The sequence below is a fragment of the Phyllostomus discolor genome, chromosome X, assembly GCF_004126475.2.
Source record: "Phyllostomus discolor isolate MPI-MPIP mPhyDis1 chromosome X, mPhyDis1.pri.v3, whole genome shotgun sequence".
Classification (NCBI taxonomy): Eukaryota; Metazoa; Chordata; class Mammalia; order Chiroptera; family Phyllostomidae; genus Phyllostomus; species Phyllostomus discolor.
Window position 1 is genome coordinate 67,405,876 of NC_050198.1, and position 72,089 is coordinate 67,477,964.

Sequence of the window (72,089 nt, forward strand, 5' to 3'; positions counted from 1 at the left end):
TTTCTGCCGAAGTACTTTTAGTGATAGTCTGTTTACTACCTTCCAAAAGTGGTCCACACCATGTTTTTAGGTCTGGCTCTGAGTGCTGGAAGTGATTTGATAGTCTCTGGGGCTCTTCCAGCTCTAGGTTTCTATGATTATGATGGTTTTAGTATTCTCTGAGGCAGTGCTACTGAAAGCATGATCTGTGGAACCCCTGCATCTGGATCATCGGGGAGTGCTAATGACAGATGCGGATCCCTAAGCCTCCTAATCCCCATATGTTATACTACTTGTCATTAGTGCCCCTCTCCACATTTCTATAGGGTAAAGGTGTTGATACCACCTTTCCTTGGATTGGCCTTGATGTTTAACTGGTCAATTTAACCTGGATCTGCATGGGAAGTAAACATGCAAGGGGGAGCAGAATATAATTTTCTAAAACCTCACAGCCTCTAAGATTACCATGCTTTTCCTTTTTTGGGAGAGTATTGTACCCTGTCCTATATTTGCTTACTATATATATTCATGGCCCAGCCCTACTTTTCTTTGCTCTGATTCCAGTCTTTTCAGTGCGATTCTAGCCCTCCTTCCTGGGATATTATAAAGGCAACATATGCTTTTATGTATCTCTGGAAATTCTTGTTTTAATAATTGACTAGGGAGGAATACCTCTTTTGACTAATGATTTATGCAGTCATTCAAACTCTGGTATTTGGCAGCTCAAAAATAAACCAAGGTTAAATTATATATCATTTACTTTGGGTCCATTCAAATGTATGCTGCTCCAGATGAGTATGCTGTGGAATATAACTGAATTGTAATATCCAACATTTATAAAGGGTTACTAAATTACTCATTGTTAGTTTTCAAATACTTTTTTCCCTTATCCAACACAACATATTATTGTAGGAGTTCAGAACATGTCACCTCCAAGATGTACCTTTGTGGTATGTGGATTATTTTGACCTAAAGGCAACAGAGACCCTGAGGCTCAAGAGATACTTCTGCCTCATTCCTCCTTAACTACCTAGAAGAATTTAAATTAGGGCCTTGCCCATAAGATGACTTATCACCAGAAATAATGTTTTATGATTTATCTATAGGGCAGGGCAAACTTCTAAGTACTGAACATTTGTTCTTCTTAGTGTCCTGCAAATGACCTTCTTCTCCAGTGCAGTCCCAGGTGCTTTAACTCATCCTTAGCTCAGAATATCATAAATACCTCATTTCCCTTGTTTCTAAACTTCTCATGTGTATGGGGTCTCTAACTCTCTCATGTATATGGGGTTCCCATATGTATATATGTAACTAAATTTGGTTATTTTTCTCTTGTTAATCTAATCATTCTCATATAGACTTAATTATTTTACCAGCCAAAAGAACCTAAGAGGGTAAAGTTTCTTCTTCCCCCATATTATAAACATAAAATGATAGGGGGAATGTTCTGTTTTTCCAGCAATTCTTAAAAGAAATACAGAATTTATAAAATATTTGTCACACTCAGTTGAAGCTGGTCAACTGCATTCTGGAGATAGCTTCTTAGATCTCAGCCCTAGTGCCAAACATGTCAGCAGTGGCAGGTAGAATGGAAGCCATGGCTGTGTGGAGATTCTATTTGTCTTTATTTGACAATCAGAAAGACAGCAAGGTGCTGATAAAATCCTGAGCCAGACGCAGTGGTTGACATGAAACTGGAACAATCCATCTCCTATGCCTTCCCTCCACTGACACAGCCTAACCAATACACATAGTTCCAGGAACTGGAGCTTTGAAAAGTACATCTCTGCTTAGGTAAACTTGGAGGTCAGATGGCTTGGGAGGCCACTTCAGTTACTTCTGCTTGAAGAGGAGATGTGACTTTTTTCCTCAAATGGGAAAACACAAAGTGAGGATTTTCAGAATTAATTTTTCTGTTCAGAATGAAATTTCTCACATCACTAAAATTGTATAAAGCAAAACAAATTCTGATAAGTTAGTTAATACTAAGATTTAAACTCCCTACCTTAATCAAACCACAGAAAATCTAATTAGCAAGATTGGTGATTTGGTCATGGCCTAAATTTAAAATGAAAAGTATTGAGCTTTAATAGACTATATGTTTCAGTTTGAATTGTTTAGATCTAAATATATTCAGGAATAATTGAGAGAATATCTACAGACACTTGTAAAAAAATGTTTCCCCATGGCTTCTATGTAATGCTTGGTTTTGGGAAGTGACTGGCAATATTTGAGAATTTTGAAGACTTAGGGGATGTATACTATCTGAATAGAGTTTAAATTAAAAATTTTGGGAAAGAAATGTGAAAATGCAAAAGCAAAGATTTCATGGCTACTAGAGTGATTAGTTTGATTCATTTTAAAAGATCAGTTAAGTTATCAATATGAAGATACCTCAACAGGGAACTTTTGCTCAGATGCAAGTCTTGAAATCTTGAGGGCATTAAATAATCCAGAGTAAAAAGACACATCAACACGATGTGGTCTAACCAGAGATTGTGAGGGGAGTCAGGTGGATGAATGTACTAGCTTTCTAATCATGGTATCTCCCCTGCCAGGTAAGTATGAGAATGTACTGGCTTTCAAAAGTACTGACGAAAGTATTCCTGTGATTGATAGAAATTATAGATATGACTATTTTCGCAACAAGATGTCATGTTTTTTTGGACAGAGAGCAAAGCCTTCTGAACAAAACTTGTGTTACAGTTACCAACAAATAAATAAGTGTAGGAAGGCAGGCCACACCCAGGGCCATGTAAAAATGATCAGCTAGAACATTTTGAAGGCTTGAGTCACTAGACTGGACTGTGTGGGTCAGTAACGCTCGCCTGTGTTACTGGCTTTACAATAGTGGTAAACTTCCATCTCACACAGACACCACATTCCCTTCCTGGGGAGGGCCTGTAGCATAAATGGACAGTGCACATGAGCCTAGGAATAGGCAGGAACAGAGCAGAGTGTACCTCCCGACCGGTTCATTGAAAAACAGAGTAGAGGTCTGAATTAGGCTATTCATTGGGAAGAAGGTGTTGGTTTTGGAGGTGGGGCATCAGGAACCTTTAGTAAAGGGAGCAGAAGCACAACTATTTAACTATTGAAACACAACCATTATGTGTTTCAGACACAAAAGCAGGCTTTGAGTGAGGTTAGAAGCAATTTTGATCTGCAAAGCCTGTGCTTTACCAATTATTTTGCTCTTCTGGTTAAGTTTTTTTTTACCTTGTTCTGGGACCTTGGTTGGCTCATTCTATTAAGGTAGCAGTTGTAAATAACAACAAGTAGGAGCAAGATGAAGCAAGGCAGGCAGAAGCTGTGGCAGAAGAGTCCCAAGTGCATGATGCCTAGGGTAAAATTTGCATAGACATTCTTTGTAAGAAGTAGAGGTTTGTCAAATGAAAGAAAAATCCTCTGTGACATAATATAACCTACTTACCCTAACAGAACCCACCAGAACTAAAACAAAATCCCCTAGTTAAAATATGAATTGTAGTTAGTGTGAAAAAGAAATCATAACAACATGGATTTTTTAGTCTTTTCCAGCCCCTAATGAACTTTCCATTCATTTGTTCCAAAATTTTTTATTTATCAAATACGAATTAAGCATCTACTATGTACTGAATAATATTCAGACACTAGAGATACAGAAATAAATATCCAATTAACCCCTGCCTTTGGGACTTTATCGCCTGATAAATGAATCATAGAAGTAAATTAATATTGTAAGTCAGTGTGATAAGTAAGGTGCTATGATAAAGACACATAGAGTACTGGGAATGCAGAAAAGGAGAGTATAGGAGAGGAAAAATATTCCGTCTACCCTTCTAGGTTCTTGGTGGAGATGCCTCTGAAATGAATAGACAGATTAGTTGGAGACAAACAAACAAAAGCTTAATAACATGTGTACCTCCTGTATACATGGGAGAGACACAGGAAAAATGAGTAACTCCCTGAAATGAGGCAAGCCACAACCTTAAATGCCATCTCTAGCTAAAGACAAAATAAAATTTTGGGCCCTGGCTGGTGTAGCTCAGTGGACTGAGCGCAGGCCTGCAAATCAAAAGGTTGCAGGTTCAATTCCCAGTCAGGGCACATGCCTGGGTTGCAGAGCAGGTCCCCAGTAGGAGGTGTGTGAGAAGCAACCACACATTGATGTTTCTCTCCCTCTCTTTCTCATTCCCTCCCCCTTTCTCTAAAAATAAATAAATAAACTCATTTTTTTTAAAGAAAATTTTGAGGGCTGGAGGTCAGTTATGAAAGGTTACCAGGAAAAGGTCAGTAAACATGGGTAAGATTGTTATGCAGATTTAGGTCATTTCCTTCTCCATTGATAAGAGTTTCAAGAGATTTAGTCATCCTTTTTTTTAGGTGTTACACGAGAAGTTTAATCAGGATACATGGGCATGACATTTTATAACATTATATGACATGATTCCCTTTTTTAAAAATTTAATCTTTATTTTTTTCCATTACCATGTAGTCCCCTCATGATTCCCTTTTAAAATTCCTCTTTTTCTGTCATTAAAAAGGTGCTCACCTTCAGCAGTCATCAGGGAAATATGCAAAGTGCCAAGTGTTGGCAAGAATAGGGAACAAATGAAATCCTCCATAGGGATTCAGAACTAATCCCCCAAGATGTGTCTCTGTGGTATGCAAATTAATTTTTTTTTAAATTTTAGTTTTTTATTTTTGGAGAGAAGGGAAGGGAAAGAGAAAGAGGAGAGAAACATCAGTGCGTGGTTGCCTCTCAAGTGCTCCCTACTGGGGACCTGGGCTGCAACCCAGGCATGCCCCCTGACTGGGAATTGAGCAGGCAGTGACCCTTTGGTTCACAGTCTGGCACTCAATTTACTGAGCTACACCAGCCAGGGCAAATTTTTTTATGTGCTGTATCATTTTATTTTATTTTTAGTATATTTTACTGATTATGTTATTAGACTTGTTCCACATTTCTCCCTATGTCTCCCTCTGCCTGGCATCCTCCTTCCCTCCAGCAAACCCTTAGTTCATGTCCATAGGTCATGTATATAAGTTCTTTGTCTATTCCATTTCCTATACCATTCTTTTTTAAAAATATTTTATTTATTTATTTTAGAGAGGGAAGGGAGGGAGAGAGAGAGAGAGAGAGAGAGAGAGAGAGAGAGAGAGAGAGAGAGAGAGGGAGAGAAACATCAATGTGCGGTTGCTGGGGGTTATGGCCTGCAACCCAGGAATGTACCCTGGCTGGGAATTGAACCTGGGACACTTTAGTTCCCAGCCCACGCTCAATCCACTGAGCTACGCCAGCCAGGCATTTCCTGTACCATTCTTAACATCCCCCTGTTTATTCTGTACCTACCAATTTGTACTTCTTAATCCCTGCACCTTTTCCCCGGTTCTCTTCCTTGTCCCTCCCAACTGATAAACCTCCAAATGATCTCTATATCTATGATTCTGTTCCTGTTCTGGTTGTTTGCTTAGTTAGTTAGTTTGTTTTAAATTCAGTTTTTAGTAGTTGTGAATTTGTTGCCTTTTTAATGTTCATAAAAAAGCAACAAATCTTTTTTTCTTAAATAAGTCCCTTTAACATTTCATGTAATAATGTCTTGGTGATGATGAACCCCTTTAGCTTTACCTTCTCAGAAGCACTTTATCTGCCCTTCCATTCTGAATGATAACTTTGCTGAATAGAGTAATCTAGGTTGTAGGTCCTTGTTTTTCATAGCTTTGAATACTTCTTGCCAGTCCATTCCTTCTTGCCTGCAAAGTTTCTTTTGAGAAATCAACTGATAGTCTCATGGATGCTTCTTTGTAGATAACTCTCTGCTTTTCTCTGGATGCTTTTGAGATTCTCTCTTTATCTTTTACTTTTGGCATTTCAATTATGATGTGTCTTGGTGTGGTCATCTTTGGGTCCAACTTGTTTGGACTCTCTGTGCTTTCTGGACTTGTATGTCTATTTCCTTTGCCAAATTAGGGAAGTTTTCCCTCACTATTTTTTCAAATAAGTTTTCAATTTCTTGCTCTTCCTCTTCTCCTTCTGGCATCCCTATGATTCAGATGTTGGCATGTTTGGAGATGTCCCAGAATCTTCTTATACTATCCTTAGTTTTTTGAATCCTTGTTTCTTCTCATTGTTCTGGTTTAGTGTTTGTTTCTTCTTTATGCTCCAAATTCTTGATTTGAATCCTGGCTTCCTTCCCTTCTGTTGGTTCCCTGTAGATTTTTCTTTATTTCACTTAGTGTAACCTTCATTTCTTCCTTTATTTTGTTCCTGCACTCAATAGGTTCTTTGAGCATCCTGGTCACCAGCGCTTTGAACTCTGTATCTGATAGGTTGGCTGTCTCCACTTCATTTAGTTCTTTTTATGGGGTTTTGTCCTGTTGTTTCATTTGGGCCATATTTCTTTGTCTCTTCAATTTGGCAGCCTCCCTGTGTTTGTTTCTGTATATTAGGTAGAACTGCTTTGACTCCCTTTACAGGGCACATGTAAATCATGTGGGAAGGAGCCTTAGGTAATTGCTGGTGTGGGGAAACCCACTTCACAAGCTATCTACTTTGTAGCTCTGTGTGGAGGAAGGGCTCAGAGAGGGGACAGTGCCACTGTCTGGCTTCTGGGAGTTTTCCCAACACTTGTGCCATTTTTGGTCACTTCACCCACTCCCCGTATGTGACTGACACCTTTCCAGCTGTTGCCCTGGTGCTGGATCCCAGATTGGGTGGGTTTGCATACGTTTTAAGGCTCTGTGGGCCCTTTAGGCAAAGTTTTCTGAAAATCTGACAGTTTCTTCCACCACCCCCACCCACACTTTTACAGGCAGAAGTTATGAGGATTTATCTTCCTGGTGCTGGAACCCTGGTCTGTGCAGTCTGGTCTTGGGCTGGGATCACTTGTTCTCAAGGTACCTCTCCTGATTTTTATTTACCACTTGTGACTGTGAAACTGCCTGTGCCCATTCTGCTGCCACTCTGCCTCTCTGTGCCACACTATGTCTCTTTGCCTCTCCACCCCTTCTCCACATCTCTACCCCTCCTACCTGTCTGGATGAATGTGGCATATGTAAATCTTTGGTTGTTGGATGTCCATACAGCTTTATTTTCTGACTGTTCTGGGTGTTATTTGTTTGGAGATTTAGTTGTAATTCCTTTTAGTGGTTGCACAAAGAGGTGAAGCATGTCTACCTATGCCTCCATCTTGATCAGAAATCTAGTCAACCTTTTCTTCATGACACAGAGAGGAAGATACCTTTATAAATGAAGATTTCTCTTACACATGTAATTGTCTCTTAGAAAAGAGTAACTACACTCAGTTTTCAGAGTCTTTCTTCGGTCTGCTCTTTCCTAAAAATAACCAGCTTAAATTAATCCTTATGCCAAAGAAACATATTTTGGGGTAGCAAATTCTGCTCCCCTTCAAGAGTCAGAGAAAGCTTCTTGGAGGAACTTACATTTAAGTCTTCAAAGAAAGGTTAAGAGTTAGCCAAGCATACAGAAGAAATAACTAGGAATGTAGACTAATTCTAGGCCAAAAGAACAGCATGAATGAAAGTACAGATATGAAACTGTGCAATATATTCAGGAAAATGTAAGCAGTTCAGTATGGCTGGCGCATAGAATGCACATGGAGGAGATGCAGGGAATGAAGGTTGGTAAGGACTGAGAGGGGCCTGTGTTCTAAATTGGTGCTTTGCCTTTATTCCTAAATCTTTGGAAAGTTATTTTAAAAAAGTGATATATTCAGATCTGCATTTCAGAAATTTCAACTTGGAGTGCTATGAGAGAATGGATTCCCCAGGGCCAAACTACAATCAGGTCTTACAGGCTGATTTTATTTCTCTTATTGCCAAGGTGGTATCTCCACTGTTTCTCCTTTGCACTGTTCACTTTCAGATCTGGAATTATAGAACTTGGGTGGGGAAGAGAGGGATGAACCTTAGAATGACTTGTCAGTTTCTGGCTTGAGAGACTGGGTAGGTATTGATGTCATTAATGGAGTGGGAGATTAGAATTGGAGAGGAAGGAGTTCAGTTTCAGACATGTGGAATTTGTAGTGCTTTTAGATTATGCAAATAGAGATAGCCAGGACATACTTGGATATGTGGGTTGTGAGCTTGATAGAGAGGCCTGGGTTGGATGCTATAGCCTATAGATAATAGTTGAAGTTTTGTATAAGTGCATCGGATTATAGGAAAAGTGTATAATATGAGGAGAGCATAGGGCTGAGATTGGAGTCCTGGATAATTATGACATAGCTGATGAACAAAGGTAGTGCTTTTAGAAGTGCTAAAGGATACAACCACAAAGGTAGGAGCAAAACTATGGTTGCCAAAGGAAGAGAGGTTGGAGGCAGAGGGAATATTCAACACTGGGCAAATTGTTGCAGACATTTTAGGGAGTAAAAAATGTTCCTCCCTCCTCCTAAATTCTTTCAGTTGGTCTAACAACTAAATTTATGTCAGACTGATTAACAAGAGAAAATAACCAAATTTAATAACATGCATGTGCATACGGACCCCCTTTCCCACATACAGAAGTTTCTTTTGAGCCTGCAGGGTCTCTGTTGCCTTTAGTTCAAAATAGTCTGCATACAACAGAAACACATGTTGGGGTAACTCATTTTGTACCCTTATAATATGAAACAAGGTAAGGGCAAAAATTTCTTACTGAGTTTGGAAGTTGGAGGTTGTTGGTGGCCTTTAAAACAATTTCAGCAAAGCTGTGATGACATAAGCCAAAAATCAATAGATGGAGTAGTGAATGGAAGGCAAGGAAGTAGTGTCTGTTCTTCAAGAAATTTGGTGGTTGTAGAGTATCAGTAAAGTAAGATTGCAACCAGTAGGGTACTTGAGGTTGAGGCAGAATTGCTTTTAGTTGGAAGGTAGTTGAGCATGTTTACATTTTGAGAGAAAAGAATAAGTAGACACAGAGAATTATTAAAGATCAGAGAAAGAGTATAAAAGATCAAATAAATTCAGGGCTCAAGAACAGGAAGATAGACTAATGTCAAGGGGGTGGACAGTCAAGTGGGAAGAATTAATCTGAAGTGGAGGAGTGACAGATTTCCCGCTGATACATGAGGTCAGAATGCATGGAAATTGAAGTAAGTTTGTAGGTGTTAGAGAAGCAAGCTGAGGAACCTGTCTCATTGGATGGCCTTGATTTTCTCAGAGTAGAGAGCCAAGTTGCTTCTGAAAGTGAGGTAAGAGGAAGTAGACTATATAGTTTGAGGATTGGCAACTTTTTGAAGTAGCCATGGAGGGGTAGAGGATAGGGTGATATTTAGGGACTTAGGGCTCATTGATACTGGAGATTGTGAAATTGTAGTGTGATTTTATCCAGCAGTGTTAATCACCGTGGAGAAATTGAATGATTGGATTGATCCAGGGGTGGGTTTTGGTGACCAAGTGTGAGAAGACAAAGGAACAAAAGAAATAACAGTGATTGCTAGCAAGGCAGTGGCATAATGGGCCATGGGAACAAAACTGATCCAGAAAAATCTGATAGATTTGGAAAATATAGAAAGGGTAAAGGTATTATAAACATCTGGTTAAGAAGGAACTGTAGATTTGTTGGTAATAAAGTCAGAAACGTCTTTACTAATATGCAGTTATTAACAAATCACCACAACAAAAAACTAGGGTATTACAATTGAAAATGTTTGAAGGTAGAACATTTCTGTTGCTCAACAGTAGGTTGGCAAAATGGAGATAAGACTTATGGAAGCTGAACAAGCCCAGCAACTGTGAAGCAAAGGAATTGAAGTCATTCTTGTTAATGACAGAATTGAAGTGGAAAAGGGAACAGTGAACCTCAAAGTCTTCACTAACTTTGAGGTGTCTGATTAAGTAACAGTAGTACAGAAGCATAGAGTAGGGAGTCACAAACTCATGTCTTACAGAGGCCAGACAGGCAATGTAAATGAGTGAAAGAAGGCAAATCTGAGAGAGAACATCTCATCTAAAGGGGCAAGCCCTGCTTAGTTCCAGATGACAGTAGCCATTTGGAAAGACAGGCCTAAATTGCTAGACATTTCCATTTTTAAGAGAAACTTTCAATTTTCATTTTAATGTGAAATCTCCCATTTTCAAAATTGGCAAACAATTAAAAAAATACTATGAGGGCCAAAGCATGTCTTCAGTGTGAGCCCAGCCCACAGGCTGCCAGTTTGCACCTCTAGGGAAGAAAGTAGTATGCCCAGATGGGCTAGGACTCAAAGCATGACAGATTTGTAAATGATGGTACATATCTGCTCCCTCCTCTCTAGGCTATGGTAGACATCACTAAGTTGATCAGGTATATGGGGCTTCTAGAAGCAACCGCCAACCAGTTGTGTTTGGCATGCAAGGTGAAACCTCATTTGACATAATGTTTTTTATCATTTTCAGGAAAATTTCTGAATATTTGAACTTGCTTTAGTCTTTGTAAAACAACAACAACAATAATAACAAACAGGCATGCTGTGATGTTCCAATCCACTTTTGCCCCCACAGGATTTTCAGGTGGACTTTCCTGTTGAATGTGTGCTTTGTATGTTTTCAGAAACCTCTTCACACCAGTAACTGTGTTTTAAAAATTTCCAGTAATGTGCTCAGAGATCCTGAGTGGGAACTAGTGTAACATAGAAGGTGAAAAAATGAAACCTTTCATCTGTTTCCAGGTATGTCTGGCTTCTGGCAGCTTTGCCATTAATAGTTGAGAGCCTGTTTGCTGCCTGGAACACTGAAGGGTTGTTAAACAGTTCTCTGCCCTTTAAAAAGGGTGGGAGATGATTGGGAGGCTTCTAGACTGAGGCATGAATCGAAAATGCCGTGCACGTTTAGCTATGTGGTTCATTAACTCATTTACTGAAGTGCGTGCTTGTGTTCAGTTAAATCTTTTTAAGCTTAGGCATTCTTGCTATTGAGTGATTTTCTTTTGGTTATTGAAAGACTCAAATACCTCATTCATATTCAAATACCTCCTTTAGCACATTTCTAATTTCCTTTATAAGCAAAACATACTCTTTCTTTGCAGAAACTGTTTCAGCTTCTCATCCCCACACTCGTTACTTAGCCAGCTGTTTCCATTGCCTCCGCTGCAAGCCCCCAGGCCAGATTCACGTGGCAGGAGGGGAAGGAGAACAGCTGAAGCTGGAACAGTGACCTGCCTTAGCTGCCAAAGTCCACTTGATTCTGACGCAATGTGACTGCATTCTCCATTTGTAATTTGTTCCTGTTCTGCCTTTGGCTTTCAGCACCTCTCCCTATCCCTTCACCCTTTTGTCTTCCTCTTCCCCTGCCACCGCTCTCCCTATTCCTTTCCTCAGTAGACTACTTTCTTAACCTTGTAGGGCTTCCAATTTGCCTATTTGGCCACGAGTCTCTATCCTGGTCATGCTCACACTTGCTCCTTAAGAGGCTGCCTGATCTGCTCATGACCTACCCTCCACCCATTCCTGTTTCTGGTTCTGGATTTTGTTGTCTGTCTCTGGCTGCCTGCCTCATGCATACTGCCTTACTGCCTGGTGTGTCATGGATTTGCTGATTTTCTGTGGCACCTGAAACAATATAAGTGGAAAAAATCCATAACTTTCCTGTTTAACTGTGTTTCTTCTCGTTTTTTTTCATTAGATATTACATGATCAAAAATATCAAGCTAAACTTGCCATGTAACCAGCAACCTATACTTCAGTGAAGTGCCAGAGTCAGGGTTAAGATTTGTGAAAGTTAGAATACAACAACACTTTTCTGTTTTTGTAATTCTAAACTCATTGTAATTAATGTATGTGAGCCTTCATTCAGAAAGAATAATAGAATCAATCATCAAGAAAAAAATCTTGTGGGCCAAACACAAAACATATTCAAGGACCAGTTTTCAAGTTTGGTATAGACCTTACTTCTTCCATCTGCAAAAAGGAAGAAGTAAACTAGCTGCCTCATGGATCTTTTCAGCTTTAAAATTTTACTTTCCTCAGATTTTATTAAATTGTCACATACACATGCACTCATTTTTAAATAAAACTCACATTTATCTCCCAAGAGATTTTGAGGTAACTTATAATATTGACCTTATAGGACAGTTAATCCATTCAGAAAGAGAACTCATAATTGTACCAGGACCCTGAGCTGAGAGGGCAAGTAGGGGGCTGAAATTTAGTACCTAGCTTCCTGCTAGGTGTAGGAGTAACTGTAGTTTGGAGAGTGTGAAAAGCTAGGGCAAGAGATATGTTTTGGGACCAGTGGTAATAGTCACATCCTTTTTTGTGTGTCACTTAATGTGTTTCTTTCATGTATTCAGGTTTGAAAGATATGCTCCCAACACCAAGGAGCTCATGTCTTTTAGGGAGACACACAGGTCCACACAATTAGAATCTAGTGAACTAAATGCAAAGATAAATTTGGTAGCTTAGTGAAGCACTTTAAAGTGTGGTGGTGATGGGTGGAGGTCTACGAGGGTCAGGAAAAATGTACTAGGCCCTGGCTGGGTAGCTCAGTTGTTTGGAGTGTTGTCCTTATACACTAAGGTTGTAGGTTTGATTCCCTGTCAGGGCACATACAAGAATCGACCAATGCATGCATAAATAAGTGGAACAACAAAATTAATGTTTCTCTCTCTTTCTCTCTCTCTCCAAAGTCAATACATAAAAAATTTAAAAAATGTACTGGGGATGATTGACTGATGAAGCTCTCTGAAGTCATGTAACTTAGTGACTCCATCACTACAAGACAGTATAGCATTGGACAAGTTATTTCATCTTAACAAATAGTTTTCTTGTCTGTCAATGGGACCAAATAGTACGTGCTTTACAGGTGATTTTTTTAAATGAAAGAAACTAAGTACTTAACACACACACAGACATACACACACATACAAGAATATAGCAAGGTTTGCCTAGACACAGTGGGCATTCTTGTTTATGACAATGCCCAGCTGAGGGGTCATCTTCTAAGTTTGTGCAGGATGTTTGCATGTGTGTGTCTTGTAGATGATACCTTGTATAGTAAAAACCAATGCACTATAGATAAATGTGCTTCTTAATTTTAATCTGCCACGTTTTTGTTTTCTAAAATAGCACATATTGTTATTTCCTTTTACTTATGACTTGAAATAGTCCCATCATCATTAGATCATCTTGATGAGTTTGCTTTTTGTCTTCCTTGAAGTTGAATTAATTTTCATTTGTTCTGAATTTTAGAGTATGTCAACACCATATCAAATATTATAGATATCTTAGAATACCAAAATAATTGGCCATTTCCATTTTTACTATATAATTGTGAAATTAGAATGTTAACAGTCATGATAATAATAACAATATAATATACCTAACATGACGGAGTTCTTGCTATGCACTGTCTAGGACATTATGGGCTTTATTTGCATTATTTAATCCTTTCAATTGCAATTTAATGCAGGTTCTAATGTTACCTAAATTTTACAGTTGAAGAAACTGAAATCTAGAGGGATTTTCTCATTTGCTTAAAGTTGCAAAGCTAAATTAGTTTCAGAGCTGGAATATGAATCCAGGTTTGTAGGGAATCCCAAAGTCTGAGCCCCTGAATAATACCCAGTACCATTTCTCATTATAGGAATAATTTAATATTTTTATGTCTTTTTTTCATTTTTAATGTAATCTTTATTGTATTTTTCCCATTACCATTTAGTCACCTTATACTCCCCCACCCCCCTGCAATCACCACACTGTTGTTCATGTCTATGAGTCCTTTTTCCTTTTTGCTCAACCCCCCACCCTCTAACTTCCCCCACCCTGCTAGCTGTCATCCTGCTATGAGTCTGTCTCTGTTTTTCTCTTAGTTCAGTTTGTTCATTAGATTCCACATATGAGTGAAATCATATGGTATTTGTCTTTCTCTGACTGGCTTATTTCAGTGAGCATAATGTTCAACAGGTCCATCCATAGTGTTGCAAAGGGTAAAATTTTCTTCTTTGTTACAGCTGAGTAGAATTCTATTTTGTAAGTGTACTATAGGTGTTTTATCCACCTTTCTGCTGATGGACACCTGGCTGTTTCCAACCTTGGCAATGGTAAATAATGCTGCAATGAACATAAGGGTGCTTATATTCTTTCAAATTAATGTTTTGGGTTCCTTCAGATATATTCCCAGAAGTGGGATAACATTTTATTTAAAAAAATGTTTTGCCTTGGCAGGTATAGCTCACTGCATCAAGTGCAGGCCTGCGAACCAAAGGGTCACTGATTAGATCCCCAGTCAGGGCACATGCCTGGGTTGTGGGCCAGGTCCCCAGTAGGAGGTGCATGAGAGGCAACCACACATTGATGTTTCTCTCCCTCTTTTTCTCTTCTCCTTCCCCTCTCTCCAAAAATAAATAAATAAAATCTTTAAAAACATTATTAAAATGTTTAGATTAGTTTCTAGAAGATTGGGACTTTGCACAGGCTAAATGGCAATAATGAAGCATTCAAACGATCAAAGTTACCTAGTAGGGGGAAGGTGAGGGGGTAGAGGGATTGAGCAGAAAGGAAAAAGGACTCAAGGACATGGACAACAGTGTGGTGATTGCTAGGTAAAGGGCGTATAAGGGGACTAAATGGTAATTGAAAAAAAGTACAATAAAGATTATATTTAGAAAAAAGAAAGTGAATGTGGAAGTCCATTTCTGCTTGCCACCTTTTTAAGTTACTGGCAATGTTATAGATATTTAATTTTATGAATACCATTAAAAATTCTGTACAAGAGGTAAGAAGTGCTATTATTCTCAAATGGTAGCTTTATTATAATCTAGATAATATTGGAAGGAGATGACCTTCCCGTAGCATGGTAACAGTTCTTATGTACAGCTATCATCTGTATACTAGTGAAGAGCCTTGGCCATGAAATTAGCCCTATGGAATAGGCCTGTTTGGCAAATGTGTGGGCTCTGGCACCAGGCTGATGTTGTAGTCATAAATGCGATTTAGAGAAACTCTTCAACATTTGTATGTGAGAATCTATCACCAAGATTCCAGGAGCCCTGGCCTAAAGATGGCAAGAATGTGTGTTGGTGTCTGCTGGGAGATATTGTTTGTACTGGTAACAGATTTCTGATATAAATGGAGGGTGTGGATTTTTCAGGAAGTAACTGTGAGGCTCTGGCCGAAGGAGGCTGAGTTTAGAACAGAGGCAATTTGCAATGAATAGCTTCAGCTTAAAAGTACCACAAAGTCAGCTCTTTTGAGGTATTCTCATGGGACTGCTTTCTGTTGACTTTGTTAGTGTTTAATAATTTTAGTTGGATTGGTTCAGATGTACTGGATTAAGATTTGTTTCACAAAGTTGCCATATACCCCTATGGCTATTATTATCTTAATCTGAAGAAACTTTATTAGGGTTTTTAACACAATTACCTGTTGCTAAACATTACTTTGTACTAGTAGAAACCTACACTGGTGAAAAGTCACCCCAAACTTGTTGCACATAATGTTCCCTCTGCCTATAGTGAGTGCTCTTTTCCTATTCTTTTTTAAAACATTTTTAAAATTTTATTTTAATCATTATTCAAGTACAGTTTTCTCCCTTTTACTCCCATTCCAGCCCACCCATCCAACCCTCCCCACTTCCCTCCCATTACCCCCCTCCCCCTAGTTTTTGTCCATGTGTCCTTTAAATTTGTTCCTGTAAACCCTTCCCATTCTCCCCTGAAATTCCCTCTTCTTTTATTGGCCAAGTCCTGTTTATCTTTCAAATCTCAGCTCAAACATTTCTTCCTCGGAGAAGTCACCTGTGACACTTATTGAAAGTTTACTTATGAGCTGGGAACTATGCTGAGCTATATGGATTACCTAATATTTTACCTACATTAAAGAGGAGAAATTTGACACTTAGAGGAATGAAATAATTTGCCAAAAGTCATATAGCAAATAAGTGGTAGAGTTTAATCTCTAGCATAGGTTCATTTTATGCAATAGCCTGCCTTCCTTCCTTCTTTCCTTCCTTCCTTCCTTCCCTCCCACAATGCCATATTGCTTTTGAGTCAATTATGCTTATGATTTTACTACAGCTTGTGATAGGAATTAGCAAAAGCTGTGACCTGGGTGATCAGAGAATTGTGACTAAAGATTTTGCCTTTTTCTAGCTTAACATGAACCAGAATATTTGATTTAGGTTGACTAGAAGGTAGTATTTAGAATTTCTAGTCTGGGTGGTGGTGAGGTAGGATTTATTCATGGGCAATTACAAAAGAAAGAATCTTATACCTCTTGGAGAAATTAAAATGGAAAACCAAGAATATCAATTGATGTGTACATCAATGCATAAAAGTAAGACACAGAGGGAGGATATATATATATTCATTACTTACTTCATTCAGCAAGTATTGTTTGCACTGTTGTAGTTGGTGAGGATATAGAATATGTAATACAGATGTATTACTTTCCCTATGAGACTTTTAGTGAGATGGTGGGACACAAACTAGGGAAATCATTAAAAATTTGAAGTCTGAAAACACTAGAAGAAATCAAGGGATGAAGGAGTTTAGACAAATCCCTGAGCTCCAACAAAAGGATTACAGTAAAGCTTGCAGCTTTGGCTATATTCTGGCAAGGAAAACTGCTAAGCATTTTAAACCAATTTCTACAATAATAATTATAATTACCATTTATTTTTCTAATTTCTTTTTTATTTTAATCATTTTTCAAGTACAGTTTTCTCCCTTTTACTCCCATTCCAGCCCACCCGCCAATAATTACCATTTATTAAGACCTACTATGTAAGAGGCATTGGGCTAGACACCACATATATTACCTACCTGTGAAATCTATCTGTGAGACAGTATTATCCCCATTTTATAGGTAAAGTAACTATGACTCATACTGGTTGAATCATGGCCCAAGATCAAACAACTGCAAATGTCAGATCTGGGATTCAACATGGATTTTTGTTTCCAAAGTCAGGTTCCTTCAGAGATGATTTTCTGACTCTCCAAGTATGTTAAGTATGTCAAGAAGTAAATTCCATGCAGATGAAAAGATGTTAAACATCAAGAAAATGAAGATTAAAACTGCAATGAGATAATGTTTCATATATACATAATCATCCACATTTTTTCCATGAGAATGGAAACAATTAAAAATCTGGTATTACCAAGTGTTGTCCAGGATATAGGGCAATGGAAGCACTCATACTCTGTTTGTGGAAATTTGCAATGGAACAAACACTGCGAAATAGTTTGGCAGTTTCTTATGAAACTAAACATACCGGTATACCTGCCACATGACCCAGAAATTCTATTCCTAGTTGTTTGTCCAACAGAGATGAAAATATATATCCACAAAGAGTTGTGTGCAAATATTTATAACAGTTCTTTATATAATAGCTTCAAATCAGAAACAATCCAAATTTCCATCAATAGGTAAATGGATAAACAAAACATAGTACACCCATACAATGGAATACCCTGAAGCAGTATGAAGAAAGGAATTATCAATCATGCAACAATATGGAGTTCTTAAAAATATCATATGTAACAAAACAAGCCCACCTCAAAAATCATGAAATTTCATTTACCTGAAGCTCTAGAATAAGAAAAACTAATTGTGTTTATGTAAAATAAGATTAGTGTCTACCCATGTGTGTGGGATTGACTGCAAAGGGACATGGATATGAGAGAATTTTTTCTGGTGATGAAAATACTTTACTTTAAAAAAAAAACAAAAACAAAACCCAATTTGCCCTGGCTGGTGTGGCTCAGTGGATTGAGCATGGGCCTGCAAACCAAGGGGTCACCAGTTCAATTCCCAGTCAGGGCACATGCCTGGGTTGCAGGCTAGGTTCCAGTAGGGGTCACGTGAGAGGCAACCACACATTGATGTTTCTCTCCCTCTCTTTCTCCTCCCTTCCCCTTTCTCTAAAAATAAATAAATAAAATGTTTAAAAAAAACAACAACACCCCCCACCGATTTATTTAGTGAAAGAGCACTTGAAGTTATGTGGTTTCTGTTGAGTATAAAAAGGGCAGTAAAATGGCAACTGTAAGGGTGCATGATATGTAGGAACAAGGCAGGGAGTGCAGAGGAGAGACAGGGAGACATTGGGGGAGGAGGCACAGGGGGCATTTTGGGGATGGAAATATGAGACTGGACTTTAAAACAGACAGTCCTGGCCTCTAGCCTCCCCTGGTAAAGGTAGACAAACATACACACAGACACATACTCACTCTGAGCCTAAGAGACTGTGCTGTCCTGTTCAAGCAGGGATCAGTCAGAACCAAGTGTGGGAGATTTGAGCATATTCAGAAACTGTGTCCCCTCCCTTGACTCTGGTGCTCAGGCCCACAGAGTCACCTATGTTCACCCAGAGGCTTCCTCCTCCAGGCGTGGACACCTGGGCCCAGCACAGGCCATGAGAAAACAGAAGTCAGCTGAAAGAGGAAACCTCCAGAGCACTTGTCATAGTCACTTGTCATCTCATCAGGGAAGCCCAGGCAGTGAATTTAACAGCCACCATGTCAAACAAAAAGGCAAAGACTAAGACTACCAAGAAGCACCCCCAGCATGCAACATCTAATGTGTTCTCCATGTTTGACCAGTCACAGATTCAGGAAGTCTGAAGAGGCCTTCCACGTGGTTGATCAGAACAGAGGTGGATTCATTGACAAGAAAGTTTTGCATGCTATGCTTGCTTCTCTAGGGAAGAATCCAATGGGTGCATACCTTGATGCCAAGATGAATGAGGTTCCAGGGCCCATAAATTTCACCATGTTCCTCAGGATGTTTGGTGAGCAGTTAAATGGCACAGATCCAGAAGATGTCATCATAAATGGTTTTGCTTGCTTTGATGAAGAAGCAACTGACACCACTCAGGAATACTACCTGAGAGAGCTGCTGACAACCATGGGAGATGGGTTTACAGATGAGGAAGTAGATGAACTGTAGCACCTACTGACAAAAAGGGAAATTTCAATTACACTGAGTTCATGCAAATCCTTAAACATGGAGCAAGAGATAAAGATGATTGAAAGAATGTTAGCTAAAACCTTCCAATTACTTTGTCGTACTTTGTTTTGTTTCCGCGACACTTTCCCCCATCCTCATAGACCTATTACATGCAACTCAGTTTCACAGCTTTGCCTCTTCTCTGATGCATTTATTCTAGACTTTTCTGCCACTTTAGCATTTGTATGATCACACTGAAGATGGGTATGGGGTTGGAAATTTTGTTGAAAAAGAGTTTGCGAATAAAAATCAACAAATGTGGAAGCTCAGAAAGATATTTTTAGAAAAAAGAGAGAGTCTTCAGCCCATGCTGTCTATTTCTAAAGGAGTTGGAAAGGACAGGAGCAGGCAGCCAGTGCAGCCCTCTGTCCATCCATGGTCACACAAGGGCCTGGAATAGGAAGGAGAAGACAACCCCCAGCACCTGGCCCAGAAATAGAAGGAAGGCCATGACGGCAACCAGCTGTCTCTGCCTCAGGCAACTTCACTCTCTTGGGCCTGAAGCACATGCAGACACTGGCAAGGTAGCCTTGAAGAAGGTGAGCCAGGCACCATGCTCAAAGACCACAGCCCAATATCTGCAAGGCTGGATGTTGCACAGCAGTCGCAGGGACACAAACACCAGCTGGGCTAGCACCAGGTTTGGCAGCTAGCAGATGTCCTGACCAGACCACATGGATATGGCTGTGAGGCTCTGGATCAGCCAGTAAAAGACATTGAAAGTCAAGAAACAGGACAATGCAATAGTGTCCCCAGGCGCTAGTGCCTGCAGTGTTACACTTGACCTCAGTAGTGACTCTGGGAAACACCCCAATGGTAACTGGGAAGATGAAGCATAGAGAACAAGGACTAAGATATTTTTGATGATGGCTTGGATTGAGTGGCTTTTGTTGGTGGGCTGAGAGTTGCAGGCTGAAACTCCAGACTCCTCTTTGCCTTCTCTTTGCTCCTCTCCTTTACTAATTAGGTCCAACTTGGTATTCTGCTCCCCAGGTCCTTTGAGCTTGAGCTGCTGGTTGCAGCAGTAAATTCCAGCTGGGGCAGACCCAGCTAACAGACAATGGTCAAAATTATGACCCCCACAGGCTGTGACAAAATTTCCAAAGGAACTTTCTGACAGCTCTGAGCCACTGGCAGTGGCACAGATCATGGCCACTGAGGCCAAGATAAGATGCCTGGTAGGCCCTGGTCACTCATGGTAGGAGCCATGTAGATAGCAGGCCTGAGGCCAGCCTGACCAAAGCCTGCCCTATAGGATGGTACCAAATACATTAATGAGCATAGTCTTGATCACAGTGATGATGAAGGGCAGGGCATCCAGGTGCACCTTCACCAGGATAGCAGTAATCAGGAACACCAGCAGGATGACCACCAGGCTGCACAAGATCTGAGCAGACTGAGGGATCCTCTAATGCAGAAAGGAGTTGAAGAAGGCATACAGTAGGATGGCAGCATAGCACACAAGGTCACGGCATTGTTGAAGATGGCATTCAGACAATTCTGCTGCGGAGAGGGTGCTAATGGGGTGGCTGAAGATTGATGTCACTACTCAGTTCAGCAGTGACACATTCTGGGACTGGTCCAGGCAGTTTGTGAAATACTAAGTGGTTGTCATGAAAAATTTCCAGGGAGCAGTGTCCCTGTCCTGAGGCTGATGACTGGTTGCCATGGTGACAGTGCTCTTGGTTTCACCTGGCTGACAACTCCTTCCCTCTGAGGCTTGCAGACTTGCCAGTAGAAGGGTCAGAGCAGAGGAGGCCTGGGAAGTCCTTGGCAGGTGGTCCTAGCTCCAGCCCAGGCAGCAGGCCTTAGCCAAGGGCTCCTTCTGTGAATGAGTCCTGTACTGAGGTCTTTCCAAAAATACTTGTATCTTGATTGAAGTGATGATTATACAGACATGTACACTTGTCAAAACTCATCAAACTGTATATTTAAAAAGTGTGTTTTTTTTGTAAATAATCCCTCAGTAGGATTTGTTAACAGATTCTAATGCAGGATGATCCATGAAATAGGAGCACATGGAGAGAGATTTTTAGGGAAAAATGATTCCATGACTGACTTTAAATAAAACAGTATGTATTAGTTAGTTGACAATCTGGGGAAAGGGCATTTGTAGCTGAGAAAATGGTTTGTTAAAAGTTGGAGGCATATGAAATAATATCACATTTGCAGAGCATTAAGTAGCTCAATTTGGTAGGATGTAAGATGTCGGTGCAATAGAAACCACAATGAAACTGAAGAGTGAGATAAGGACTGGATGGCTGTATGAATATAGACATCTTATATTATGCAAAAAATAATATTGAAGTCATGGAAGAATTGGAGATTGATTACTGTGAAAGGATAGATATAGAAGGTATGAGGACCAAGAACTAATTTGGATCCTTAGTAATATGATGTATATCCAGAAAAAGCCCAGCCATTATTAATGTAATGAGAATGGTTTGAGTGACATCTATGTAACCTGGCAGTGGAGGAAAGTGGACTGGAATGAGCATGTGTGAATAATGATGACTTCATTCTACTAGTCAGTGGAGGTGGTAGACATCATTGAGAGAGCATGTGTGCTGTATGGCTGTCACATTCAAAATGACTGAGTGAGTAGAGCAACGTATCTGCATCCAATTTTATGTTATGCTTGAACATTCCTCTGCAGAAACTATTTGGATGATTCAGAGGGCTCCAGCTACTGGCAAGTGGTGACTGGAAACTTCATCATGACAATGTGCCTGCTTATGTATCATGTGTGGTGCAGAGTTTTTTGGCAAAACATCAAATCATCCAGGTGACTCAGGCCTCCTACAGCCCAAATTTGGCACCCTGTGACTTCTGGCTTTTCCTAAAACTAAAATCACCTTTGAAAGAGAAGAGATTTCAGATCGTTGATGAGATTCAGGAAAACATGATGGGGTAGCTGATTGCAATCGGGAGAACTGTGTGAGGTACCTGGGTGCCTACTTTGAAGGGGACTGAGGCATCATTGTCCTGTGTACAATGTTTCTTGTATCTTGAATAAAAGTCTTTTTTTTTCATATTACATGGCTGGATACCTTCTGGACAGATCTTGTATACCACATCTTCTTCTTCTTCTTCTTCTTTTTTAGATTTTATTTATTTTTAGAGAGGGAAGGGAGGGAGATGAGAGAGAGAGAGAGAGAGAGAGAGAACATCAATGTGTGGTTTCTGGGGGTCATGGCATGCAACCCAGGCATGTACCCCGACTGGGAATCGAATCTGCGACACTTTGGTTCGCAGCCCACGCTCAATCCGCTGAGCTACACCAGCCAGGGGCTCCACATCTTCTTTATCCATTAATCTATTAATGGATGCCTAGGTTGCTTCCATATCTTGGCTATTATAAATACGCTGCAATGAACATGGGGGTGCATATCTTTTTGAATTAGTATTTTTGTATTCTTTGGATAGGTACCCACAGGTGGGATGGTTGGGTTTGTAGATGGTAGATCTATTTTTAGGTTTTTGAGGCATCTCCACACTGTTTTCCATAGTGGCTCCATTATTTTGCAGTCTCGTCAACAATGCACAAGAGTTCCCTTTTCTCCATATCCTCACCAACACATGCAATTTGTTGACTTCTTGATAACTATTCTGACAAGTGTGAGATGGTATTTCATTGTGATTTTGATTTGCATTTCTCTGATGATTAGTGATGTTGATTATCTACTCATATGCTTGTTGGCCATCTGCATGCTGTCTTAGGAGAAAAGTTACTTTATTTCTTCTGCCCATTTTTTATTGGATTATTGCTTATTTTTTATTATCGGGTTCTATGAGTTTCTTATATATTTTGGATATCAACACCTTATCAGATATATCAATCCTATGTACAGGTACCACATTGTTTTGCTAGCTCCACACTCTCTCCAGGAAGGGCAGCCCCACCTGAGTGCACAGTAGTGCCCTACTACCTCCACACTTTCTTTGGACAGGGTAGCCCTGCAGGTGGGCATGCAGCATTTTCTATCTCTTCAGGTGGTGGAGCCCAGTGTGTGCATGAAGCAGCATCCTATGGTACCTGCTGGGTCAGTTTCCAGGTGGAAGAGCCCCTTTTACCCATGCTATGGCATCGCCTCTTTCTGCTGGATCTAACTCTAGGGATGTGCTAAAATGCCCTGCAGGTCTACCAGAGAACCTGGATGAAACTGCCACCCAGAATCCATGTGCAGGGGAAGTGTAAACATGCCACACACTGATTCCTCCAGTTCTGGGTTGTTTTGTCAGGTCCAAGGGAGCTCTTGTGTTTCTCCAACCCACTATATGTAGTCTGTCTTGCCTGATGTGCTGAAGCTGTTCAGTTGGCTCAGGATACTCTCTGAGGAGAAATTGTTCTAAATAGAACTGTACATTTGATGTGTTCTTGGGAGGGGGTGAGCTCAGTGTTCATCTATGTCACCATCTTGGACCTTGCCTCCCTGCTCCAAATATTTTAAAATTTCCATTCTGATTTTTTCTTAGACCCTTGAGATATTTAGAAGTGTTTCTCTTAATTTCTAAACATTCATTAGTATTCTAGTAGAACTTCTTATTGTTTTTAGTTTAATTCCACTGTGTTCAAAGAGCATATCCTAAATGATTTCAAACATTTCATATTTGTTGTGGTTCATTTTACAATCACATTTGTTGAATTTTGGAAAATGCTTAAAAATAATGTATATCCTGCTGTAATTTGTATGTCATATAAATTAAGTGTATATATTAGATTGTTTGTTAATTGTGTTTTTCAGGTTTTCTATGTCCTTACAGATTTCCCCCCCATTTCTCTCATGAGCTATTTTGAGAGATTTTGTCAATATTTGCTTTTTGTATTTAAAAACACTGCTATAGGGTATGTAAAGAATTAGGCAAACCTGCACAATCTGAGGGAACATCTTCCTCAGAGAACATGGCCAGCCAGGGAGCTGACCTGAGCTTCTGGTGTCCAAGGCTTTTACTGCAGCTTGATCACATACTGCCCGCATAGCTGATTTTTAGTGTTCAGCCCCTCTTGGCATTTCAGGGTAATACCTTTCATCTCTAGTTGTCCAGATGCCAGTACTGATATGACATGTCTCCTAGCCCCCTTCATAAATCACATCATTAGATTGTCTGGTGGCCAAAGTTCACAGGCAAACAAAAGCCCTCTCACAAGGGAGAACATTCCAGGGAACTAGAGATGTCCTCCCAAGTATCCATGGGCAATGGCCAGAACTCTATTTAGGTAAAATTAATTCTTCATTACATATAGATTTACAATATCTATCTTTTACTTGTGGATTGGTCATTTTTATATTATGAAATTTTCCAATCTACTTGTCTGATATTAATGTAACTATACCAAATTTCTTTTGGTTAGTGATTATATAATGTATCTTTTTTAAAAAAAAATCTACGGAACTCTAATTTTGTCTTATATAACTGCTGGAGAAACTGCTCTGATTTTCAGAAGCATTCTGCTTATTTATTTATTTATTTATTTACTTACTTATATTTTTTCTGCTTATGATTTTTGCCTCCTGTCCCATGCATTCCCAGTATACAGCATGTGTTTCTTTAAAGATTTTATTTATTTATTTTTAGACAGAAGGGAAGGGAAGGAGAAAGAGACAGAGAGAAACATCAATGTGTGGTGGCCTCTCGTGCACTCCCTACTGGAGACCTGGCCCACAACCCAGGCATGTGCTCTGACTGGGAATCGAAGCAGCAACCCTTTGGTTTGCAGGCCAGAGCTCAATCCACTGAGCCACACCAGCAAGGACTGCAGCATGTATTTTGAGGAGAAATTTGGCTGTGTACTTGAGCTCCCCTCTCCAAATTCTTGCCAAAAGCAATGCTGATTTATACTCCCCCTTGCAGTAGTCCTCTTCTGGGCATTGCTCCAGGATTTGCAATGGATTTCCAACCTTCTATCTGCGCTCGGGATTGACCATTGTTTCTAGGTAAATGTGGCAGAGAGAACATCTCACACCTCTGTAGTTCTCCTGTTTCCCAAGTCTTACCTTTTCTATTTCTAAACACATCAGCATCTCTGCTGCCTTCCTTTAAATCATTTCAGAAAATTTTCTGACTCTGCGGTTATTCCATTACAATTATAATGAAAGTTCTTTCACAAAGTTGAAGATACCTTTTATTTTTTCCTCCAAATCTTGTCTTCTCCAAGTTATATACTCCTGTTTTTATTTACCTCAAGTGATATGATTTTAAAACCAGTTGTCATCCCTGTTGCCTCCATTGGACATTGGAATTAATTACAATATTCTTGATGATGGCTGATCAAAAGAGTAGAATAGGACATTTCATTCTGAATATTGTGTGTAGCTAGCTCTATTAATGTAGCCTAATATTGCATTGGCTTTTCATTTTTTAGTAGCCATGTCACAGTGTTCCTTCATATTAATTGTGTAGGTAACTAATGTGGAGGAAAAAGGGGCTATATGCTAAACCTGACAAGCTCAGAGGAGGCCTGCTTCACAGGCTTTACAAACTTAGAGACCTAAAGTAACCCTTAAGATGATCTGAACATAAAAATTCTTAACTGAAAGCAGGTGAGGGTGGGTAGTCATGCCCTACGTATACTTTCCTTGACAAAAACCAATCTTTTCATAAGTGAGCCTATCTATTGCATTTTTTGCATCTAAGGTAACATACCTTTGAAAGGTCAGAGTAATCTTCTTTTCCAAACCTTTGAAGATACATCCACTGGTACCAGAGCATGAGATCACAGAGCCCCTAGTTGTTATCGTGTTTCCCCGCATACCATCTCTATGAGCTGTAAATGTTAATCATTGACTGTCTTGTACCCACCAGTGTAAAAGAAGTATGTGTCTCTCCAATCCCAGAGGTTTCCCTGCTTTGTTTTCTCCAACAGATTTCATGTAAGCCTTCTTACATCTCCCCCGTTTATTCTAATGTGCAAAATAAACTGCAAAACTTCCATTCTTTGGAGCATTGTCCCAATTCGATGAGAGTTTGCTTCTAGCAATTATTGTCAGTTTGGCTTAAATAAATTTATAAATGAGATCATATGGTATTTCTCTTTCACTGCCTGTTAGTGGAACCTAATCAACAAAACAAAGAAGCAAGCAAAACATAACCAGAGACATTGAAATAAAGAATAAACTGATAGTAACCAGAGGGGAGTGAGGAAAGAGGATAATGGGAGAAAGAAGGGGAAGGGTTGGTAAGGAACATGTATAAAGGACTCATGGACAAAGTCAAAGGGGGATAAGAGGGTAGGAGGTGGGGGTGGGTTGGGCAGGGGAAAGTGGTGGTGGGAAAATGGAGGCAACTGTACTTGAGCAACAATAAAAAATTCATAAAAACTCTCTACAGGTTTGGATGTTTCTTATGTTGACAGTAACATCTTCAGAACTTCATCATGTGAACATCTCCCCATCCTATATTACTACCTCTCCATTATTAACATACATTGAGCACTGGGCTTTATATACATTAACTCTTTTTATCCTCACATCAATTACTTTGCGAAGCCAGGTATTATCCCTACTTTGCAAACGAAGAAAATGAGAGGTCTTGTAACTTGCCCAAAGTCATAATAGTGGACCTAGCACTTAAGGTGACCAATTTATCCCAGTTTGTCTAAGAGTTTCCCAAGTTTGGTAGCAAAAGTATTGTACCTCAGGAAACCTCTTATTCCTTGGTAAAATGTGATGCTTGGTATTCCTACTCAGATCTGACTGCAGTATATATGTAGCCTGAACACAGGTTCTTAATTATTGTGGTCTATTCCTTCCCTGAGATAATAGATGTATTCAAATATTGGATGTCATGTGATATGATTTGATGACTTGCTAAGTCATTTGTATTTTGTTGTGTGCTTGAGTATGAAATGCTAAGGCCAGTGGGCAAAAGTTATAAGGACTCTATGTCAGTTCAATATAAGAAGGAACTTTCTAACAACCAGTTTTGTACAAATGTACAGTGAATTGACTCAATGTGTTAAATTGTGTCTTTTTTTTTAAACTGAGTGCAAGGATGCTAAATATACTTTTTAAAAATTCTAATCTTATTTGCCTCATCACATTGCTGAAACCTTTGAGTGTCATTTTCAGATATGAAATCTTTAAATACTAAAGTAAGGTAATTCTACAAGGAACTAAAATGACAGGGCAAATAGTGAGCTTTCATCTGAATTTACTTAATTGAAGGCTACAGTGCAGAATATCTAGAAAAATGGGTCTTGCTTCAATTTCCTATGACTATAACTTTTCTGAGGTGTTTTTAAAATAGGAACTGTATAGCACTCAGTTTGAGATCGAGAGTGAGGGCCTGAAGTGCTAGTGTTTTATATTGCTGGATGGCAATAGATACATGCTTTAGAAACTGGATGATCTGGTTTTAATACAGTGTTGACAAAGAGGAATTAATTTTCTCAGCAGACATTATTTTCTTTATATTTAACTATCAAACAAACAAATTAAAATTATTTAAGAGCTACTAGGGCACCATTTATGATTGGTACTTTGTAGGCTGTCATAAATTTTGTCAATCTGTGGTTTTTAATTTGAATGACAATAATATAATAATTGCATAGTAGAGCCAGACTACCTGGACTCAAATCCAAGTTCTGTTACTTTGGAGGTGATAGTATTGGGAAATTAACTTTACATCTCTCTGTCACAGTTTTTTCACTTGTAATTTAGACATGGTGATGGTGATGATGATGAAAATAAAGAGTACTCCACATATAAAAGCTGTTGTGAGAACTAAATAAGTTCATGTATCAGAAACAATATTTCTCAGCTATAGCTGCATATTGTAATCACTGGATGAGTTAAAAAACTACTGATTCTTGGACTGACACCACCCCCAGATATTCTAATTTCATTGGTTTTCAGTGAGGCCTGCTCATCTGGAATTTTATGGCACCCTAGATAATTCTAATTTGCAGCCAAGGTTAAAAACCCCTGGTATAAAGTAATCATAAGAGTTTCTGGCAAACACTGAGCACTTGGGAGGTATTAATTATTATCATAGGACTAAGAAGTTGAGGTGATGGTTGTCTTAAATTTTTATAAACAATATTGGAAAGTTATGTGTGAACAAAAAACTACCTTTCGCATATTCCTGTTAACATAACTTCCCTTTCTCAATAGCATAATAGGTTTAAGATTTTGTTTTGTTTTGTTTACATTATTCCCACTGTGGCCTAGTTTTCTTTACTCTGGCAGGGAAAGGCAAGCTGTAATCCAATAATACTGACCTTACGCATACAGATAAAGTATGCAATTTGTTCCAGATTTATTCCATAAACTGTCTTTTAAAAGAATTAAATTCAGACATATTTTTTCTTGTACTATTCTGATATATGCAGCTAGCTCTAGATGATGGATTTATAGGGAAATTAACCTCCCAGTCCACAGAGAGTCCATGTGCAAGGTCTTGATAACCTCCCACTCACCGCAACATGGAAGTCATCTGATTATTATCTTATAATTTACAAAGACTTCATGTAGAGTAAAGGATTTCCAAAGTGTAGTCAGATATTAAAAAACCCATGGTTCTTAGGAGAAGATAAGCACTCTAAATTATATGTATCTTATTAGGGAGATTGCAATATAGAAAGAAAAGTTTCTTGCTTTATAAGTGCGTGATATTCCTCAGTGTCTTCCAGAGAGTAAGCTTAGTGTTTGGTCCTCTACGAACATATATTTTTTAATTTTTTAATTTTAATTGTTGCTCAAGTACAGTTTTTTGCCCTTTACTCCCATCCTAGCCCACCCCCCAGCCCTCCCCACCTCCCTCCCATCTCCAGCCCCCCTTGTTATAGTCTATGTGTTCTTTACACTAGTTTCTTCAAACCCTTCCCCTCTTCCCCTGAAATTCCCTCCCCTTTCCCCTCTGGTCACTGTCAGCCTAACATATTTTCATCCTATATGTAGAAAGTAAAATACCTAAAAGCCTTGAAAATATGGGGATTTATTTTCTAAAATATAGGACTCTTTAAAACATCTGATATTAACACTCAGAAGAAGAGCTTAGACATTAGAATTTGTATAGAATTGTTTTAAGGCCCAGCATCAAAATCTTAGCCATTGGAAGATGTAAAAAGTGACCTCTACCTGGTCTAGAAGGTATAACTATGATTTTTTTTAGTCTTAATTGAAACTGTAGCTGCAGGTTTAATAAGATGAGCTGAAGTGGCAAATCTATTTCATTCAGGTGGAAGTACACTATGCTTTGTATTATAATGTTTGTAAGTTTTAAAATCTAAATTATCTGCAGTGAGGTAGGCATAGCTAGAGAGTCAACCAGATGAACAGAGTTACCCTAAATCAATGATTTGCAGTCGTAGATGTCTGCCACAGATTCCTGGAGCCCTTCCCCCATCACACTAAGTCAGAAACTCTGCAGATCGGCAAGAATAAATATATTTTTCAAAACTATAAATGTGATTTCTACAAACTATAGCTGGAAAAAGCTGAATTAGATATTATCCAGGGATAAACTTTTAGTAGGTGATAAAATATTTACTCTAAATGCAATAAAGTTGATTGCTATTTACCATCCTCCTGGTCATATTGATCCATTTATCAACACTCTTCAGTATATTTAATATATCTAATTGTAAACTCAGCCAGTCATATCATTTAACTCATACTTTCCCATTTCATTCTGAAAATATCAAGAAAAGCCCTGGCTGGGTTGCCCAGTTGGTTGGAGTGTCATCCTGTACACCAAAAGTTGTGGGTTTGATCCCTGGTCAGGGCATATATCTAGGTTTTGAGTTTGATCCCCAGTCGGGCCATGTGTGGGAGGCAGTTGATCTATGTTTCTCTCTTGCATTGATGTTTCTTTTTCTCTCTCTCCCTTCCTGTCTCTTTAAAATCAATAAACATATCCTTGGGTGAGGATTAAAAACAAGAATTTTTTTGCTAAATGTTTTAGAAAGCCCAGATACATTATATTAATTAATATCAGGTTGGTAATATTATTTTAAAATGAAGTGATGATGTCTGAAATATATCTTCAAATGGTTCAGAAAAAAGTTATGTATATAAAAAAAGAAGAAAATATATATATAATGGAGAGAAAGGAAGCAAATATGGCAAAATGTTAACACTTTGAAAATGTAAGTGAACATATCTGTGTTCATTGAATTATTCTTTCAACTTTCCCATAACTTTGTAATTTTTTTGAAAATAAGAAAGTTGGGAAAACAAGTGAGGAAAATATAATAGGATTAGCTACCAGTAAAACCATGCCAGTTCCTTATGAAAATCAATTTGTTTTGACTATTCTGAGATTCAACTTTTTACCAGTTTTGAAAATTAAGGCAAGATTTACCTAAATTCAAATTCATATTTTCTGTTTTTTATTTCTTGGGTACTAACCTTTATTAGGCACCGTGCTGGGTATACAGTGATAAATAAGACACAATTCCTATCCTATTCTCTAGTGACCTGTATAATCTGTCATTCTTCATTCCCCCACAAACGACACCACTTACACTTCTCCAGATAAACCCTGCACTCTTCTTCAATACTCCAATGACACAAATGGGGCATACTATCGACTTAAGGTGTCCTTTCACCCCATTCTACCTGTTGAGATCTTACTTATTTTTGAAATCTAAGTTAGATAAGACATTCACTATTAGCCTTCCTGAAATCTCATAGAAGGAATTGTTTTCTCTCTCTACTAACCCCAAATTAGCAAATTTTACCTACATTTGTGTATATATATATATATCACAGATTTCTTTGCAGTTTAGTTTTGACAATATCTCAACCAGCCCTGCCTGGTGTGGCTCAGTGGATTGAGTGCTGGCTTGCGAACCAAAGGGTCGCCAGTTCAATTCCCAGTCAGGGCACATGCCCGGGTGGGCCAGGTCCCCAGTAGGGGGCTGTGCAAGAAGCTACCACACACTGATATTTCCCTCCCTTCCCATTTCTAAAACTAAGTAAATGAATAAATAAAATCTTAAAAGAATATATCTCAACCAGATTATGAGCCCTAGAAGGAAGGGACTCAGTTTGGTTCATCTCTTGCCAAACAGATCAGTACTGTGCCTGGTATATATATAGTTGTTTAATTGAATTGAAATATTTCCAGAATAGTCCTGTGTTTACATCCATAAGGTTTTTTTCTTTGTCACATTGAGATGGAATTCACCTGAATTCATACTTTTATCTAATTTAAAAGTGACAAAATTCTCTTACTATTTGTCTATTTTAGAATGCTCTTGTAAACCACATTTCTCCTACCCTTTCAAGTTGAAGGCCACTCTCTTTGATGGAAAAGGAAGAAGAAAAATAAGAGTTTGTCATTTTGTTTACTTTTCATCACTTGGTAATTCTACACCGTTTGAGCCAAATAGTTACCTTGCTAATTTTTGTTCTTTTTGTCTCAAATGTAGATTAAAAAGATTTGAAGTCCCTTTCAGTGTTTAACATGTTTTTTAGCTTCAGCTCACATAGAGATTTTTTGTTGATATCGTTTGTGCATGTTTGTGCTATACTTTGTTTTTGTCCTTGGCAATGTTATGTCCTTTCTCTTTTTTGTATACATCTTTTTAAAGACAAGCTATTAACAATGTGATTTCATCACCTTCCACTCCACTAAAACAGGAACTTAATCAACAAAAGAAAAAAGCAAGCAAAATATAACCAGAGACATTGAAATTAAGAACAATCTGACAGTAACCAGAAGGGAGGGGGGAGGGGATAATGCGGGGGAAGGGTTTTCAAGAACTACTATAAAGGGCTCACAGACAAAACAAAGGGGAGGGGTGGAAGCAGGGGAAGGGGGTGAGTTTGGCTGGGATGGGGGGAGGTGGTGGGGGTAACTGCAGGCAACTGTAACTGAACAACAATAAATTAATTTAAAAATTATAAAAAAAGACTAAATACAGTGGTTAGGAGCAAGTACTTTGGAGTCAAGGGTATTTGAGTTCAAATTTTGATCTTGCCTCTTGCTAGGCTTTCTCTGTCTGTGACATTGGGATAATAAAATTTATTTCCTATTGAAATAGGATTATAAGATATAATGAATGTGAATTACTTAAAATAGTACCTGGTACATAATATACTTTTATTATTAGGAGTAATGATAAATATTGAGATGGGATTTTCAAGACTGAAGATCCTGCAAAAGTAAGTAGTAATGTGTCAAGGAAATATTAAAAAAACTGGCAATATTACTCTATTTTAAATCCCAGCTTTTGATGACCTGAGGAAACTCACAAAATATAAATCATACACATCTTACAAGACTGTTGTAAAAATTACCAGAAATAGTTTATGTAGAGTAATTATCTCAGTACTTGGTTTAGTATAAGCACTTAATAAATATCAGCAGTTATTATTTTTGTTATTAATAAAGATACATTCATGACAGAGACCTCCACTTTTCTAGCTTTTGGGATTCTAATGCTAAAACCTTAAAACAGTTATTTCTTTTATACATGGTATTAAACTTGGATTGTTGCTTCTCTTCTACAATTAACTCCACTCAGTTATATAACTGCAGAATTGTTCATTCCTTCTTGGATATTGTTTTAATACATAGCCTTCTAATTCATAAGTAAAATCTCTGTGATTATATTACTCCCTTTTAAGAATCTTTCAGAGTCCCAAGAATTCACATTCATTGATGTAAATAGGCCAATCATCTTAGTCATGTTGAACAATACATTTTCGCTTAGCTAGATCATTAACATAGGAGTTTTACTTTGATCTGATTGTCCACAGGACAAAGGAAGGTTGGTACCCCTTATTTTGTTTCTACTGTGTGCAAGATATAGTGCTAGGTACTTTATATATGTTTCACTTTATTCTTGTAAGGTTGGTATTATTCTTCAATGGATGTGGTAACTAAGGTTCAGGGAGATTTGGTAACTTTTCCAAATATTCATAGTTAGTGAGTGAGTGGAGTCTCTTCACTCTGACAGCAGAACTCTTACCAACTCTACCATTCTCCTTTCCCAAATATACAGTTATTTACTATTCACCACTGGTAATTTCTATGAAGGTGCTTAGGTATCCAAGCTTCCCAAGAAGAGGATATTTCAGGACAATATTACGTAGACTTTATTGACTATAATCCCAGATAGACCTGCCTTGTTTAGTATCTGCAAGATGGTATTAGAGTGAATTTACAGTGTATTACCTTTGGATACATACCTACATTGTATTGGGATATGTGTAAGTATAAGTGGTAAATAAATGACCATATGCCTGGCATATGTTTCATTTCATTAGCAATCATGATATGTGACAAATGTTGTATCTCATTTTAATCCCCAAAACTAAATGTCACACTTTGTAGATGACACTCATTCAAAGAGAAGATTTGTGAAAATGAGAGTAGTGCCTAGATACTTATTTCATGATCTGATTTTGGTTCAGTTTCTTAGGTTTTACCAATAATTAGAAACACAGAAAACAAATTAGTTGTAGTTTGGTTTTCAAAAGACAGCTTTTGTTTTTCTTCCTGTAGGTTTAATGTTCCCAGGTTGAGGATGTAGAGATGACCCTGGATGATCATGAATACCTCATGTGTCCACCTTCAATAACTGGGGCATATGCTGTTGGCATGGCATCTAGCTAGCCAATAGTTGCACTCAAGAATTTTGTTGAGGATCGAAGATGGTAGAGGAGTAAGTGGAAGCTACACTAACTGCCTCCCAGGACCAAACTGGAATTACAACTAAATTGTAGAAGAAATCATCCAGAATAACCAACTGAACACTAGCTGGAGAGAAGCCTTATAACCATGGACAGACAGAAGAAACCTCCTTACTACAATATGACAGTTAGGGAGTGCAGAGGAGGCGCAACAAGCAGGCTGGGCTCCCACAGGGACAGCTGAAGTTCTGGAGGGATGCTTCAGTAGCTGAGGGGTTCCCCCACAGAACTGTGGGGCCTAAACCCCAAGCTGGGCTCCCCAGCCTACAGCACCAGAGCTGGGAAAGGAACACAGATAACATCCAGCTGTGAAAGGCAGCCGGGTCTCTGTCTGCCAGGGAGAGATGGCTGGAGATGCAGACAGCCTCTTAAAGGGCCAACACACAAAATTTCATTTACAGTGACTTACCCTGGGTGCTGGCAAAGGGAGGGCAGAGTGGGGTAGAGAAGCTTGAGAAGAGTCTGGAGCTAGTGGGTCTGGGCAGAGAACTGAAGGAACAGCTTTCAGGATCTCTATGCTGAATCATTCCTTATACTACAGGAGCCATCTTGCTCAGGCAGAGCATTTCTCTCCACGTGGCCTCAGCCTGATGGGAAGCAATAGCTCTGCCTGCAAAAATTACTCTACACCACCTGCAGTGTTTAAGACAGACTGCTGATTACAGCTTGATTAGATTAACAACTGATCAGTATAATGGCTGTTTAGTTTAACATTTAAGGCAATAAATTCAAAGAAAATAAAAGAAGCAGCCAAATTGGGAAGACCAAGAAACAGACCCCAAATGAAAGAACAAGAGAATTTTCCAGAAGAACTAGATGAAATGGAGGCAAGCATTTGTCAGATAGTTTAGAGTAATGATTATAGGGATACTCAGCAACATGAAAAGAGACATAACAACTATAAAAGAGGGCCAGTCAGAAATAAAGAATACAATGTATAAGATAAATAGTACACTGGAAGGAATAAACAGTAGGATAGATAAAGCTGAGGATTGGATCAGTGTTTTGGAAGACAAGGTGGAGAAAACCTCCCAGGCAGAGCAGCGAAAAGAAAAAAGAATTTTAAAAAATGAGGAGAGCTTAAGAAACATTTTGGACAACATGAAGCAGAACAACATCTGCATCATGGGAATACCAGAAGGAGAAGAGTGAGCAAGACATCAAGAACCTATTTGAAGAAATAATGACCAAAAACTTCCCTAATCCAGTGAAGGAAAAGAAATCACATAAGTCCAGGAAGCTCAGAGATTCCCCCAAAATTTGAACCCAAAGAGGCCTATACCGAGACACATCATAATCAGAATGACAAGGCTTAAAGACAAGGAGAGAATCCTAAAAGCCAGGAGAGAAAAGCAGGGAGTTACCTACAAGGGAGAACCAATTGGGCTGATATCTGATTACTGAATAGAAACATTTCAGGCCAGAAGAGATTGGCATGAAAATTCAAAGTGACGAAAAGCAATGACCTACAACCAAGGCTACTTTATCTAGTGAGGCTCTCATTTAAAACTGAAGGAGAAATAAGGAGCTTACCAGATAAGAGAAAGCTAAAGGATTTTGTTAACACCAAACCAGTACTGTAACAAATGTTAAAAGGCTTGCTTTAAGAAAAAAAAAAGAAGAAAAGGAGAAGAAAAAAAGAAGAGAAAACAGTCAGACAGTAAAGTGGCACTACATATGTATCTATCAATAATCACCTTAAATGGAAGTGGCTTAAATGTCTAACCAAAAGACAGAGGGTAGCTGAATGGAAAAGAAAACAAGACCCATATATATGCTGCCTCCAAGAGACACATCTCAGGCTGAAAAACACATACAGACTAAAAGTAAAGGATTGGAAAAAGATATATCATGCAAATGGAAAAGAAAAAAAGCTGGGGTAGCAGCACTCATATCTGACAAAATAGACTTTAAAACCAAGGCTGTAGTAAGAGACAAAGAAGGACACCACATAATGATGAAGGGAACAATCCAACAAGAGTATATAACCCTAGTAAACTTTTATGTACTCAACAGAGGAGCAACATGTAAAGCAAATTTTGATGGACATAATAGGAGAGATCAACAGAAATACAGTCATAGTTGGGGATTTAACACCCCATTGATTTTAATGGATAGATCTTCCAGACAGAAAATTAACAAGGAGACAGCGGCCATCAATGACACACTAGATCAAATAGATTTAATTGATGTCTTTAGAGCATTTCATTCCAAAGCAGCAGAATATACATACTTTTCAAGTGCACATGGAACGTTTTCTAGGATAGGCCCCATGTTAGGACACAAAACAAGTCTCAATAAATTTAAGAAGATTGAAATCAGCCCTGGCTTGTGTGGTTCAGTGGATTAGTGCTGGCCCGAGAGCTGAGGGGTTGCTGGTTCAATTCCCATTCTGGGATTATGGGTCGGGTCCCTAGTGGGGGGTGCACGAGAGGCAACCACACATTGATGTTTGGTTGATGTTTCTCTCTGTCTCTTTCTCCCTCCCTTACTCTCTCTAAAAATAAATAAAATTAAAATTAAATATTTAAAAAGATTGAAATCATATCAAGCATCTTTCTCTGAACACAATGCAATGAAGCTAGAAATCAATCACAAGAACACTGAACAACATGCAAAACATGGAAGCCAAATAACATGTTATTACACAATGAATGAGTAAACAATGATATCAAGGAAGAAATCAAAAGATACTTTGAAACAAATGAAAATGAGGATACAACAATTCAAAACCTGTGAGACACTGGGATACCAATTCTAAGAGGGAAATTCATAGCATTACAGCCTTATTTCAGAAAACAAGAAAAAGCTCAAATAAACAATCCAACTTTACATTTAAAGGAACTTGAAAAAGAACAACAAACAAAGCCCAATGTGAGCAGGAAGGAAGTAGCAACCATCAGAGTAGAAATAAATGAAATGGAGTCTAAAAAGTGATACAAAACATCAATGAATCCAAGAGTTGATTCTTTGAAAAGATAAACAAGATTGACAAACCTTTAACCAGACCCCTCAAGAAAATAACAGAAAGGACCCAGATAAATAAAAATCAGAAATGAAAGAGGAGAAATAACAACTGGCACCAAAGAAAACCAAGGATGTAAAAAAATATTATGAACAAAATATGTCAACAAACTGGACAACCTGGATGAAATTGAAAAACTCTTACAAACATACAACCTTCCAAAAATAAATCAGGATGAATCAGAGAATCTGAATAGACTGATTACACCTAATGAAATTGAAGTAGTAATCAAAAAAGTCCAAACAAACAAAAGCCCTGGGCCAGATGGATTCACAGGTAAATTTTACCAAAATTTCCAAGAAGAACTAACATCTCTCCCTCTCAAACTACTTCAGAAAATTCAGGAGGAGGGAAGGCTCCCAAACTCATTTTATGAAGCCAGCATTACCCTAATTCCAAAAGCAGATAAAGACAGTACAAAGAAAGAAAATTAAAAGTCAATATTCCTAGTGAATAAAAATGCTAAAATCCTCAACAAAATATTAGCAAACAGAATACAGCAATGCATCAGAAAGATTATACACCATGATCAAGTGGGATTTATTCTGGGAATGCAATGTTTGTATAACATTCCCACATCAATAAATGTGATTCACCAAATAAACAAAATGAAGGATAAAAACCACGTGATCATATCAATAGATGCAGAAAAAGCTTTTGATAAAATTCAGCACCCATTTATGATAAAAACTCTCAGTAAACCAGGAATAGAGGGAACATACCTAAACATAATAAAGGCCATATATGACAAACTCTCTGCCAGCATCATACTAATGGGAAAAAAAAACTACAAGCGTTCCCCTTAATATCAGGAACAAGACAGAAATGTCTGTTCTCATCTCTCTTATTCAACATAGTACTGGAAGTCCTAGTCATAGCAATCAGAGAAGAAGAAGAAATAAAAGGCATCCAAATTAGAAAGGAAGATGTAAAACTGTCTTTATTTGCAGATGACATCATACTGTATATAGAGAACCCCAAAGATTCCAGCAAGGAACTATTAGAACTGATAAATGAATTCAGCAAAGTAGCTGGATATAAAACTAATATCCAGAAATCAGTTGCATTTTTATATGCCAATAACAAACTAACAAAAAGGAAATTAAAAAATAATTCCATTCACAATTGCTTCAAAAAGAATAAAATATTTAGTAATAAACCTAACCAAGGTTTTAAAAGATGTGTACACAGAAAAATATAAGATAATGAAGAAAGAAATTGGAGAAGATACAAATAAATGGAAGCATACACCGTCTTAATAGATAGGAAGAATTAACATCATGAAAATGTCTCCACTACCCAAAACAATTTATAGATACAAGACTCATAGATGGAGAGCAGGATGACAGCTATTGGGGGAGTGGTGAGGGGTTGGAGGGATTAAGGAAAAAGGACTCATGGACAACAGTGTGGTGATTGCTGTGGGGAGGGGTGTATAAGGGGACTAAATGGTAATGGAAAAAATACAATAAAGATTAACTTTATAATGGGGGAAGGGGTAAGGGTTTTTAGGAACAACTATAAAGGACACATGGACAAAACCAAGCAGGGGTGGAAGCAACGGAGGGAGGTGGGTTTGTTTGGGGTTGGGGGGAGTGGTGGGGGGTAAACATAGATAACTGTAATTGAACAACAATAAAATAATTTTTAAAAGATTAACTTAAAGAAATCAGTTAAATAAAAATAATTTTGTCTTTTCTTTCCTTTTCTGCTGTAGGAGGCAGATAGATGACAACGGTAAGCCATGAAAATTCAGTTGTGCTCAAATGAGCAATTATTAATATAGAAACAAAAAAAACCCCTAGTTCTCTCTTTCTTTTGGCCATATCCTTCAAAACTGAGTGAAGGGCTAGATGATCCTGCTTTGCAACACATTGTTTCAGAGAGGAAAAGAAATATATGTTATACGTGGAATGCTGGAGAGTCTCAAGAGAGTAACTGGAAACTGCAGTTAAAAGGCCTCTGTTTGGGTAGCCACTCTCCGGGCTTGTTCTTCTCTGCATCATAAATAGGTTTCCTGAGGGTTAGAAACATTTTGAGTGTTGTATTGTATGAGATTAGTAATAACGGTAGTACAAATAATGATACTGTAGCGTGGAGCAAATGGAGATTCACCTCAGCATCAGTGAGAGGATGGCATTACTCTCTTTTATTTGAGCAGTCAGAAATTACCTTTACAGGAGAGAAAGGCTGAGTGGGAAACAATGAAAACAACAACAACAACAACAACAACAACAAAAAACAGTAAGTCTCCCGAGCAGCTATCAGAAACCATGAATACATTCCAACACAAAAGTTTTACTCTAGTTTTGTGTCTAAGAGGGATCAGAAAGAGGCATTAGGTAAAGCATAACTTTTCTTAGTGAGCAACAAAGAACGACTCCTTGCTGCTCACACATGGCCAGCCAATAGGTGCACTCCTTGTAGGTCATATTTCTAATTCCTATAATATCCCAATAGGGAAGCAAAATTTCAAGCCTTTGAAATAATCTGGTACATACCAAGGAACCCATTAAAGAAAATTGCTCTCAGTAGGATACATTTTGGGGAGACATAAACCTCTTGGGGGCATAACAAAACCACTGAGGTTTACACACGACCTTTTACAGATTCTAAGTTCCAATAATTGATGCGTGTGTTGATCCATGAACCCAGACCACAAATGTATACACTGCTGCTATTATGTTATTGTTAGCCATGGAAGCATGTCATATTTGAAAGGATTTTAAGGTAGAAAATGGTGAATCATCAGCATAAGAAAGTAAAAGTTCTAAAATAATAGGAAAACAAGAAGTTTATAAACTCTTCATCATTAAACAATGATTTATTGAGTGCTTAACTTGGCATAGCACTGCACTAGTAATGAGGGGAAAAACTCAATTTCAGGAGAACAGTCAGAGGACACTGTGATAGGAAGCTTACTCAATGTCAATTTTAGATGAAAAGGATCTAAACACAAAAGAAAAGTAGTGCCTTGAAATTGCATCTGGAAACTTGGTTCTAATTTCTTTTCTTTTAAAAAAATTTTTAAAATATTTTATTTATTTATTTATTTATTTTTAGAGAGGGAAAGGAGGGAGATAGAGAGAGAGAGAGAGAAACATCAATGTGCAGTTGCTGGGGGTTATGGCCTGCAACCCAGGCATGTACCTTGACTGGGAATCGAACCTGGGACATTTTGGTTCCCAGCCTGCACTCAATCCACTGAGCTACACCAGCCAGGGCTTCTAATTTCTACTTAATAAAATATTGAAGTGATGTTAACTGAAAGTAAAATTTCAAATCTTTGTAGTGTTTGTCTTGCATTTTACACATAAGAACCTAAATCTATAAACTCTTAGCTACGATTCATCAAGCTTTATCTTGAAAGCAAATTGATTCAAAGATGTGATATTTCAGGACAGAGCAAAGCTCTTGTCTATCTGACTTTCCTAAATGTCAGTATTATAAGGATACTAGTGCCTGGTGAGAAATTGATGAAAACTGTGAACTTTCTCCCACCATAATTATACATCATCTATGCATACGGGGGTGGGCAAAAGTAGGTTTACACTTGTGAATATGTGAAACAGAGTTTATTCTTGTGTTGTCGTTCAGTAATTATTGTATTATTTTCCACATGAACAACTGTAAACCTACTTTTGCCTACCCTTGTATTTTAATTTTTATGAGTAGTTTCAGGAATTTCAAGACTCGCAGGCTATCCATGGAACTTCAAAGGGTATCTGAACTTCTTAAGAACAGATCTACTTTATCAGATGTTTCAATTCCAGGCAAGATGATGACATAGGTAAACTCAGTTCTCTCCTCTTTCCACAACCACATCAAAATTACAACTAAACTACAGAACAACCATCATTCAGATTCACCTGAAGTCTGGCTGAATGGTAGTCCTACAACTAAGTATGTAAAGTAGAAGCCACACTGAGGCAGAGTTGCAGAGTGAGCTGGTCCCACAACCATGTGTGGCTTATAAAAATTGGGAGCGATATCTTGGTTGTGGAGGTCCCCTCTGAGGAGCAAGGTGTCCCAACCTCACACTAGGCCTGTGGCCCAGAGTTCCAGTGCCAGGAAGAGAAGTCTCCATAACACCTGGCTGTAAAAACCATCAGGGATTGAGGCTTCTGGAGTCCTAGGCAGTTCCTCTTAAAGCCTCCCACACAGATTTTATTCAGAGTCATACCTGCAGAACTCCAGAGCTGGGACCACAGCTTGAAAGGCACCAGGGACAAATAGGGAAGAACTGAATTGTCTGGTATCAGGGTGAGAGTACTTCCAGACAGAAGTACTAGCAGAGGCCTTTGTTCCTTTAGTGAACCTCCCTCACCCCAGGGCCAGCAGGAGGAGACCATATCTAAAACTCCATCAACCTGGCTGAACCTGTTTGCCCTACCCTGGAGATTCCCTGAGACCCCTCCCCACCCAACTTTCAGGCCCACCAAAGCTGTTTCCAGGGGCTTTTCCATACAAATGGCCTGTCTTGGCTCATGTTTCAGATTTTCCTGAAGTCTCTCAAATAAGCAGCATTTGGCCTCAGCATGCCCTCTACCTCACCTAAGTGGTCATAAGCAGCAGCTGACCTTCGATCATAGCTTGGCCTCGCCTGGGCACCTCCATCTAGCAGCCATCTGCAAATCACTTTGTAGCTCATGATGGTAGCCCTAGGAAGAACACAGGTGACACCTACCTTGGCCTACACCTCCTGGGAGGCCCCAGAGCCAACGCAACTGGAGGACAACTTCACACCACCTCAAAAGCATTACCCAATCACCTCCAAAAGCAACACACTAAAGGGGAAGACTCAGGAGCACCAGAGCCCCACTGAAGTAAGTCCTGTTGTGTGGGGTGGGCCCCTATATAGCTGATATTCCATGGTTGTCAGAGGTTGGAGGTTGGTGGTCAGTGGTCACAGCCAATCTCTGCAGCTAATCAACCTCAGAATAAATCCCTCTCATTTCATCCTGGCTGGTGTAGCTCAGTGGATTGAACTTAGGTCTTCGAACCAAAGGGTTGCTGGTTCACTTACCAGTCTAGGGCACATGTCTAGGTTGCAGGCAAGGTCCCCAGTAGGGGACATGGGAGAGGCAACCATGCATTAAAGTTTCTCGCCCACTCTGTTTCCCTCCCTTCCCCTCTCTCTAAAAAATAAATAAATAAAGTCTTAAAAAATTCCTCTATGTATTGTGTCACTTGGATATGAGATTTATTGAGATGATCAGTTAGTATGTTACATAATTTTTAATCACTGGGTATACACCTGAAACTAGTATAATAATGTATGTCAACTGTAATTGAAAAATAAAAATGATTTTAAAATGAAAAAAAAAGCCCTGACTCAGTGGATTGAGCACTGCCTGATCCACCTGAAGAACTCAGCGGTTAAATAACTTTAGAAATTCTGCATGATATATTTTTTCTTTCTAAGAGATTCATATATTATCATATCCAAGGTTCTAAGATGTCCTGCTTTTGCCATTTGATCCAGCATTTTCCACATGCATTTGCATATGAATTTTTTCACAGAACGTTTATTCAAATCCTCTCAAGTTAGTATTAGCTGAAACAGATTCTGGGAAATGCTCACTTATAGGTTAAAATACAAAATAACTTGGAATATGAGGCCACTTGAAGTTTGATTCCCACATATTGTTATAGACATTTGAAAACCATTTACTATTCCATCCCCTGTAACTTTACTCCAACAATGTCAAACTTTTCACCATTTTGGCATACTCCAGATTATTATTTTTTTTATTATTAGTGCAAATATTATAGCAACAATTGTGAAAATAAGTGAAATCATGAGTATGAATTTACCTATTCCCTATTTTCCTACTTAAATTTAGGAATTAAAGATATAAAGAAAGAATGGTGAAACACTGAAGAAGTCAACATTGTGGGGAAAAAATGAGGACTACTCAGTGGAGTTTATGTTTATTTATTATGGAGGAAAGATGGAAGAAAAGAAATGAGAAAAATTACTTTTGGGAACATTGATGTTTTAAAAATTGGACAAACATTTCTTGAATGCCCACTATAGGCTGAGCCTTGTGTTGGACACTCAAAAATCTTGTAATGCATGTTTTAATCTCATTTTAGAGCTCAGTGAGATAAACTAAGTAACATTTCTGTTTTTTTTTTTTAATTATTTATATATTTTTATGAATATAGAGAGAGGAGAAGGCAGGGAGAAAAAGAGGGAAAGAAACATCAATGGGTGAGAGAAACATTGATTGGTTGCCTCCTGCACACCCCCAACTGGGGACCAGCCCTAAACCCAGGCAGGTGCCATGACTGGAATCGAACTGGCAACCCTCTGCTTTGCAGGCCAGTGCTCAATCCACTGAGCCACACCAGCCATGGCAACATGTTTAGCTTTAAATGCAAATCTGATGGCCTTTTTCCACAGCATTATACAAAGTGAATTGGAAATAAAAATAATAGAGGAAATATTATGAACTAACATAGTATTAGTAATAACAATAAAACTGTTTCATAACATTTATTGAATGCTTAGTATGAATTAAGCCCTGTTCTAAGAAATAAGACTAATGAAAGTTATTTCTGTTTTGCTTGTTTTTTTTTCTGGTTTCTATCAGCATAGTGCATATTGTTAGTAATCTTACCACTTATTAGAAAATCCACTGAGACTTTATAAACAGAAGGAAAGTGAAGTACTTACCCATTGAAAGAGGTGGCTTAACCCTAACTGGTGTGACTCAGTTGATTGAGCATCCACCGCAAAGAGAAAGATCACCACTGTTTTGATTTCCGGTCATGACACATGCCTGGGTTGGAGGGCTTGGTCCACTTTTGGGACACGTGGGAGAGGCAACCAATCTTGCCTCCTAATGTTTCTCTCCCTCTCTTCCTCCCTTCCTTCCTCTCACTCTAAAAATAAATAAATAAAATCTTGTAAAAAGCTAATGTTAAAAAGAGAAAGAGGGGACTTAGAAATGATAAATGCAGACTTTTTTTTTACTTTGTTTGGCAAACAGGTCTAAAATGAGTGTCTCAGAATAAGAGCTATCAATAAGTGATGTGGAATTTCTTAGGAGAAAAACATTCTTAAAGAAGTCTTGAAGAGTAACAGTAGACACCATATGTATGAAGAAATATTTTAAGAAAATATTAAAAATAACTAAATGTTGGGAACTGCCCTGCCTGGTATCAGAAGCTGTAACCCCCCCCCCCCCCCCCCCCCCCCGCCGCCAAGGCTAAGGCTGAGGTAGCGACCTTGGACCATAAGCCACCAAGGAGACAAAAGCTTATCTCCCTGGCAGGAGCACCACTTCTGCTCCTTTCACTTCACCCTGCCTGGCCCCCAATGCTTGGTCGGTTAGCCAATGATGGGTAAGATTCCCCAAGGGGGGAAGGATCTAAAACAGGCATGATCACGTGGGAGGCCCCCAAGGAAGGACTTTGGGGGCTACAGCAAAAGGGGGTGATGGACCCTCGCCCCTTGGCTTTGACATAGCCTGGGTTCTCATTGTCTGCGAGAAACTCTCCTAATCTCTTGTCTGCCTTACTTCCCTTGCTCCACCTAAGCCTGAAACAAATGACAGAGGGTGGTGCAGGCCTGTGCTGGAAAGGGCAGGTTCCCCAGGTGATCAGGCCTAAGAAAGAATATGTAAAATCCTGTGAAACCTGCTTTGTTTAGAATGCTCTCAATTGAATGATAAGGGTCCAAGGAAGAAGTAAGTTTGTTCCTTAAAGTTTTTATAGCTCTTTGACCCTGACTCAAAATAGGCCCTCATAGTTCCTTGTTATTTGATCCTTACTTCTTGGTAATGATTAATGAGCTTTACCTGAATTCCTATGTAAATGAACCCAATAAAAGCCATTGAGGAAAAGGCTCTTGGTCCTTCTCCTGTGAGAGATTGGCCACCTTTCCTCCCCAAGCAGATCATGTCTTGGTAGACTTATTCTCATCCGTGGCAGATGGGGGGCTCTGCAGGCGGAGCCCCCCCACAACTAAAAGTTCACAATTACAAACTATAATAAAATACATAGTAAATTGATAATTGAAACCAACATTAACATTACAAGATTTAAGTCACTTACTTGTTTAAGATAAAAGTGACCCAAAGAAATATTTGAAGTCATGAAAAACAAGGACCTACATCCAAGATGACTCTATTCAGCAAAGCTATCATTTGGAATAGAAGGGCAGGTAAAGTGCTTCTCAGATAAGGTCAAGTTAAAGGAGTTCATCATTACCAAGCCCTTATTATATGAAATGTTAAAGGGACTTATCTAAGAAATATAAGAAGATAAAAAACTATGAACAGTAAAATGACAACAAACTCATAATTATCAATAACTGAATCTAAAAAACAAAAAATACTAAGCAAACAAGTAGAACAGGAACAGAATCACAGAAATGGAGATCACATGAAGGGTTATTAGTGGGGAGGGTAAGGGGAGGGAGAGAATGGGAGGGAAGGTGCAGGGAATAAGAAGCATAATTGGTAGGCATATAATAGACAGAGGGAGATTAAGAACAGTACAGGAAATGGAGGAGCCAAAGAACTTATATGCACAACTAATGGACATGAACTAAGGTGGGGGGTGCAGGGTGGAGGGGGGATAAAAGGGAGAAAAACTTGGGATAACTATAATAGCATAATCAGTAAAATATACTTAGAAAAAAGTGAGCCAAAAGGGAAAAAAGAGACACTGGATCTCTATTTACACAGTTGCAGAAAACTCTTATACTATATGTATGAGTGTATCAGGGAAATGTATTTTTATACACAAAAATAGAAAAATAATTCTAAAGCAGTAACTCAAAAGTTTACATTGAAGGTAAAGTGATGATAGAAAAAAGAATAAAAGAAAATAAATGAAATAAATTTATATTTCCAGTTATGACACAGAATCTGGTACCAGACTTGTCTTTCCACTATAAAAAAATCAAATAAGCCCTGGCTGGCGTAGGTCAGTGGATTGAGCACGGGCTGGGAACCAAAGTGTCCCAGGTTCGATTCCCAGCCAGGGTACATGCCTGGGTTGCAGGCCATGACCCCTAGCAACCGCACATTGATGTTTCTCTCTCTCTCTCTCTCTCTCTCTATCTCCCTCCCTTCCCTCTCTAAAAATAAATAAATAAAATATTTTAAAAAATCAAATAGACAAGCTATATGAATTAATCATGTTCATATATTGGAAAATATGCAGTACAAGACAGTGAACCTTGAGATAAAAACAAACAAGCAAGCCCTACAATTTTCTTGTCTTTTTGCCTGTAGGTGCTTTCTGTACTCTTGGGTTGAGGGACTCCCAAACAAAGCAAGGCATCTTGCTGAGTTGAAGAGACAGAGATAGGAGTTTGAGGATGCTGATTTGATTAAAATTTGCAAGGCAGAGTACTGGAGAAGGAGGAGCCATATAAAAAATGAGCTCCCAAAATCTTCATTGGTTGTCCTCTGAAGTTTTTGGCTAAGTTCTTGTATTCAGAATATATAAAGAAACTTTAAAATGCAGTAATAAGAAAATGAGCAATCTAACTTTTAACAATGTTGGACATCTGCATACACATGCCACTAAAGAAGATATACTGATGACAATCACATGAGAATGTGGTCAACATCATTATTCATTGGGGGGAAATGCAAATTAAAACCAAAATGAGTTATCACTGTGTATCTATTAGCATGGCTGACCATACGAAGTGGTGAAGATGTGGAAAAACTGGAATTATCAAATATTGCTTGTGGGAGTATAAAATGGTACAAACACTTTTGACAACTGTTTGTCAGTTCCTGAAACAGCTAATCATACACCTACTTGTTATATGATCTAGCCATTCCAATCCAAGAGAAACAAAAATATATATATCTACACAAAAATGTGTAGACTAATGTACATAGTAGTAGTATTTTTAATAGCCAGAAGCTGGAGACAACCCAGTTGTTCATGAACATGGATAGAACATATCCATGTGTTCTAGTTTGTGGTGTATCAATATAGTGAAATATTATTTGCCTATAGAAAGGAAAGCACTATCCATATATGCAATGATATGGACTACTATTTAAATACATATCCCAAGTAAGAGAAGCCAGACAAAAAAGTACACATTATATGATATCATTTATATAAAGTTATAGAAAATGCAAGCTAATCTAGAGTAATAAGAAATAGACCAGTGGTAGCTTGAGTATGAACGGGGCCAAGAAATGAAAGAAGGTGAGATCAAAGAAGCGAACAAGGAAACATTTGCAGGCAGTGGATATATTCACTGTCACCAGTGTGATAATGGTTGCACAAATATATAGATGTATCAAAATGTACCAGTTTGTATAATTTAAAGCATTTCACTTATTGTATGTCAATTATACATCAATGCAAAAGGCACAAGAGTAGTAAAGAAAAAAAACCTAAGGTGCATTAAAATAAATGAAACCTCAGAACAATATAGCTCATGAATATAGGTGTAAAAATTCTTACAGAACACCATGAAACAGAATCTAGCTATATATAAGGATAAAGCATCATAGTCAAGTGGTCTTGACTCCCGAAAAACCCAGATATTCTAGGTTAGTTTTTCATTAGAAAAAATAATCAGTTTAACTCTAAAACTACTGATGGGTCCAGGAAGAAAGCACAAGGTAAATTAGAAAACATATTGAGGAAAAAAAACCCCCACAGCATACCCAAACTTATGGGATGTATTTAGAAAAGTTTTCAAAAGAAAATGTGTAACTGTAAATGTTAACATTAAATAGGAAGAATGATCTCAAATCAATAACTATCTTTATACCTTAAGGAACCAGAAAAGGAGAACAAGTTAAACCCAAAGCTAGCAATGAAGGAAATAATAAAATTTAGAGCAAAGATAAATAAAAAATTAATAGAAATACAAGGGAAAATAAATAAAATCAAGGGTTGGTTCTTTGAAGAGATCAACAAAATTGACAAACTTTTAGCTAAAATTATAAAGAATAAAAAAGAGAAGACTCAAGTGAATTAAAATCAGGAACAAAAGTGAAAACATTATTATTGATTTTACAGAAATTAAAAAGGGTTATAAAAGAGTACTATAAACAAATGCATGCCAACAAATTGGATGACCTAGATTAAGTGGACAAATTCCTGGAAATGTATACCTACCAAGACTGAATCATGAAGAAACAAGTAGTAAAGAGATGAATCAGCTATCAAAACATCACCCTAACCCTAACCCAAAGGCCTAGTTTAGTGGCTTCACTAGGGAATTGTACAAATATTTAAGAATTAACACAAATGAATCCTTCTTAAAATTGTCCAAAAATTTGAAGATTAGGGACCACTTTCTAACTCATTCTTTTTTTTTTTTTTTTTTTTTTTTTTTTTTTTTTTTTTTTAGAGACAAGGGAAAGGAGGGAGAAAGGGAAGGCGAGAAACAACAATGTGAGAGAAACATTGATCAGTTGCCCCTTGCATACACCCCAACTAGGGACCTGGGGACCTGGCCTGCAACCCAGGCATGTGCCCTCACTGGGAACCAAACAGGCCACCTTTTGCTTTGAGCAACTGAGCCACACCTGTCAGGGTTCTAACTCATTCTATAAGGCCAGCATTGTCTTGATATCATAGACACTACAAGAAAACTACAGACCAATATATCCCCAATATTGATGCAAAAATCCTCAACGAAAATACTAGTAAACCAAATTTAACAGCACTTTTAATTGCTTATACATCATGACCAAATGGTGTTTATTTTTAGAAGGCAAGGATGGTTCAACATACAAAAATCAATGTGATATATAACATTAACAGAATGAAGGAAAAAATCCCACACAATTATCTCAATCTATAGAAAAAAAGGCATTTGACAAAATTCAACACCCTTTCATAATTTCAAAACTCAACAAACTAGGAATAGATAAAATACCTCAGCATAGTAAAGGTCATATATAAAAATACCCACAGCTAACATTATGCTCAATGGAGAAAGACTGAAAGCTTTTCTTCTAAGATCAGGAAAATGTAAAGGATACTTCTAAAAATTTATTTCAGCGTGTATTGGAATTTCTAGCCAGAGCAGAAATAAATACATAAATAAAAGTATCTAAATTGGAAATGAGGAAGTAAAATTATTTCTGTTCACAGATCTTATATGTAGGAAATCTTGAAGATTTCGCCTATGAAAAATTTAGTACTAATAAGCAATTTCAGGAAAACTGAGGATACAAAATTAACATGCAAAAATCAGTTGTGTTTTTATACACTGACATTGAGTAATCTGAAAAGAAAATTCAGAAAAGAATTCCATTTACAATAGCATCAAAAATATCAAATCCTTAGGAATAAACTTAACAAAGGAGATGAAAAACTTCTACACTGAAATGTATAAAATGTTGCTGCAAGAAATTAAAGAAGACACAAATAAGTGGAAAGATATCTTGTATTCATGGATTGGAAGACTTCATATTGCTAAGATGTCAGTAGTACTCAAAGTGCTTTACATACTCAGTGAAATTTCTATCAAAATTGCAATGATTTTTTTTGCAGAAATGGAAAAACTCATCTTATAATTCATATAGAATCTCAAGAGTCTCCAAATATCCAAAACAATCTTGAAGAAGAGCAAAGTTGGAAGCCTAACACTTTCTGATTTCAAAACATACTGCATAGCCACAATAATCAAAACAGTGTGATACTGGCATAAAGACAACATATAAACCAATGGAATAGAATAGAGAGCCCAGAAATAAATTCACACATGTAGGGTCAAGTTATTTATTTTATCCTCGCCGAAGGACTTTTTTTCTCATTGCTTAGAGAGAGAGAGAGAGAGAGAGAGAGAGAGAGAGAGAGAGGGAGAGACATCAGTGTGAGAAACATTGATTGATTGCCTTCTCGCATGTGCCTCAACTGGGGATTGAACCTACAACTGCGGTATGTGCCCTGAACAGGAATCGAACCCACAACTTATCAGTCTATGGGGCAATGCTCCAATAAACTGAGCCACAATGGCCAGAACTGGTCAAATTATTTTTGACAAAGATTTCAGGACAATTCAATAGATGAGAAGACAATTTTTAAAAAACAAATGGTGATGAGGAAACTAGCTATCTATTATAAGTAAGAATGAATTTGGACCCTTACCTAATACCATATATAAAAATTAACTCATAATGCATTGATGACTTAAATATAACAGTTGAAACTACAGAACTCCTTGAAGAAAACCTAGAGAAATAATTTTTTACATTGGATTTGGTAGTGATTTTTTAGATATGATATCATAAATACAGATAATGGAACAAAAATTAAATATATTGGACTTCATCAAAATTAAAAACTTTTGTGCATCAGAGAACATTATCAACAGAATAGATAGACAACCTATGGAATGGGAGAAAATATTTGCCAATCATATGCTTGATAAGAGATTAATATTCATAATATATAAAGATGTCCTGCAACTGAATAACAAAAAGCTGAACAACTCAATTTAAAAGTGGGTGAAGGACTTGAGTAGTCACTTTGTCCAAAGAAGACATACAGATGACCAGTAGTATTATGGTTCTTCCTAAAATTAAATATATAATTACCACATAATTGAGCAAGTTCACTTCTGTGTAAACCCAAAAGAATTGAAAAAGGGATTAAAGAAGATATTTGGACATGCATGCTCATAGAAACATTAGTGACATTATCCAGAATGTGTAAACAATGCAATGGCTATCAATAGATGACTGGATAAACAAATTGTTGTATATGCACATGGTAAAATATTATTTAGCTTTAAAAAGTAAAGAAAATTCTGATAAATGGTATAAAACGCGTTAACCTTGAAGACATTATGACGTATAAAACAAGGCAGACACAAAAGGACAAATACTGTATGCTTTTACATAAGAGGTATCTAGAGTAGTCAAATTCATAGATATAGGAAATAGAACAGTGTTTGCTAGGGACTAGGTGCATGGAGGAGTGCGCAGTTAATGATTAATGGGTACAGAATTTCAGCTTGTGAAGATGAAGAAGTTCTGGACATAGATGGAAATGATGGTTGCAAAGCAATGTGAATGTATTTAACGTCACTAAACTATACAGGTAAAATGTTTAAAATGGTAAATTTTATGTTATGTATATATATATATTTTTAATTTAAATTATTTTATTATTGTTCAATTACAGTTGTCCCTATTTTCTCCCTCCCCCCTCCCCCTTCAAAGCCACCTCCCTCCCTTGCTTCCAACCTCCCCCTTGGTTTTGTCCATGTGTCCTTTAAAGTAGTTCCTGAAAACCCTTCTCCCCACTGTCCCTTCCCCCCTCTCCTCTGGCTATGGTTAGATTGTTCCTAATCAGAATAAAAAATATCAATCCAGTTCATTACATAAAAATAATCAAAGTATAAAAATCAAAGTTTCAAAAAGTATTTTATAAAATTAAACACACATTTTATGATAAATGTTTTCAATTATTTACTATTAGAAGAGATCTTCCTCAACATCATAAAAAGCATATACAAACAAAATAAGGCAAAACAAAACAAACCCCAAACTTTTCAGCTAATATTTTGCCTAATCTTAAAATATTAATTGCTTTCCTGTTAAGATTGGGAACAAGGTGAATATGTATGCTCTCACCACTCCTATTCAATATTGTATTTGATACACTAGCCAGTGTAAAAAGGCAAGAAAAAACAAATAAATGAAATAAAATTAAAAACAAAAACAGTTATACTCTTAGTATATAAAGAAACAAAAGGATTGTATACAGAGAAACTCTCATAGAATATATATTTTTAAAAACCCTACTAGAAATCAGAAATAAATTTAATACAAAAGTTGGATACAGGGTCAACAAACAAAAATCAGTTGTATTGCCATATAGTAGAAACAAATTAAAAAATGAAATTTTAAGTAACCATTCATAATACCATAAAAATCCATGATGTATGTAAGATAAATTCAACAAAATATATTGTTCCAGATCTGTACAGTTAAAACTACAAAACATGATTGAAAGAAATTATTTTGAAAACCCCTAAATGAATGGAAATATATATGAGGGGTGCCCCCAAAAGGCCAGAATTACATTCTGGATGGCAGGCCCCTTATAGTACAGACTTCGCCTGCTAGGTGAGTGTTTTAGGAACCCATCTGTGTCATGACTAGCTGACATTGTTGTTAGAAGCTGCATTCGGCTTCAGTGAATTTTTTTGAAGACTCAAATCATTTGTCCATTTCATGATGGGTGATTTATGGTACATCTGCCCATACCATGCTGAGTGTTGAGCAGTTTTTGACCAAAAGCAGCATGATCCCCATGATCCACCTTCCCTGTTCACCTGCTCTCACTCTGAGCAGTTCCTTTTGTTTCCCTAGATGATAAAGTACTCAAAGGGAAACATTTTGCTGATGTGGAAGAGGTGGGAAAAAACTGCAGAAACACTGAAAGGCATAGAAACCGACATGTTCAAAAACTTGTGAGCAGTGGAAAAATCTTCTTGATAGGTGTATTGCATCAAGTGGAGAGTACTTTGAAGGTGACTGAAGTTTAAACATATAAGAATACATACACAATTTTTTATAAATAAATTCATTTTTTGCCCCCCACCAAGTTTTGTTGAGGTATCAACTTTCCTTAAATTGACCTATAGATTCAATGTAAAATCCCAGGAGACACTCTTTTTTGGTAGGAATTAACAGGATGTTGTAAGTACTATATGGAAATACCAAGACACCACAATGCCCCCAAACAATCTTGAAAATGAGGAGCAGTGGAGAACTTACATCTCCAGGTTACAACGTGCATTGCAAAAATACTTTATAGAGGCTTCAGAAATAGAACAAGATATATAGTCCAATTGATTTTATACAAATATGCTAATAGAATTCAATGATAAATGGATGTTTTTGTAACAAATTGAGTTGGACCAACTGGATATCTGTTAGGAAAAATTTTACTGCTATCCTTACCTCTTAATACACACCAAATACTAACACAAAAAAGGAACAAAAACCTTAAAGTAAAAAGTAAAATTATAAATTTTGTGTAATAAAACACGGAAAAGATCTTTGTAATCATGAGTTAGGCAAATATATCTTAGAACATATAAACCTTAGCCAAGGTCAGAAAAAAAGCTAAACTGGAATCCAACAGTAATTTCAACATAATAATAAGAATAGTAAACCTTTGCTCTTTGATATTTATTAAGAAAATGAAATGGCCAGTAACAGACTAGGAACAAAATATTTGCAACAGATATATCTTAAGAAGAAATTGTATCCAGAACATATTTTTAAAAATTCTAGCTACAGGTTACACAGTTTACATGAAGTTTAGGTATGACTGATATTAACTATCCCCCATCTGTGAGCTAGAATAAAATCTTCCACCAACCTTTCAGCACTGTCTTTGTAAAGCAATGATAAAGTCGCAGAGAAAGAAGTAGTTGTTAGAAAGTTTCTGTGTTATGTCCATTTTAAAAGCCTATTATTACCCTTGTGCTTATTTCTAAAAATAAGGCTCAATTAATTTTTGTTAAATTTATTTTTAAAACTTGTTCAGAGATTCTTTAAAATTGGAAAGATTGTTCTTAGAAAAGGGTTGTTTTCTCCTCTGTACAAAGCTTGCACTTTTAAAGCTCAACACTTATATCCTTCCAACTTTCCAACATTGTCTGCAATTCCAAATAAAACTATAGAATTTAGGTCTATAAATACTTTTTGCCACAAGAGAAATTTTTAAAATATATTTTGTTGATTATGCCATTACAGTTGTCCCATTCCCCCCCCTTTATTCCCTTCTGTCCTGCACAGCCCCTCCCACCCACATTCCCCCACCTTAGTTCATGTCCGTGGGTTGTACGTATAAGTTTGCCACAAGAGAAATTGATGCCAGAGGGAAGGCAGATGTTTTGCCACATATAATTTGTAAGTTTTAATCTTTGTTCCATACATCAGACTTGTTTCTACTGGTGAAGCTCATAGACTGTGTGTTAGGATAAATGCCCTGTCCATTCCTAGGCTTCCTCCATCAATGTTTGTGTTATGACTGATAAGTTTTTACATTGTTGAAGGACCAGCAATCATAATATTGATTGAAAATAAAATAACATACACTCATCTCAGATGGAAGAAATGGTACAATGGACATTTTTGGACTTCTCTATTAGTATCAGTTTGAGCTGTGAACTGGCCAGAGGGGTTAGGCTTTATGATTTAGATAAGTAGAAGTGATCTATAAACTATTATAATATTATAATACTTGGGTAGTTACAAAAAGTCTAAATACTGAAAGAGGGAAGGAGAGAGAGAGAGAGAGAGAGAGAGAGAGAGAGAGAGAGAGAGAGAGAGAGAGAGAGAGAGCGCGAGCTGAATGGCATCCAGAGACTTGCTAAGGTAGGACAAGATATATGGCTTATATGGCTTAGAATTCAGGAGACATTGATTATTATAAGAGTTACCATATCTTGAGTGACTTTAGCATTATAGGAACATGAGCTTCAAGAATGTTGTATTATCACCCCCTTTGAATTAATGAGAAGATTGAGACATGGAGGGGTTAAATACCTTATCCAGGATGATAGAGTTAATGAATGGCAGATGTGGGATCTGAACATCATCTTTCTTACTTTAAAGCCATTTTATTGGTTCCCATAAAAACAGGATTTGTGAATTTTGATTCCATCAGACAGACTATTTGTTCTCTGTACTATTCTGTATTATTTTCTGGGTATAGGTGGCCCAGAACAGCTGGTATTGATCTGACTGTGAAGGAGGCCAAAGGTCTCTTGGTAAATCTTGATCTGGATAAGATCAAGGGATAGAAAATTTGGGTTATCTCCTGGTAAAGCTCTGCTTGTTTTTATTATGAATGTACAGCTATATTCCTGTCAATAGAGAACTTTGGTGCTTAACACTGTTAATAGATATACCTTAGATTTCTATGCATGTTTTGTTGAATAGAGCAAGGGCTGAAGTGTTTAACTCCGATGAGTTGATCTTTTTCAGTGTTCTAAAAGAAAAATGCAGATATTTTAGCTTACCAAACTGTCACCAAGAGTGCCAATAGAATCTTGGAGTTGAGAGACTGTAAGAAGTGAAAGACGACCCAGTTTAGCCCTTTCATTCCAGCCTTAACGTATATTAATTGTTAACAGGGCTTGAATATTGCTCCTGTTCTTCATGGAAAGCCATTTCTAGGAAATAATTCTTATTATTTAGGAATGTCCAAACTAGACAGGATCAAATGAGATTGCCCAATGGAGTTATTTAATTTTACAGATGAGGAAAAAAGCCACACCTCCTTTTTATAAGACCACACCGATTGTTGAATGATGCTATGGGTTTTTTCCTTCTGGGAATAATAGTGAAACTTTAGATTAAAATCATGTCAAAGATATTTCAACTCTAGCCCATGAAATCTGAGTAAGTGTTACTTTTCTTCTTCTTCTGTAGGGAGGATGGTGTTAGAGCAACAGAGGGTGAGTGTGTGTATGCATGTGCGTGCGTGCTTGGACCTGTGTGTGCTTGGACATAAGTGTGCATGTTGGAGACTGCAAAACTGTAATCGCTACTGGCTTTGATAAAGAGGTGCCATGGACTGGAGCATTTGAGTTAGACTGAAAATGACTTTCTGCCAAAAAAGGCTCTCTACATATTTTGGCTAGTGGCAAATGCAAGATAGGATCATTCTTGTTCCAGAGCCACCAACAATGCATACCAGTCATGGTTACTAACCTGCACTCCAGGGGTGAGGAAGCTGGAGTTTTTTTTCACATGGACTGATCCTGGGTTTGCCTAGAAGAAAATACACACTTCCAAATACCTTCCACATCTGGATCCCATACTGTGACTTGGCAGTCGAACTGCTTTAAAAATGTTGCAGCATTGTTAGATAACCTGCCAGGATATGTTGAAATGGTACATAGATTGGAATATTCCACATATGGATAAGTATATAAGTTCTTAAATGCTGTTTTTCCTGTCCTTAATCTGGCAGAGAAATGTAAACATATAATGCAGCAACATGGTTCATATTCAGCATATTTATTCATCTTTGTTTTAATTATATTTTCTAGGAAAGTACCATTTAAAATGTATACTGTTTAATGTAATAGCCAAATTGCCTGGAAAATCTTGTACATAATAGAAATCTCTAATATAATATATTTTCAGTGTGTACATTTCTTTATATACTTGCAATTATATTTTTCTTTGGGGATTTCTCTGGTTCAGTGCTAGTGAAAGCCTGGAACACTTTATTGAGAAGGATTCTGAAGTTTCACCAGGACACTTAGTGGGAAAGAGTTTCCTGAGTGATCAGTGATTTTGGCATTAATGTGAAAAGGAAGAATAGTAAAAAATGCATATATTTAATACATTTGACAAATTTATTTTTATAATTTCTTGTGTTTTTTTTTTGAATGGGTAATATATTAAGATGGCAAACCATGAAAATGATACAGAAGAATATATGAGAAATCATTTTCCCTTCCATTATTCTCCCTCTTGTTTTCAGGGGCCACCTCTTAGAAGCAACTGTTGTTCCAATTTCTTCCAGGGACGTTCTAGGGTTTTTAAAGCATTTCTGTATATATATTCACTTTTTACATTAATTGTACCATAATACATGGATTTTTCTGCACTATGTATTTTTAAATGGTGAATTTTATGTTATATATAAGCAAAATTTAAAACTTAATGACACCCCAAAACATTGTATTGTGCACTTAAATGGGTGAATCATATGCTATATGGATTATTAATATAGTTGGATTGATATGTGTCATATTTGTTATTGTTTTCTATTAGTTGTCCTTGTTCTTTGTTCTTATTTTTGTTTTCCACTCTTTTTTTTATCTTTGTGCCTATAATCAAGCATTTTGTATGATTCAATTTTCCCTCCTTTCTTGGCATTTCAGCAATACTTCTTTCGTTAGTGGTGGCCCTGTAATTTGTTTATTTTTTATTTTTAAAATATTTTATGGTATTTTCATCATCATTTAACCCCCTTATACTCCTCTATCCCCTGCAATCACCATAGAATTTGTAATACACACTTATACCTAACACAAGCCCACTTTTAAATAACATTAGACCACTGCACTGGTGCAAGTACCTGTAATAACAAAATATTTCTGATTCTCCTTCCTATCCCTTGTATCATTGTTGTCATTCATTTCACTTATACATACACAAATCAATGCATTGTTGCTATTATTATCTTGAACAAACTAGTATCTGATCAATTTAGAAATAAAAGTTTTATTTTACCTTAATTCTTTCTTCAATGCTTTCTTTATGTAGGTTCAAATTTCTGATATATCATTTCCTTCTGTCTTAAGAGCTTCTTTCAACATTTCTTGCCAGGCATATATACTGACAACAAATTCCCTCAATTTTTATTTGTCTGAGACAGTTCTTGTTTCTTTTTCAAACTCTGAAGGGTAATTTCTTGGGGTACAGAATTGTAGGTTGGTGGTTTCATTTTTTCTCAACACTTAAAATAATTCACTCCACTCTCTTGTTTGTATGGTGCTGAGAAGTCTGATGTAATTCTTAGCTTTTTCTCTAAGAATGTTTTCTCTCTTGTCTTTTTCTCTATGACAATGATTTTTAACCTTTTTCATTTCATGGCATACATAAACTAATTACTAAAACTAATTAGTAATTACTAATTACTAAAATTTGGTGGCACACCAAAAAATATATTTTTTGCTGATCTTACAAAAAATAGGTACAATTTTGACTCATTCACACTGGATGCCTATTGTTATGTTGGCTATTGTCATTTGTTTATTTGACCATCTAAAGGAAAAGAGGTCAGTGTCTTTGAGCAAATAGTCAGGTATTGCATGTTTTTAAAAATTCTTGTGGCACACTGCTGTGCCAGCGACTGCCAGTTGAAAATCACTCCTCTACAGTAAAGGGTTTTTCCCTCTAACTTCTTCCAAAATTTTTCTTTTTCTTTTGATTTTTCTGAAGTTTAGATATGATATGCCTTGATGTACTTTTTTTTGTTTTGGTATTTGTACACACTGGCTCTGTGGTTTGGTGTTTGATACTAATTTGGGTAAATTCACAGTCCTATTGTTTCAAATATATCATCTATTCCATTTTTTTCTTTTCTTCTTCATCTGATATTCTAATTATGCATAAATTACACCTTTTATGGTTGTCACACTGTTTTTGGATATGATTTTCTTTTTTTTTTTTTTTTTTTAGTATTTTTGCTTTCCGGTTTTGAAAGTTTCTATTGATACATCCTGGAGTTTAGGAATTCTCCCTTCAGCTATGGCCATTTTTTTGTAATGAGCCCTTTAAAGGCATTTTTCATTTATGTTACAGTGTTTTTGATCTCTGGAATTTTTGTAAAATAATTTTTTTCAATTACAGTTGACATATTATATTAGTTTCAGATGTACGACTCAGTGACTAGACATTATATAACTTAATAAGTGATGGCCTCAATTAAGTCTAGTACCCATCTGAGACCATGCATAGTTTTCTAAAATATTACTGATTATATTCTCTATGCTGTACTTTACATCCTTGTGACTATTCTGTAACTACCAATTTATACTTAATCTCTTCAGCTTTTTTACCCATACCCCGAAATGCCCTTCTATCTGGCAACCATCAAAATAATCTCTGTATCTATGAGTGAGTTTCTGTTCTGTTTTCTTGTTTATTTTGTGTTTTTAAATTCCATGTATGAGTGAAATCACCTGGCATTTGTCTTTCTCTGACTGACTTATTTCACTCAGCACAATACCCTCCAGGTCCATCCATGCTGTTGCAGGTGAAAATATTTCATTCATTTTTATGGCTGAATCATACTCATTCATATTGGTATGAATCATAATCATTCAAAAAAAGATTTCACTCTTTTTTATTGCTGAAGTTTATATGCACCACTTCTTTATCCACTCATCTATTGGTAGACACTTAGGTTGCTTCCATATCTTGGCTATTGTAAATAATGCTGCAATGAACAACGATGAAAATTAAAAAAATTTTAAAAATAATGCTTCAATGAACATATGGATATATGTCTTTTCAGTTTAGTGTTTTGGGTTTCTTTGGATAAATACCCAGAAGGGGAACTGCTGGATCCTTCTTTGTGTCTTGTTATATAGCCTTTGTTTTAAAGTCTGTTTATCTGGTATAAGTATTGCTACACAAGCTTTTTTCATTGTTTGTTTGTTTCCATTTTCATGAAATATCTTTTCCCACTCCTTTACTTTCAGCCTGTGTATGTCTTTTGATCTGAAGTGAGTCTCTTGTACACAGCATATGTAAGGGTCTTGTTTTGTTATCCATTAAGCCTCCACATATCTTTTAAATGGAGCATTTAGTCCATTTGCATTTAAAGTAATCTTTGCTAGATATCTATTTATTCAACTTTATTATTCGTATTTTTGATCTTTTAAAAAATCTTCTTAAAGAAGACCCTTAAACATTTCTTGTAATACTGGTTTGGTGATCATGAACTCCTTATCTTTTTCTTTTCAGGGAAGGTCTTTATCTGTCCTTTGATTCTAAATGATAGCTTTGCCAGGTATCTTGGTTGTAGGTCTTTGTTTTTCATCACTTTGAATATTTCTTGCCAATCCCCTCTGGCCTGCAAAGTTTCTGTTGAGAAGTCAGCCGACAGTCTCAAGGGAATTTTTAAGATTCTTTCCCTGTCTTTAAACTTTGGCATTTTCATTATGACGTATCTTGGTGAGGGCTTTTTGCGTTCATCTTATTTGGGACTCTCTATGCTTCCTGGACTTCTATGTCTATTTCCTTCACTAGACAAGGTAAGTTTTTGGTCATTCTTTCTTTTTTTTATCCTCACCCAAGGATTTTTTAAAAAATTGATTTTAGAGCTGAAGGGAGAGAGAGGAGAAATATTGATTGGTTGCCTCCTGTACCTACCCCAACTGGGGATCAAATCCACAGCATAGGTATGTGCCCTGGAAGGGTGTCAGACATGCAACCTTTTGGTGTATGGGATGATGTTCTAACCAGCTGATCCACCCTGCCAGGACCCATCATTATTTATTCAAATACATTTTCAATTTGTTGCTCTCTGTCTTTCTGGCACCTTTATGATGCCAATGTTGATATGCTCGATGTTGTCCCGGAGCCTCCTTATACTATCCTCAGTTTTTTGGATTCTTTTTTATTTTACCGTTCTGACTGGGTGTTTTCTGCTTCCTCGTCTTCCTTGTCTTATTTGATCCTTTCCTTCTCTGCTCCATTGTTAATTCCCTGTGATGTATTCTTCACTTCTGACTATTTTCTGTTTTTGTTTCTATGTTTTCTGCCTCTGTTTTTATGTTTCCTATTTCTTTGTTGAAGTTCTCACTAAGTTCATCTACCCTTCCCTCAAGTTCATTGGGAATTCTTATAACCAGTGTTTTGTACTCTGCATCTAGTGGACTGCTTGTTTCCATTTTTAGTTCTTTTTCTAGAGTTTTGTTCTGTTTCTTCATTTGGGCCATGTTCTGTTGTCTCCTCATTTTGGCAGCCTCACTGTGTTTGTTTCTATGTATTAGGTAGAGCTGCTACACCTCCCAGTCTTGGGAGGGTATCCTTATGTAGTATGGGTCCTATAGGGTCCATTGGCATCGCCTCTCCATTCACCCGAACTTCGTACTCCAGGTCCACCCCATATGTGGGCCGTGTATATCCTCCTGTTGTGGTTGAGCCTTGATTGCTAGTGGCACCTTAATGGGAGGGATTTACCACCAGGCCAATTGGCTGGGAGGACTGTTGGTGACCACCTTGGAGGATCAGCTGTGCAGGAGCCCATTCTGCAGAGCAGGACTTATGTCAGCGTGGCTCTGGTGCCTTCTGAGTCCTCCCCTTGAGTGTGTCAGTTGTGGTGCTTATAGTTGGCCTGAGGTGGTCCACTGGATGTGATGGCTCTGAGGCCTCCTGGGAAGTTCAGGTCAAGGTCAGTCACCATCTATGTCTTGCTCAGGGCCACACAGCATGAGCTGCAAAGCAATCTGTAAGTAACTGCTACTCATGCTGGGCTTGAATAGAGGTGCCTACGACAGGCTGAGTTTCAAATTAAGGCTGGCTGACTCTAGTCTGTGGCCTGGGGCCAGTTAACGAGTGATATGGAACATGTTAAGGACAGGTACTGCTTGTTTGAGAGATTTGAGGAATTTGGAAGAATGAGCCAAGACTGGCCATTTGTGTGGAAAAGACACTGGAAAAGGCTTCGGTGGGCCTACCAGTTGGGTGGGGCGGAGACTCAGGGGATCAGCAGGGCGGGGCAAATAGCGTCAGCCAGGTTGATGAAGACTTATATTTAACACCCGCCTGCCCGCTTTTTTGCGGGAGGACTCAGTCAAGAAACTTCCTCCTGGGAGAAAGCTGTGCTTTCAGCTCTCCTGGCAATTCAGTTCGTTCCTGATTGTCCCTGGTGACTCTGAAGCTACTGCTCAGTGCTGGATCTCAGAGACGGTGAGTTTGAGTAAGTCTGTGAATCGGCCTTTTAATAAGAATGCCTGGGTCTCCAGGAGCCATCTGTCTCATTCAGCCACAATTCTTGCTAGTTTTCACAGCCACAAGTCATGGGGACTTCTTTTCCCGGCAATGGAATCCTGGGCTGGGGTTTCTGAGCTAGGACCCTTTATTTCTCAGGGGAGACCTTGTCCAGCATTTCTTTCTTTCTTTTTTTTTCTTAGAATTTCTGCTTACATTCCACATATATTCTTACATGTTGTCAACTTTTTGCATTAGAGCCCTTAACCATATCTGAATGTAGTTCTAATGCTTTATTTGTCTCTCAAACTGTGGTTTTTGCCTTTTAGTATGCCTTGTAATTTTTTGTTGAAAGCTGGGCATAATATACTGTGCAAAAGGAACTCTGGTAGATAAATCTTTAGTAATATGGTGGGAAGGTGTGGGGGGAGAGGACAAATGCTATAGTCATATGATTAGGTTTTAGTTTTTTGTGAGCCAGTGCTCCTGGGCTGTGAATCTTGTGTGTGTGTCTCAGTTTTATTCTTTTTTTAACTGAGACAGGATGTCTAGGGGGTCAGGACGTGGGTATTTCCCTTCTGCCAGGTCAGTTAGACTTGCTAAAACCCCGGGAGATTAGGCTCTGCTAAAATAGTTTCTCTTGAGGGCAGGCCTTGTTAAAAAGAGACAAATCTTCTCTGGCATATTTCATAATGGTTACACTTTTCCTTCCCTTGTGGGAAGCACAAGGAGATTTTTCTTTCATATGTACTGTGACAACCTGGTAGAGCTCCTAGATGTAAATCTCACAAAAGTGTGGAACTCCCTTATGAATTTGCCCTCCCTGGAGTTTTTAACTCTCACATAAGTCCACACTGAACCACCAACAATTTGTAAATTCATCAATTCATCAGTACAAATATTCCTACCTTTGGCGCTGGTTTCCACTTGGGTTTCTGCTCCAGTAAGCTGTGATTACCTGTATCTACCTGCCTCTCTGTCACTACAGTTTTGGGGGCTGTGCTTTCCCCTCATTTCTCTGATTGAGCTAAGAAGAATAGTTGATTTTTCAGCTTGTTTAGTTTTTTAGTTTTTAGGATGAAGTGAGAACATCCAAGCTCCATACATGCTGGATCAGAAACCAGAAGTATCTGTACTATGTATTTTTCAGTTAATAATTTTATCTTGGAAATTGCTCCATATCACAACATGGCACCTCTGTGTTCATTTTAACAGATGCATAACATTCCATTATGTAAATCTCATTATTTAGTACTCTCCTATGGATGAGTGCTTAGGTTCTTTTCAATTTTTTTGTTATAAACAATACTGTAATGAATACCCTTGTACATGCTTTTTTGCATCTATATACAGATAGATCTGTAGGATAAGTTGGTGCAAAGGATGTAGACACCATTGCTAAATATTCCTCTGTAGAAATAGTTCCACTTTAGATCTAACCAACAATGTATGAGAGTGCCCAGTTGTATATATTTTCACCAATGTTGTATATTATCAAGCATTGAAAAAATCTCAAACAGTATAGTTGAGAAATGGTATCTTGTAGTTTTGATACTCTAATAATTAGTGAATTTGACTATTTTTTCATTTGTTTAGTTGCTATTTAGTTTTTCCTGTTTGTGAACTCTATGTCTTTCTCTTATGTTCCTATTGATTTGGTTATCTTTTTCTTATTGATTTATAGGAGCTCTTTATATGTCAAGGAAATTAGCTTTTTGTTGTATATGGCATTTATCCATTTTCTCAGTGTGTAACTTTCTTTTGACTTTTTAACAGTATTTTCTTGCCATGTAGTTTTAAAAACATTTAGGTAGTTAAATTTATTAGTTTGTCATCTGATGGCTTCTGGATTTTGCATTATGCTTAGAAAGACCTCTTTTTGCTGTTTTTATACTTTTATGTTCAAATTTTTGATTCACCTGGAATTTATTTTAATGTAAATTGGGAATTAGGGATCCAACTTGATTTAGTATTATTTTTTCAGGTGGCTACCCAGTAGACCCAATTTTGGCACATAACATGAAGCAATTTAGGACACATACAGGAAATTTAAGTTTGCATATATTTATGGAGAATAACTCAAAATACACTAAAGTAGTCTCATAGAAAATCCCTAATCCCTGGACCTTAGGAAGTCAGGATCACAGGACCTTTTGATGTCTGAGAACAAAGAAATGTAAGAAACACTGTAATGACTCATCATCATGGTAAAATATTCATAAAGGAAAGCAGGTACAGTTAAACTGAGCCAACACGGTGGAGCATGGGGGTCAGGAATGTCATTTCTTTAGGTAAGCAGACTGGAATGCCAATCTTGTTTTTGCCACTTATCAGCTGAGTACCATTGGTCAGATTGTCCCAGTTTCCTATAAAGTGAGACTTGTAGTTCTTACCTCAAAATGTTGTTATGAGGGTTAAATGAGAGGCAATAGTGCTTGTAACATGCTTACCTCATATGGTTCCTAATACACAGTAAGCACTTCTAATTAAAAGACAAATGTATTTAAATGACAGTCCTTCAATCAAAATATATTTATTAAAGCCTGATTTTGTGTCAGATTTGGTTCTAGGACCTAAGAATGTATTAGTGATCCAAAGAGGCAAAATTGTTGTTAATAGATATTATTTTCTTGTATGAAAATAAAGTCAGTAAACAAAATATAATTGTATATGTTTGTGTGTGTGCATGTCTGTGTGTGACAGAGAGGGAAGAGAGGGAGGGAGAGAAGAGATAGAGAAAGAATGCCATACCAGATGTTGATAAGGGCTATTTTAGTTAGGGAAGAATGGGAAAGTTTCTTTAATCTGGTGACATTTGAGCAGAGATCTGAAAGAACTGAGGGGGTAGGTCACATAGCTATCTGGGAAAAGAGAATTCCACCTAAGTTGAATAACATTTGTGAAAGCTTTGAGGACAGAATGTGCTGGGAAAATAGGAGGCATAGGAAGAAAGTCAGTGTGACTGGAGCGGAATAAACTGGAAGAAGGTGGTAGGAGCTGAGGTCTTAGAAGTAGTGGTGATGGTGGTGTGAGTTGGGGGAGCATGCAGACTTTATCAGATAAGGCCTTGTAAACTAGATTAAGAGAGGAGAAGCTACTGGGGACTTTTGAATAGAGGAATTGCATGATCTTACATTTATTTATATAATGTCTACAGAAGCTGCATCTTTCATTCTAAATTCTTTATTAGTCATTTCTAGGCTATACTTCATTACTCTGTTTAGAAGTCAAAGAGCATGATCAAACAGTTTAGACAGTTTTAGATAATTATTATTAACGATAATTATGTTTAATAATAATAGTATTATTGATTTTAAGCATCATCATAAAAATAACGACAGCAGCAAAAATAACAACAATGTCCATAAATGCTACCACTTAGTGCCTACGTTGTGTACTCTATATAGCACATTATTTCATACAATCTTCACCACTACCTGTGAGGAATTACTGTTATTTTTCCTATTTCAGATTTGCAGAAACATTAACATGAATCACTTAATCTCCATTTATCTTGTTTTGGCATAAAATGACAACATAATAATGTAGTGATTTATTTGGCTTATTTGCTTTTGGCAAGCAGTAACAGTGGCTTAATCCAATAGCAAATATTAATAGAATGCACTATATTCTACATACTATACTAAATGTTTTATATGCATTATCTCATTGAATCCATGCAGTAACCCAGACAAAGAAACTGGAATTCAGTGACGTGAAGCAACTTATCCAAGATCACACAGGTAAGTGGTAGAACGCTGCATTCATCTGCTTCCAGGGCTTGCATTTTTAACTACTGGTATATGACTAAATGTAGCTGAAAATATACTGATGCATTCAAAATCTTTTAAAGTGTATGTGGTGTAATCTATTTCAAAATACTCTTTATTCACTTTATTTTTAGTCTCTGAATATTCAGACATCTCCAGTTGGATTCTTAAGTCCATTTGGACTACTAATATAACCCATTTATATAAATCTGTAGCCCAATTGTATTGTTTCTTTTCTGTTACAATCAGCCACCTTATTACCTTGATCTGTCCACATGATCCATATATGGTTTATCTAATCATTTGAACTGTCTGGTCCTTGAGACCGAAGATGGCCATGGTGTGCCTATCACTCTGAATATGTATCATGTGGAAAAATATATTTGTCATTTTATTCTGTCCAACACAAGTTATAAAAACAGTAACAAGGACAAGATAGGAAGATGAATTGTCTGAGAGAGGAGAAGAAAAGCAACGAGAAGAAAAGGGACCAGAGGAGAGAGAGACAGAGAGACAGAGAGAGACAGAGAGATACTCTTCCAGCAAGAAATGGGCAATATATTACAAATGCCAGTGTCTCAATAGCTACCAGTATACTGTGGATTTTGAAAGATTCTGCCTTCATTCATCATTCCTAGTAGAACACACTCCAGAGGAGTGGCAAACCTCATTATTCTTTCCTCCTCACTAATCTCCTTATCCTAAAATCTCCCCCTAAAGCTTGCTCATATTCAGAAAGTCAAGAAGAGAAACGAATTTTTATGAAAAGTTTATTCTTTGAAATAAATTGGACTGGAAACTTCTGGAAACCAGGGGGCAAGTTTCATCTGGAGAGAGAAGGACTATTCTTCTCCCTAGTTTCCATGCTTGAACTTCCAAATAAGTACAGAACTGCCACAATTAACTTACCAGTCCAAATTAATGAATTATTCTCAAAGATTTACAGTCACCCTTATCCTAAAGCGATATGTTCCAAGCCCCCCCAGTGGATGCCTGAAACCTTGGATAGTCACAAACTATATGTATAATGTATACACATATATGTATACATATAAATGTGTATGTGTATACAATGTATGTATGTATGTATATGTTTTTTCTATACATACACACCTATGATAAAGTTTAATTTATAAATTAGGCACAATAGGAGATTAACATCACTAACAATAATAAAATAAAACAGTTATAGCAATATACTGTAATAAAAGTTGTGTGAATGTGGTCTCTCTCTGTCTGTGTTTCTGTGTACTTCTCTGTCTGTCTCTCTGTTTCTTTCTCAACTGATCTGATAACCAAGAGGGCTACTTAGTGACTAATGGGCTGGAGAAATGGATGATTTATATCTCAGGCAGAGATGATTTACATCCCAGGCAGGACAGAGCAGGAGGATGTGAGACTTTACCATGCTACTTAGAATGGTGCACAATTTAAAACTTATGAATCGATTATTTTTGAAATTTGCTATTTAGTATTTTCAGAAACTTTGGAAAGTGAAACCACTTATGGTGGGCAGACTACTGTTCTTTTTAGCAACTGAAGCGATGAGCTTGGATCCTCTTCACCTATCTCCTCTACTGTCCTTTGCTGCCCAGGGTTTGCTGTCTTGCACAGTAGGAAGGCATTACTAGTTTAGCTAGCTGGGTACTTAACAGTTCTAATTTCTCTTTGACTCTGATTCATTCTAAGTTTTACATAGGAGTGCCTGTAGGGGCTGGAGCTTCTTAGAATATTTGCTAAAATTTCAAGGGAAAAAATAGAAATTTTTAGAAATTTACAATCTGGTAGCAAAAATTTATTTTGGAAGTGTAGGACAAATTATGCATATATTGTTCTTTTATATTATATATTAATATAGTTTTAGATATTTAAAAAAAGCTTTTCCAGTACTCTGAAGAGATCTATATAATTCCATTATATAAACAAAGACCCAAACTGCTGCAGTTCAAGCTCTTTATACCTTATTGATTTTGTCTAGCTACAGATGGGCATTTACCTTTGAATTGAGTCAGTAATGAAAAATCTTCTTTTTACAACATTTTACTTGTGAGGTTTGCTCTAAGTATATTTACCTATTATTCCCATTTGCTGAGTTACCCTGCTAATCCTTTAAAACATTTTTTCTGGTTATCATTAACCCAGAGATTTCCCAGATTGCTTAGAAGTCTCTCTTAATTGGGGAAGTTTATTCATCTGGTGCTTTGTGTTTAATGGAATGGTGTACTGAAAATAATGGCTGGGGTTTGAACCTCAGTTCTATAGTTTACTAGCTGTTTAAACTTCGGCAAGTAATTTAACATTTTTGTGCTCTATTTTCTTAATTTATCCTCATTTATAAAATGAGGATGATGACCATCTCTCAGGATCATTGAGAAGTATACTTGAAATGTGGGGTGCCCAGCACAGTGCCTGGTGTCCTCTCCCATATTCTCTCCACATTCTTTAATATCAGCACTGCCCTAACCATCCCCAGGGGATTTCCTGTCTAAGGGAAAATGAAAAGTGGCTTCTCTTCCCAAAAAGGTTGGGGACCTTCAGATGGAATCAACCCTGGAGGCTATTTACATAACATTTATTTTTTGCATTAACGCCAAAGAAACCTTTTGACTGGGAGCTTAGTACAAATAACTCAACAGGAATGTATATACTGTTAGGGGGAAACAGACTTATACTAACAGTACTAAATGTTCACTGAATGAGTGTTTAGTTTATTGCAGTCTGTGGGGCCACAGATTCATGCCACTGAAAATGACTAAAGTGCAATGAAAATAATGCAATTTTGTTCTTAAAGTTCATTCATTTATGTATTGATTTATTTTTTTATCTAGACAATGTATTTTAGAATTTCTCAGCTACAGCTCATTTTTATGCTTAAAATAAAAGGATAATAGAGGCTGGGGAGAAGGAGGAGTACGGAGCAACTGCTAATGGGTATCAGGTTTCTTTTAGAGGTGATGAAAATATTCTGGAATTATATAGTGGTGATAGTTGCACAACTTTGTGAAAACACAAAACCCCACAGATTCATGCATTTTAACTGGGTAAATTTTTGGTATGTAAATTACATCTCAATTAAAAAATAAATAAAAGGTGAATAATTTCAATTATGTGACCAATATAAAATAGGACCAATATAAATCAGGAGTGTTAATATTGAAATATATACAATAAAATAGTTTTAAGGAGTTCTGTAAACTTCTAGATATCTGAACATTAACTATTTTCTTTTGGGATGTGTTGCATATTATTTACAACAAAAATTCTGCTTTCAGTTATAGATCTACAAACCCACACTGAAAACCATGAAAGTATATATCTGTAGGATAAACTAAAAACTGAAGCAGCCTCAGAATTCCCAATTATACTCTTCCTGTTTTTCATTTCCTTGGAGTAAGGACCCCAGAATCTTCCTAGAATTGCACCCCCAAAACTGCCTGCCATCTTGCTCTATCTGCTAATTCTAAACCATTTTATACCTCAAAGGCAAAATATATTCAAAGCATACAACTTTGTGTTGTTTTTCTATCCTTCTAGGGGCCTGAGGGGCAAATGAGTCCCCCAAACAAAGCCACGTAACCATTTGTTCTTACAATTTTCTCTGAACTGATGGCCTGTTTTGGAGAGATATCTGCCCCATTCTCTTTCTCTTTTTTGTAGGCACAAAGAGTGAGGCATTGCTTCCCCTATCCCATTCTCCAACTTTGAGAGTTTGTCTAATTAACCAAAATAGAGCTTGGATATCAAGTTCCTGGAACAGGGGCTTGACTATAGTTCATTAGTAATAGTAATATCTAAAATAATGTAGCAACGGAATTGGGTTGCTACCAGAAATTAGGATTCAGAGAGGCAAAAATGGTGAAGGGAATGGTTTGAGGGATTCATCAATCTGGTTTCTAGAATGAGAATCTCTGCTTTAAGAATTTCCCAGTTACCAGCTTTTCTGGTCTGACTACATAGTCACCAAGCGAGATTTTCTCTTTTTATTGGTGACGGGAAGGAGATAGAAAGGGTGCTTACATAAGGAACACAAACTTTATGGTCATTAAAAAGTACAAATCAAGTAGAGAAAAAGAGACAGATTAAGTAGTCAAAAAAAAGAGAGAGTTTATTAACACGTGCATTGTGGTTACACATCAGAGAGCTCTGTGATGAGCAGCTTAATGAGGCGGTCAGGCTTGGGTTTACATAGATTCTTAACAAAAGAACAATCCATTTTTAGAGAACTTACAAGATAAAAGAAAACTGGCTTAGGCTTCTACAGTGGCAAACTATGGGAAGGGAAGCATATGTGGGAAATTAATAGATGATAAAGATTATTTAGTAAGGTTTGTTATGTGGATTTCTTTTGGTACCTGTCTCTGGGCTAGTAAGAGTCTAGGGTTCTCCTGTTCATTAAGAGTTCTGTTCTTCCTGGTAAGGAAAGGGAGATGTGTTTACAAATTTTTGTTCTGCTTTTAGGCAAATGCGGGGGACGGGGTGGAGAGTTTTTTCTTGTTTTTCCTCAATTGTGTCTAGCTCAAAATAATCCTTATGCCAAAGGGGCATATTTTAGGGTGGCATATTCTGATACCATACATAATCAATTTAGTCAGATAAGTAGGGAAAAAGTCAGATCAGTTAGATGATATTTTAAATGTGAACCAAAAATATAGACAATTTTCAACTTTGAATTTTTGCCCACAGTTGGGTTACATAGCACTGAGAGCTATTTGGGAAAACTAAGGTGCCTTCTGTGAGATCCTGGTCCAAACATGATGCTCAGGCTTCCAGATGCCCTTGGGGCCAAAGGGAATTGGAATTCTTCCCTCTCTTTATGTTCTTGGGACCAGATTCAGCTGGAAGCAACTGGTTTCAGAAATGTACTGAGTCAGACATCTGCATCTACTCATTTCACTACATGCATTCAACCTTGTTAACTGACTTAATAGTCTTCTCCGTCCCTCACTGTGTGAAATCTAGGCAGCCGATTTGATGTACTCATATTGGCCACTTTACTAAAGTTTTAGGCTGATTTCTACAAAATGGTCAATCTAATTGTTAGGTGTGAATAGAGGACCTTTTTTTCTCACTTGTTTTCAACCTGGTGTTCCTGTTTTCATTATATTGGAAACTAAAGAAAGGCATGAAAAGAATCTGCAAAGATATATCAATAATGGAGAGTCATCTTAATTACCCTCCATTCAGGGACCCCCAAGTTTGGAAAACTCCAGGAGCAATTAAAATAAGGGTTCCCTATGGGTAAATGAATTGGAGAATGTTTGTTATTAAATATTTGGGTATTTGTGTGTGTGTGTGTGTGTGTGTGTGTGTGTGTTTGTGTGTGCTAAAGTTGGGGGAAGTGTGGAAATGCTAACAATTTGGACAGGGACTCAGAGGGATGGCTGAAGTGGGGGGAAAAGGTAAAATGATTGTGAAAAACTTAAACTAAAAAGGAAGGCCCATACATATTTAGGCATTCCATAATCTGCACTTCTAATCCTCACCTTTATAACCACTTCATGTACATTTAGACTTTTGCATTTAATAATTCCTTTTCTCCTTCGAAGCCTCATCTGTGTGTGTGAATGGGGGTGAGAGGGACGAATAAGGTTTCCAAAGAGGTGAAATTCCTCTCAAGAATGTTTTTTTTTAAATAACCTGGTCCTTTCAATTTTATTCTTAATCTCACAATAAATAATCGGTATTCACTAGAAAAACTTAATTTAGTGTGATTTACTATTGTTTAATCCTGCTAGCCAAACTGCACTTGCCCTGAAGAGCTGCATAATTTATTCAAATGACCTGGGGCTTTTAAAGCCAATCTTCCAGCAGAAAAATTATCCCCTGCCCCCAGGAGAGGATTTTTTGTATTGTACTGCTTCCTGTGACTGACATTTATTTGACTCTCAAGTGTATTTACATTGTTGGCTTAATTTAGAGTTCTTTGCAGAATCAATAATATACTGTATTTCTCACTTCAAGTGGTGTCAATATTATTGTTATTCTTCTTTTTTGCTTTTTTTCTTTAATTCCCTGCAGTTACAAAATTTTTTGTTGATTCGTGAAAATTTTTACTCCTAAAATTATGAAGAAACAGAGTAAATGCCCTTTTTAATCTTCTGGGAAATGTGTGCCTCTTTAAACTTTATTTACGTCACAACTTACTATAATGAAGGACAAAAGCTCTAGACAAGGTCCCCTGTTCCTTAGGGGTGTTCAAGGCTAGGTCTCCCACAGGCGAGCCTGCAGTTCATTCTCACAAGTTTATAGCTCACCTCCTGACTGTTTCCTTGCAAGGGGCATGAGAGGGGGCTAGAAATAGAGCAGGGTGGGAATGTGACCCATGCTGACCACTCAGGAGGCTCTGGCCTGGAAAATTCCATTGTATGTGGCAAAAACAAACATTTGAAAAGGAGGGAGAAACCAGGCTTAAACAAAGAGTGAAACCAGTTCCCATTTCAGCTCTCCTGCCCATAGCCATATGTTCCTATTCCTTTGTTTCCTAAGCATCAGTTTTCCATCATTTGGACAGAGCCTCCACCTGAATCTGTCCAGGGCATACGAAAAAATATTTTGAGATTTAATGAGATGGTGTGTATGCATATTAGGAGAATTTTCTCAGTACTCAAACTCAGTCTAGCAAAAGAAACACTAAAATGGTGTGCTGCAAACCTTTGAGTTTACTGTATTTCTCAGGCAACAGTGACCACTTTTCACCTGTCCCATCTGCCTGTGTGCTACAGGACTGATTTCAAGGTTAGTGGAGAAACAAATGTCAAAAGCTTGTGTTTTGTCTCATATCATTTGTAATTTTGTCTTCTGTCACCTACCCTGTCTTCTTCATTGCTTTCCTTCTGCTAAATGTGTTTCTTAAATTCCCAGATGTTTCCCCAGAGCCTCCCAGCCCTGCAAGTGTGCACAGGTTCATTTTGCTACCAGAAAAATATGATCCATAGAAATAACTAGACTCCTTATATCCATTTAAGTGTCTTGGGTGCTCTGGTTTTCTGTACTCACTGTAGTAAACTGTCTAGTCACTCATTTTGTCTACCTGCTGTCTCCATTTTGGTAATAAAATTAAGAAAAATATCTCTCATAAAACAATCCTCCAAATTCTTTTCCCCTACCTGAGTGCTTTTGTAACAGTTTATGAATGGTTAGCTGTGACTTTCTGTAATGTTGCAGGCTTTCCATTTTCCAGGACAATAGGTGACTTTAAAGGACCAGCTAGCGCTCCCTCCTGTAGTATGGGGGTTAAGAACATGGCCTCTGACATTAGACTGCCTCGATTTAAATTCAAATGTCCTCGTTTAATAGCTATGTGACCACATAAAAGTTAAACTCTG

The 72,089-nt window shown here is 37.5% G+C and overlaps 1 protein-coding gene and 2 pseudogenes across 1 annotated transcript in view; 2 read left to right on the top strand and 1 right to left on the bottom strand.

The window, feature by feature from the left end:
- Window positions 1–18,385: 18,385 nt before the first annotated feature.
- On the top strand, window positions 18,386–19,078 carry LOC114505276 (annotated as a pseudogene).
- Window positions 19,079–19,229: 151 nt separating this feature from the next.
- On the bottom strand, window positions 19,230–41,208 carry LOC114505533 (annotated as a pseudogene).
- A 30,228-nt stretch (window positions 41,209–71,436) lies between these two features.
- The window catches only part of AGTR2 (angiotensin II receptor type 2), a 5,155-nt gene continuing 4,502 nt past the window's right edge, over window positions 71,437–72,089 (top strand). The window contains exon 1 of the mRNA XM_036016629.1: window positions 71,437–71,499. The gene's annotated coding sequence lies outside the window, so the exon portion shown is untranslated. The remainder of the gene's footprint in view (window positions 71,500–72,089) is intronic.